Genomic DNA, 72,089 nt, shown 5'->3' with positions numbered 1-72,089 from the left:
CAATTCTGAACATGTTACTCACCAGCAGTCAGTGACTACAGAGAGAAATTGAAATGCTTCTTCCCCAACTCTTCAGGGTATAACCCCGCCACAACTTTACACATAGCTACCAATAGCTTGTAGCTGACGGCTCAAAACTAATTGCTGATTGATTGTTGTGGGTAATGTGTGCAGTATAGCCCCATCTTCTCTAATGAGGTGTAAGATGCCACTGGGTGGCACTGTCTCTCTTTGGGAGAAGTATAATGGGATCTGGAGCCTCTGAGCTGTAGGTCTGTGTCCCAGATACATTAGGGCCCGTAGCTCAGTCTGAAGTTTATCAGGTATCCTGATTTCAATGTGTAGGCATGTGCATGTTCTCATGCATATACGGTATTGAGCTGTAATAACACACATAAAAGAGTGCAGAGGAGACTGGGGCCCATATCTGAGGGAGGGAAAAAAATCACATAAATCAGCAATATTAAACCTGAAGCTCCAGGGGTCTGTTGTGGAAATACAACAATGTTACTTCAGCTGTCAGGGGCTGATGGGAATTGCTGTGGGGGGGGGCACTTAATTGAAATTATTGTGGTCTATGATACAGTACATATATACTGTTATATAGTATAGGTTGTCCTTAATGCTTTTTATTCTTCCCAGAGGGTCCCTGTGAAGTTTGTTTCCCAGGGCAAATGCCCTAAAACTAACCATGACTTGCAAAATATCTAGAGCAAATGATCCATAAAAATTCTGAAAAATGTAGTTAGCATTTGGAATTGCTGTGACCTGACATTGATGGTGGCAAGATACTCCCCCCCCCTCAAACAGGTTCCCAGCAGCACTGATAAATCCATACCCGACCATGTCCTGATGTGGCCCCAGCTCTCATTATTCTCTGCATGCCTGGCGGTGAGAGGGTTAAGGGACCCAGCCGTTCCTCTGCCCAGTGTCCTTATGTGCAGCGCTGCCCAGAATTAATCAGGCTGCTGGCATAGGTGTAAGAGAGGCGCTGACCTGCTGGGGCGAATGCTCAGAACCTGCAGTACGGGGCTTAGCCCACTGCCTCCCAGGTGGATAATTAGCGCTGTTTGAAGGGACCAATTTGTGTCTGACTTTGCATATTCTCTCCGCACCATGAATTAATCATCAGCAAGTTCTGCAGCTACAGAGACTTAGAAGTGATCCTTCTGGGTGGGGGATGCTGCTTTATGAGCCTGTATTGTACTCTGGGGTAACACTGCTGTTACCTGCCACCTCTACCCCCCAACCCTTCCTTATTGCCCGGTACCCTACTGTTTTACCATTCTTTGACTGGAAAGGGGGTAGAGATTGGCACTGACAGTATCAGTATTGTTACCCCACTATCAGCCTTTATTGCCATTTAGCACCCCCTGGAGTCTGGCATTTGGGTAACTGCCTTTTTTGTACCCCTGACTCTCTGATTTTTCCCCATCCACAGCCCATGAGACAGAGCTGGCTTTCTTCTGCCACAAGGACTATCAGCTCTACAAGGCAAATCCAGTCTCCAAGTGGTGACAAGTGCCCAAATCCTACAGTGCCTCCATCAGCCAGGGGTACCTCTTTCATAGTGCCAGAGTTGCTGAGTAATACAAGTCAAGCATGGTTGGCTTACACATGCTACATTTTATATTTGTATTGGAAACTTTTCCTTTAATACATTTCCTGGCTGTTGGGATCAGCCTGGAATCCTCATTCCCTAATTCACTGTGTGGGAGTGGGCCTAGAGAATAAAGTTGGGGTGGATTGGGACAGGTACTGTTGGCCCAGAATATCTTTATGGGTGAGCCAATAAAGCAGCTTCCTCCAGCTTTCTATATCCAGGAAATAGAAATCTATTAAATCATCTCTGCAATATATTCCAGCAAGTAAATGGGTAGTCTTTATAGATTAAACGGCAATTAGATTGAATCATTAGATATTGCTAAACTATAACTGCCAAACTCCCCCAAATCTTTGGCTGTAAAGGGATGCTGGGGTTGTTGTTTCCTGCTGTAGATAGACTCCTTTCCCTTGGAACAAAAGGTTAGAACTTTTTCAACCACAGAGAATGAGTTTAATTGAATGTTGCCTTTTATTTAGTCAGATCTGCCCCCCTTTAGTCATTGGAATATTGATGAATAGAAGGCGTGCATAGATCGTATTGAAGTGCTGAGCCATCAGGAAACCAGGAACAACTGTTCGGCCCAATGCCTAGAATCCATAAGCGAACAGTAGGACCCCTTTGGAAGGTAAATTTGAATATGTGTTCATCATGACACCAATGACTTGTAATTAAAAGGGCAACTATCATGAATTTTAAGTTAATATCAATGTTATCTTATTAAATAAAACAGTTTACTAATGTATTATTCTGGGACCAGATCTGACACCAGCAATATATGTACTAAATGCTGTTGATGTTGGCTGTGCTAATACTGATAAGTGCAAACCCTTCTTGTACACTTATATAATTAGTTATATATTGAAAGTTTCTCCTTTCCTGTAACAATAATTTGCTTTTTCAGGATTGTTCTATTGCAAGAAATAATCAAATATCATTGCAGAACAGAAAAACCAAAAGCACTGTCATTTCTCTCAGTCACTTGTCCTTGGTTCTCAGGTGCAAACCCGAACCCAGTTTTAACTATTGTATGAACTCCTCCTTATCTGGAAGACAACACATGGGGGAAGGGACTTTGAGCTCACGTCTCCTACATTTAAATAGAGGTAAGTATGTGGGGGATGCCAAAATTAAAACAAAAATACAGGGGTGAGAAAGCAATATAGCGAACAACAGGTTCATGTGATTTAGTGCAAGCACTAGGATATAACAAGCCAGGATATAGCAAGGCACAGGTGTGGTTAAAACAGGTGTAGCAAGGCACAGGTAAGCGTAACAGGCATAGTGAGGCACAGGGCTTTAAGTGTATAAGGTGTAGCTGCAACAGTTTGTGTAATTTGCCAGATTGCGTGATCAGAACCCCAACAGTGGTTTTCCTGGCAGTTACCTGGCTATGAATACTCATATTGTACCAGGCTGAACCAGGAATTGGTGCCATTGCACTTTGGGGTCAGGATTCTTTTTGCCCCTTGTGAGATGCCCATTATTTTGGCATGGGACCCAGTAGAATTATTCCAGCAAGAGTAGAACCCTGTTAAAGGACTAGAGGCATCCCACATAGGTTCATGTGTTGGGGGCCTGTTCCTTGAGATATATATATATATATATATATATATATATAGTGAATAAAGTACACCCTATTGTAAAATATAAGGATATTATAAGTTACCGAGGAGTTTCATGACCATATAAAAGTACGAGGCTGAAGGCCGAGTGTTTTCATACAGGTCATGGAACTCCGAGGTAACTTCTAATATCCTCATATTTTGCAACTGGGGGTACTTTATTTATTATAATACATAAGTTTCAGTAAGTCATGTGACAGAAATGACATCAGAACTCACTGTTTATAACTGATGACATCAGAACTCACCGTTTATAAGGATATCATTTACAAGATATTCATGGCTTTTGTGTATTATATATACATACTGTATATAAGGCCAACACTTAACATCATCATTGCTTAGATTAAGTCTTTGAGAGTGAAAGTATCTTCCAGCCCCGTGGTAATGGCCACCTTAGACATTGTTGGAACATTCTTCCCTGTAATTTGGCATCATGATCTGGACTGAACTCCTCCTCACCCAGCCCCTGCAGAGCCTCATTAGTGTTTGGGGGATGCAGGCCAGGAGGAGGGCAACTCTGGCCAGGATAATGGCACAGGGCACCACGAGGGTGGGAGGGAAGGTAAAACTTGTAGAAATTGCCATCGAAGGCTTGTTTCCAGCCATATGTCAATGTGTGCAGAGTGCTAATGAGCAACGGCACCAATCCCAGATAAGACTGCACATAAAAGAGAGATTTAGGGCTCAGCGTTACCCCGGGATACTGTCTCCATTCTAATCCCCCAACCTCCCTAATAACCATTGCAAGATTAAAGTGGAACTAAAGTAGCAGCACCGTTCTCCCAGGCATAGAGTTAATTGGAGAAGACAATGGATATCCGTTAATTGGGTGGGTGTCGCTCACACACACAGCAGCGCAGTTGAAAAAACTCACGTTTGTCACATTCAAACTTCTGTTCACAACATCCCTGTTGCTTCCACGTTACACATGGGAGGTGTCAAATTGCCCCCCCAGCTCATTTGTCTCTTAAGATTGCAGGGAGTTCAGATCAATCCCTGCTCAGCTTTCCTGTATCATGTGTGGCTGCTAAACCAATCTCTGCTCTCTCACATAGTCCAAGGGGCAAGTCTCGTAAGTTACTATAATAAATATAAAATCTGCCCCAACAGTGCAGGTACTTATAAGATATCATTGACTATGATGTTTATCATTTATTCAGGTCGCAATATGTTGGCGCTATATAAATACATGTTAATAATAATAATAATAATATCTAGTATAGGTCAATCTAAAACCTGGCTTCATGAATTGGTCACATTATTTGAGTCTCAGGGGGTGGGTGTCTCTCTGGAGCACTTTGCTTAGCTTCCTTACCCCCCAGTGATGCCACAGACTTACAAAGGGAGCCTGACCAGTTGAGTAGATTGGTTTGTTGCACTGATATGACTGGGGCTGACACACCTGATCACTGTTTATATTGGAATTATGACAGGTCTACAGGATGTTTGTTACCATGGATAATTGTAGCATGTTGGTTAAAAGGTATAATAAATAATAATATACATGACTTCTAATATCCTCATATTTTTACAACAGGGGGCAAATTATTTATTACACAAGTCAGTGAGTCAGGTGACATAACTAAGCACCGATTACAACTGATGACATCACTAAGCATTGGTTGTAAGAATACAGTGGTGTTGGAAAGTTTGTGAACCCTTTGAATGTGACCTAAACATTATCTGATTTATATAATATATATGCATGTGGCAAAAGGAAGATTATCATATAGATTATCATATAATTTGAAGGTGAAATCAGAGGCTCATGTTTTCAATCAATGGGATGCCAGTCCATCAGGTGTGAGTTAGAGACTCTAAAGGAGAAATACCCCCCCACCAAAAGTCCCCCCTAAACTTTCTGGCATTGCCCCTCCCACCTCTTCCTCCCTGCGATGTGCATTCGTTAAAAAAAAAAAACCTTTAAAAAAATCTGACCCTCGCCATCTTCCAGCTCTTTGTATTGTCTTATGGTCTCTTTGCGGACATGAGGCCTGCTGGAGCATGCGCAATTGGGCTAAGTAAGCAATTGGCTTCAACTGCACATCTGCAAATGGAAGCAGAAAGAGAGTTTTTGCTGTTCATAAATGCTAAAAAACTATCTTGAAAGAGTTTGGACTCCAGCAATCAACACTCAGAACAAATGGAGGAAATTCAAGACCGTTGTTACCCTACCCAGAAGTGGTCGATCATCAAAGATTACTGCAAGGCGTAGGGTAGGTAGAGTAACTACTAAGCAACTGAAGGCCTTTCTCACATTGGCGAATGTTTATGTTCATGAGTCCACCATCAGGAGAACACTGAACATCAATGGCATGTATGGCAGGTTAGCAAAGAGAAAGTCTCTGCTCTCCCTCAAAAATATTGCTGACTGTCTACAGTTTGCTAAAGATCATAGGTAAAAAAGCGGATCAGCGCCTATGGCAACAGAGAAAACAAACAACAAAACAAGGATATGGTGTAGTATGTTCAGATTTCTCAATTTACACCATGTGTTGGAAAAGGGAAGAAGAAAACTATTTTGTGTAAGTTCATCTTTAAAGAACCATTTACTCCTCCAAATGTACGTATGGACTTAATCCAAAAGCTTCCACCAGATTTGGCCAACGTGCCTACTTACAAGATAGTGGTTTTAGTAATTGCATGTAATAACGAATATTCTCCCCTTGTTAAAAATATTGAACTCACATTTAGTTTCCATAAGGATAGTCAAAAAAATTCAATAACAGGCAGGCATCAATCCGGAAGTAGGCACTTTGGCCAAAACTGGTGGAAGCTTTTGGAATAAGTCCATACGCACGTTTGGAGGAGTAAATGTTTCTATAAATAGGAACTTACACAGGACATTTTTACGCTCTGAAGTAAATGGTTGCAAAAGCTTCCATTAGTTGTGGCCAAAGTGCCTACTTCCAGATTATCTAGTATAGGTCAATCTAAAAACAACTGGACTTGCTGAGTAATCAATGAAGACGTTTCACTACTCATCCGAGCAGCTTCTTCAGTTCAACTATACTAGATATACTATGACCTGGATGAATGAAAATCTTCATAGTCATACTTCCAGATTGATGCCTGCCTAATATTGGTTGGGACTGCAGGAAAGAAGTTGCACTTCTGTCTGAGAATATCTCTTCATGCTACATTGTTGCAACAGACAGACTGAGGCTGATAACAGAGCTTTGGCCAGTTACAGCTTGAAAATGTGTCACATTTATGTAAAATCATTGAGCTCCATGGGGGCCCTACCTACCAGCCTAATAATGGGTGAATAAAGTGCACATGAATCCTTGTGTCTTAGGCTAACTTGTTGGGTTGATAGTGAAATCTCCTTTCCCTTTCCACCAGTGATTCACTCATTCTCCTTCCTTGGTATGGAATTCCATAAACTGACAGCCCTATCAGTAAAGAAACCCATCCTATGGCAATGGGAAGATCTCCTTTCCTCCTAACCAATAAATCACAGATTCCCCTTTCCTGGTAAGGACTGCTCTTTCAGTAAAGAAACCCTCCCTATGCTCATGGTGAAATCTATTTTCCTCACTCACCAACAAATCACTCATTCCCCTTTCCTGATGGAATCTCATGAACTGACTGAATGCTTTTGGTGAAATCGCTTTTCCTTTTCCCACCCCAGAATATATATATGCATAGTACATGGCTGCAGTGGCAGAACTATAGTGGAAGCAGACCCCACAGTCTCAAGGGGGCTTGGACCACTCTGTATCGGTTTTGTGGACCACTCTTCTATCTGGGAGCAAGTGGTGATGGGGTTGCAGGGATACAAGCTGGTGGCGGAGGATGCTTTGTATGCTTTGCTGTTGGAGCCACTGCTAGTAAAGGGCATGTAAAGAGTATTTCATGAGAGGGGTTGATAAAATGTTAGGTACCCCCAGTAAAATAAATCACTTAAGTTTTTCCCTGGGCTGGTGATGCTCAGAGAAAATGCCACTGACTGTGGGAAAAAAACTCTCCATGTGCTGTTCCAATGTTTGCTTCCCTGCTTAACAGGCGCCTTTAGGAAAGATTTTTATTTATGCAATATATGTGCAATTCAGCAAACACGGTAAGTATGACACTGAAGACTACAAGTTGAAATGTCAGCACAGGAGCACCAGCTTAGGGATTTATTTCACTGGAGGAGGCCTACCATTTTATTGTGCCCCCTCTCCCCAATTAAATGTTCTTTATATGTTTTCCTCAATATGGAAAGCTCTTTCACCCATTTCCAGTAATGTAAAGCAATGCAGCGTTGCCTCCTGCTGGCCTGTCAGGGAAGTACATTTGAATACCTGATTTCCTCAGTATGAAAACTTCAGGCTATTATTATTTCCGTTTATTTAGACCACCTAGTATTGTCCTGTATAGAGTCCAGCCTCTTGCAGTGCCATTATAAAACTTTATTACACTTCCAGCACCAATGTTTTTGTTGTAAGTCAGGAACTGTCTGAAAGCTTTTAATTGGCTCATTTGGGCTCATAACACTGGGTATATGGGCAACAGGCAGTAATATATAAGCCCCACTGTTTTCTGTGGGAATCGGTTTTCCACAGTCCATGGAGATACATGATTTCATTCCGGATATTTTTATATATATGTGGGTTTATATTATATATATTTTATGGCTTTTGCAACATTTTTTTTTTAAAAGTAACAACAAATACTGTTTCAAGTTGTGCTTTATTTTACAAGCTCTATCCACAAGTTCACACAGTTGGAGTACTTGCCCTTTCTGTGATTGTATATATATATAATTGACTGTGCTTATATATGTGTGTATATATATATATATATATATATATATATATATATATATATATATTTGTAAGGAATAGCGCCATCCCGCCATCAATTTTCATTCTAGCCGGCAGGAAGGCAGTTCGGGAGATAAGTCGCCCTGAAGAACAGGAGATTTGTCGCCGGGCGACTAATCTCCCCGAATCTGACCGTGTGTCTCTGCCCTTTGTAGCAGCTACCTGTCACAGCTACAAAACACCAGAAAATACTCTGAATCAGGGGCGATCCTGGCCCCTCCGCCGCCTGAGGCAGCAGCAGTTGCTGCTGTCTCCCCTCCCCCAGAACTTCGCTCTCAAAGTACCAGGAGCAGCATTTTTGCTGCCCCTGGTACCTAGTGGGACGCTGCCGCCTGAGGCGACTCAACTCGCCTCATTGGCGAAGCACCCCTGCTCTGAATACACTAAAACATGTAGATACAGTTATCAGTAAATTAAGCTACTTGGAAAGATCTCATTGTAGCAGGCGGAAGGCAGGGGGAAGGCAGTTCGGGGAGATTATCGCCCCGCAGAAGAGGTAATTAGTCACCAGGCGACTAAATCTCCCCAAATCTGCCCTTGTGCCCCTGCCCTTATGCTACTTACATTGCACACCTCCCAACATTTGAGAAATGCAAAGCGGAACAAAAAGATCTGCCACTTGTAGCATGGCGAAAATGTTTTAACCATGCCCAATTTATGGCCACACCCCCTAATCATCATGTCCATTTTATAAAATATAATATGGCAAGTTATAAAAATTGTAACACATTTCTGGGAGTTATAGTGCAAGGTTTTATGTGTTGCCACTGAAAGTGAATTGCCCTTTAAGCTGCAAGATGTGCTTACCTTAAATAGTTACAATTGTTTCTTTGCTTATCTTAAATTGTAACAAATGTATCTAAGTGCAGGTGCTGAGTATGCTATGCTCTCTGCCAAAAGCCTCTTATATAATTAAGTTTTAAAAATGTAGTATCTTTTCCTGAGGTCAGTGCAGGAGATCGAAGAGAAACTCTGGACATTTCAGTAAGAATCAGGGACTACGGGCTGAGCTGTCAAAATCGGGACTGTCCCACCAGTGTCGGACTGGGACACCAGGGGCCCACCTAAAAACCTTAGACCAGGGGTTTCAGTACTAATATTCTTCATCTCCTCAATCAACCTCTATTCTCCTAGTCTGTTTTCTTTATACTATAATCAATTATTCCATCTATTTAGCCTCTTTGTTCTTATAGAAATAGGGAATGGCCATGAAATATGCCAAAAGTTTATCAGCATGAGGACCCACTGACACCTGGGCCCACCTGGGAGTTTTCCTGGAATCCCAGTGGGACAGTCCAACACTGTGTCCCACAGAAAAAAAGAGTTGGGAGCTATGACATTGTAGATCCTGGTACTTGTCTGACTGTTATTTTAGGATTGAGAAAGGAATTAATTATATCTCTGAAGCAAAAGAGAGACAGAATCAAGTTACTCTGGATCGGTGTAAAATGCCACTTGTGTGGGAGAATGGCTGAAGGCCAATAATAATGGGGCAGATAGGACAGTGCTGGTTGTATCACTTGGGGAACATGTAGAACAGAAGAATAGAACATTTATTGCTTTATTGGGACCAATTTCAGTTGTCCAACCAATCACATCAGGCAGATTGAGAATTGTGACAGTTTCTTCTGTTCTAAAAGCAACTGATTTGTCGGCTGATTATTCCCTCCAAGAAATATTCTCCTTCAGGAATTGCTTATTAGTCATGGCACTGTTTGTATTTCTCAGCCACCCCAACCCCCCACACCCCCCCCCGCCCCAGATCCCTCACGTCTCCCACCTCAAATCAGCTTCAAAATAGAAAATATCCAAAAAAAACAGGCATAGATTTTGCTAATCGGAAATGGGGATCTCTGGCCTTATGTCTGTGGGGCTGGTCATTGCAGTTCTGTGACCGCAGGAATCAATGCCTGTAAGTGGCTGGGACTGACCACCACTTCCTCCATTATACACGACAGTAACACTCACCTTAGATACCAGCCTGTAAATGGGCACTCGAGTAACCTATGAAAATTCTAAGGGCCTCATTCAGTTATGTGATGGGGTCCCAATATTAGCAACTGAGAGTGGCATTTGTAAATAGGAAAAGTGATTAGTAGTATTTAACATGTGACAAATGGAGACTAGTGGGAGAGGGGACCGGGGGTCACTCACCAATGGCCATCTACCAGAAGTATATGGACACAAAGGGGGTTAGATGGAGACAGTAGGGCAAGCTGGAGACGGAGAGTAAGATGAGGATGGTAGGCAAGATGGGGACAGTAGGGCAAGATTGAGGAGTTAGGGCAAGCTGGAGACAGTAATACAAGAACTGCAGACAGTTGAGCAAGATAGAGACAGTAGGGTGAGATTGAGACAGTAAGAACAAGATGGGTGGCAGGTGAGCATTTTGCTCTGTAGATGCCCCCCCACCACCACCACCACTTTGTAGTGCAGATCTGCATTCCCTAAGGCCAAAGGAACAACAGTTGGATCTATTGTGAATCAATCCCCCCATTCCAATTCCCATACATATAGCAATGTCTGCACTACTGGGGAATCAATTATGCATCATCTCCCCCCCCCACCATCTCTGCTCTTCCCTCCCTGCAGGAAATGATTGTTTATGTTAACTCACGGCAGAACTTACCAACATTGGGATATTTTAGGCCTCCCTCCTAATCTGCTCCCCTTAACCTGTCCCTTTTGTGTGAATTTAACAGATTTGGGATCATCTGCAGGGTTGAAGCAATTAACCAATCAGAGCCTAAAGCTGGCCATGGACGCAAAGATATAGTGACACAAATCGAAGTTTTGTGCGATTTTTGGGCCATGTGTGGATTGTCCCGACATTTTTCATAACTTGGCGGTCGAACAGGTTAAGACATCTCTGTTGGCTACAGATAATTTCTCTGCATCTATATCAGTGGGTGACTGTCACTACTATTTGTAGGACATGACTTTTGTACGATTGCTGTCAAGGCAAGAACATCGCCTGATTTATTCTTATACTACTTGGTTAGTGGAATGTCCAATCGTTCGTCAGATACAAGGGTAAAATCTGATATCTAAGGCCAGCTTTAGACTTCCAAAGACCAGATAGCCAATGAGAGCATTAGAGCCTGTACAGTGGAATGCAAGTAATCAATTAGAACTGTAGAACAGGCTAAAGAGCTTATCATAATATTAGCAAGTTCATTTCTTACCAGAATCAAGGAATCTCCTGTATATGGAACCAGAGTCCAAGGAAAGTGCAGGACTGGCATGTTGTGGGCTCCGACACACACAAAGAGGCCCTTGGGGCAGTGGAACATGTTAAATATTATATGTGTATATTTCTTAGATATCAGGTATATAAGCATGTGCCCCCCCAGTTGTATTGCAACTTGATGCATCCCACCCACATGCAAAGGCTGATTTGTATAATGCCCCTCTTAAAAAGCTAGTGACCCCTTCCTCTCTAACCTTTGTCCTGCGTAAGGTTTTACTTTATATAAATTAATTTCTCTTAACCAAATATTGGGACAAAGAGAACTATGGAAATATATCTTGTTAGTGGGCGGCCCCTAATCTAGGAGCCAGGGCTGAGGCTCACAGACATTTACTTGTCAGCAAAGGGGGCAACTGAAAATCTCATTAGCGCAGTTCTGAGTGGAATGTATTTCTTTGTGCTGATCCGATGCTAATCCCTAAATCTCCGCTTCTCTGGCGTCAAATCCACCAGGCTCTGTGCTAATATCTAACTCCTTCCCACTTTCTTTCTTATCCACCACTTAAATCTTGGATAATTGCACCTCCTACTCCAGTGAATTAACCCTTGGCTTGCAGCATCAAGTGTAATAATGGGGACCCTTGATGCCCACTGCCTACAGATTTCTATTTTGCTTCTAGTGAATAAGAGCGCAGGAATATGTGTGATCCAGTTTAACCCATTCCCTTCTCTTGTCCTTGCCATGGTTTGTTTTCCTGTAACTTCTATGAAGGTGTCACTGACCAACCCTGAGCTGTCAGTTTCATTGTCTTTCTATAATGCTGCTATTGCGTTACAAGAAACTGCCAGGAGGTGTGGCCTGTTGCAGGGGGTGTGGTCATACAGGGCAATATAGGTATGTATCAATGTTAGCATTCACAGATCTGTACAGAGAGAAAACATCAAAACAATTGCAGCAAATATATTCCCAGTACTAAGCACAATTCAGCAGGAACAGTGCCTAAATTTGCTCATAACCTGTATAGAGAGATACCATAAAACTATTGCAGCATACTAGGGATGCACCGAATCCAGGATTCGGTTCGGGATTCAGCCAGGATTTGGCCAAATCCTTCTGCCCGGACGAACCGAATCCGGACTCTAATTTGCATATGCAAATTAGCAGTGTCGGACTGGGACACCGGGGCCCACCATAAAACCTTAGACCAGGGGCCACTCTCCTACTATTATTCTTCATCTCCTCAATCAACCTCTATTCTCCTAGTCTGTTTTCTTTACATACTATAATCAAGTATTCCATCTATTTAGCATCTTTGTTTTCATAGAAATAGGGAATGGCCATGAAATAGACCAGAAGTTTAGCAGGATGAGGGCCCTGCAAATTAGGGGCTAGGAGGGAAATCACGGGACTTTTTGTCAGAAAACAAGGAAGTAAAAAATGTTTTCCCCTTCCCAAGCCCTAATTTGCGTATGCAAATTAGGGTTCGTTTCAGTTCCGTATCTTTCACAAAGGATTCGGGGGTTCTGCCAAATCCAAAATAGTGGATTCGGTGCATCCGTACAGCATACAGTAGGTTTTCCCAGTACTAAGTACAATTCCACAGAAACAGCCACTACATTTTCTCATAGTCTGTACAGAGAGATACCATATTGACAACACAGGTATTTCCCTGTACTAAGCACAATCCAGCAGGAATTATTAACATCCTTGTTTCCATTAGCTTCTTTGAAGGAGTTACTGGCTTAATATTTCTGTACATTTACTGATACCAGTATCTTCTCTGAGGGGAATTTTGTTTATGTATACCTTAGTAGCTTTCAAGATATTTTAAACAGAAATCCCTTTTCCAAACCAGCAGCCCCCAGATTTCTGTATCAATAACACACAGAGAAGTGTCTGATCATCGCCTGCATTCAATGCTGGAAATATATACACCATAATAAACTCTATCTGTGTTTAGCTAGCCTTAAGTGGTCTCACTCACTCACTCACTCACTCACTCACAGGTTTCACTCACTGGTACACTTACTCATTATCTTGACAGCATTTACTCACTAAAACACTCACTCATACCAGAGATCACAGGCAGTGGGTGGCTATAGTTTCTTACCAGGACCCCTCTCTCTGTGGATCCCCCCATTGTGGAGTCTGCTCTCACTGCAGGTTATGCCACTGCAGCACAAATGATGGGGGCGCTGTGTGAGAGTTACTCATAGTTCAAATAGGGACACTTCTTGCTGTGCCCTCTAACAGAGAACTAACCCACATTATAGAACCTCCCCTTGTACCCAAAATTAAGTGGAACTTTTAGAAAATGCAGGAAATGTCCATATAAGGTAGGTAGATATGAAGCATCTGGGAAATAATGAGCTCAACCCGATCTCTCCGCTCCTGCCCCTAATTGCACAGAATCCAATTCTGCTTGGCTAAAAGCATCACTGCGGCACATTAATGGCATGAAATATCTACAGAGCGAACCCGAGAAGCATAAAAGTCTCCCATCCTGGTGATATTGGATAAATACATATATCAGTTGTGTCCCACGGGACGTGTCAGGAGCACAAGAGGCTTAATAATAAGGGCAGAGATGCTAAACACACACACACAATAGGATACAGATCCTAAATATTGATATCAGAATGAGAGCTGCTTATTTGGGAGCCATAAGAGTTACTACTAAAATTCGAGGAAAGGAGATTTTACCATCATCCTAGGAATGACAATACCACACAAGTCTGAAAATCAGCACATCTTGACAAAAAGTTTGCATTTTTGTGCCAAAATCCCCCACATGTGCCTTACCCAGGGTCCGGCACAATTGTTCCAGGCGCAGGCAGGACAGGAAACTTATACCACCATTGGGGCTGATTCTTGGCTTGTTTATTTCAGCAGGACATCAAGTTATGGAATTCCCTACCAAGAGAGTTGGAATAAGTAATTAGTTAGTGGTGGGATGGAGAGTTTGCCACCAGTATAGGAAGGGGTTATTTACTGTAAGGGTAGTCAGGTTATGGGATTCTCTACCAAGATAGGGGAAATTAAAGATTCATTTGTGGGGGAGGAAAGGACACATAACTATCAGCATATGAAAGTTTTGTTTTATTACTGTAAAGGCAATCAGGTTATGGATTCCCTACCAAGAGAGGGATAGGGAATGAGGGATTAATTGGTGGGGAGGAAAAGAGAGCTCACCATCAGCATAGGAAGGGATTCAGAACCACAACTCCCAGCATCCCTTGAGAACCAAGTGAATTGCTACAAACATTGAATGTGAAGTTATGAGATGATTTAGCCCCCCCCCCCCAAACACACACAGAGGAGGGGCATTGGCTTTAAGAGATGTGTGCCATGTGATAAGGATCATTTGAGATAGAAATGTCAGAATGGATTTGGTGCTGACTCCCTGCACCCTCAGGAGGATTGCGAGCTGCTCTGACACAATCAGTTCAAATGTTCCCTTCAGCCTCGCCGGCCAAGGAGCCAACCTTCTAGCAGAAACAAGCCTCTTCCCATGGGCTACTTGGAGCAAAGGGCTAGCTGCACACAGGGATGATCATGTCCGGGGGTAACATACTCATCCAGGGGGGCTATTAGGATGTCATGTCAGTTTCAGTGGATGGACACAAAAGGGCTTCTGTGGAATGCAATGGAATCACAGTCATCATGAGGAAGTGGGGGTCTGTATCGCTCTTTTATCATTAGCTTTTATCTATATAGAGCTGGCTTATACATCCTTCCCATTAGCCCCCCAGGTAGCTCACAATCTAGGCCCCTTTTCACATTCCCATAAGTCCCTGCCCCAGTGAGTTTACAATCTTAGGTCACTATTACATTCCCATCAGCTCCTGCCTCAATGAGTTTACAGTAAAGCTTCCCCTATCACATTCTAATCAGTCCCAGGCTGCACCAGTGAACTTACTTTCTAAGGTCTCTATTACATTCCCATTGGTCCCTGCCCCAGTGGAGCTTACAATATTATATCCCTATCAAATTCCCATCAACCCCTGGCCCAGTGAGCTTACAATCTAAGATCCCTATCACATTCCCATATGCCCCTGTCTCAGTGAGCTTACAATCATAGGTTTCTATCACATTCCCACCAGTCCCTGCACCAGTAAGTTTACAATCTAAGATGCCTACTACATTCCCATCAGCCCCTGCCCCAGTGAACTTACAATCTAAGGTCCCAATCACATTCTTATCAGTCCCTGCATAAATGAACTTACATTCTAAGGTCTCTATTACATTCCCATCTGTCCCTGCCCCAATGGAGCTTACAATCTAAAATCCCTATAACATTCTCATCGGTCCCTGCCCCATTGAGCTTACAAATGTAGGTCCCTATCACATTCCCACCAGTCCCTGCACCAGTAAGCCTACAATTTAAGGTGCCTACTACATTCCCATCATCCCCTACCCCAGTGATCTTACAATCTAAGATCCCTATCACCTTGCCATCAGTCCCTGCTCCAGTGAGCTTACAATCTAAGGTCCCTTACCGTTCCCAACAGCCCCCTGCCCCAATGAGCTTACAATATTAGGTCTCTGTCACATTCCCATCAGTCCCTGCCTCAGTGAAGCTGAGGTCCCTAATACACTCAAAAGGGCCTTTTATATCAGATGCCAATCCACTTGCCTGTATGTTGTGGGAGGAGAACAGAGTACACAGACACAGGGAGAGCATGCATGCTGTAAATACATCTATTATCTCTCTAAATCAATGTGGGGATTAAAGGGGAACATATAAAGCAGGTGAGATGGGTGAGACAAGTTAATGGGTACCTGTGAGACTCTGTATAGGAGCAGGGGGGCAGGGGAATATTTGGGTTATGTAGGGGCAGGGGGATAGGTAGAATGTTCAGAGGGCAGTTGGCTAGTGAGACATGAGTGTATATTGGAGGAGTTCATTATTCCTATTTCTCATTATTATTATTATTATCTTTCAGTTTTACTACCCCCCCAATCCAATATGTTGCCTCATTGTCTCCCCCTGCATGTGCCCAATATCAGTGCAAGCAGTCAAATAATAGACATCCTACACGGAAATCCCTAACCTGCAGCCTGGCATGCTGAATGTTCCTGATGTTCGGATTATTTTGGGTTATCTGCTTGAACGATCAAAACAACAGAGACTCTGACCGTCCTTGTGCCCTTAAAGGGGTTGTTCACCTTCCAAACACTTTTTTTCAGTTCACTTTCACTTTTTCAGGTTGTTTAAGTTTAAAATTGAATGTTTCTGGTGTTTCATTCTGGCAGCTCAGTGATCCAGGAGCATCTGAACTCTTACAATTTTACTACATTTAGCTGATAAGTTGATACATTTTTCAGCCGCATCTGTGGAATATCAGCAACTATTGTATCAATTCTAACAGCTGTCTTTAATGAAACTCAGGGATTCTGCTCAACAGGGACAAAGATAACAAATGTATCAACTAAATGTATCAATTTCAAACAGTTCAAGAGTCGGCGACCCCCCCTCCCACACAAATAGAAAATAGAAAGTAATTGGGAAAAGTCTTTATTTCAGGTGGACAATCTGAAACCAACCGAAATGAAAAAAGGGGATGCTGGGGGCCAAGGGCCAGTGCCCTCTCTATTGTGTAAATATCATTCATTCACCCCAAAAACTGTACCATTTTTCATCTTTCCCTTTAATAAGTTGCAGAGAATTCAGCACTTGGAATGTTTATAGATCTTGGTTTCATGGTCATATTATTCATGGGAAGAAATCTATTGGCTATTGAGCATTCAGCAGCGGTGAATCCCAGAAGAGAGACAAAGTAGCAATTATGTCACTGAGCTGCCGTTTCTCTCAGCCGCTGCTGATACAATGTTGCCTTCTGGGAGTTACTGACTTACTGATACCGGTACTGTGGTTCTGACTTACTGAGACCGCTACTGTGGTGCTGACTTACTGATACCGGTACTTTGATACTGACTTAATGATACCAGTACTGTGGTACTGACTTAAGGTGGCCATACACAGAGAGATCCGCTTGTTTGACGATGTCACCAAACGAGTGGATCTCTCCCCAATATGCCCACCTTGAGGCAATATCGGGCTGATCCGATCATGGGCCCTAGGGCCCAACGATCGGATCCTAACAAATTGTAACGGACGGTCGGATCGCGGGACCACCTCAACGAACAGATGTGGCCGCCGGGATTTTTAGTCCCATCCGATCGAGATCTGGCCGACTTTCGGCCAGATCTCGATCGGGGTAGCCCGTCGGGGGCCCGATACACGGGCCATTAAGCTACCGACTCGGTCTGTTGGCAGCTTTTATCTGCCCGTGTATGGCCACCTTTACTGATGCTGTATTTACGTCAGTACATCTAGAAACTAATCCTGTTGGTGTTGCGGCATCTCGACATGAAAGGGACAGGAAATAATTGCTAATGTCGATAGTTGGATATTTCCTCAGTGATTATAAGAAATGGTGAGTGAACAGATATCCTTGTGTGTATGGTGCTGCTGTATGAGAAGCAATGTATTTTTGTTACAATAAATGAATAGCGGAGATGAGACAAACATTGCAATAAAAACAGAGAAAATAAGTGGAAATGATTTTGGTGTTTGCATTATGTTACAGTTTAACCATTTAATGCATGGAGTTCTTTAGTGGGGGTCTGAATGCTTTGGTGGGTCAGATGTTGCTGTGGGCAAGTGACTCTGCACCAGATAAATGAGAATTGTGCTTATGGCTTTGGGCACTGTTGCTCAGACCCCATGGGTAGAATCCCACTAAGGTCTTATCCTGCCTCCTACACCGAATAAAAGCAAAATATATTAGAACTGACCATTTACCTGGATTTCTGTAGGAAAGTTAATTGGGGCGCACTGAATATTGCAAAGTGATCCCCAAATATTTTAATCATCTTCCTTTTGCTAAGCGACGTCATGACTTTTGCATCACTCCTAACCCTAATGTATATGTGTGTATAATATATATATATATATATATATATATATATATATATATATTGTATATATATATATATATATATACGGTAGTTACATAGTTAAATCGGCTTGAAAAGGACCTAGGTCCATCAAGTTCAACCACTTCAAATGAAACCCAGCATCCCTACATACACACATCATGTCCCCTCTCAAAAGTGCAAGACAAATATTACAAATATGCGTACTATATGCGTACTATATGCTTAACATATTTGTAATATATCAAGATACAACAGAGATATAGGATATAAGATATATATATATATATATATACACACACACACACACACACACAAAAGATATAGATCTATTTACAGGATATAGATAGTAATGGGATATAATATAGTGAATAAAGTACCCCCTCTTGTAAAATATAAGGATATTATTAGTTACCGAGGAGTTTCATGACCATATAAAAACATGAGGCCGAAGGCCGAGTGTTTTTATACAGGTCATGGAACTCCGAGGTAACTTCTAATATCCTTATATTTTACAACTGGGGGTACTTTATTTATTATAATACACAAATTTTAGTGAGTCATGTGACAGAAATGACATCACTACTCACCGTTTATAACTGATGACATCACTTCTCATCGTTTATAAGGATATAATTTACAGGATATTCATGGCTTTTGTGTATTATATACATATATCCATTATATAAGGATAAGGAGAGTAGTTAAAAAGTACAAATTAGATATTCTTCACAAAAATCAACCAAAAATGAACGTTGTTGAATGACATGAAATAGTTTAACTCTTGCTTATAGGGCCAGCAATACCAGAAAATCAGAATCCCTCTTAAAATACGAGTTACATTTTTTAACTATATAAAATATTGTGACTATGTAGAGTTGTTTGCCCCAATAAATGGACAAATACAAGAGACCCGCTGCACTCAACCCATTATCGATATATTGAGAACATTGAAACATTTTGTGCATACTGCTACTAAAAATGCCTTCCCCTTTAAACAAAACAGGGATTGTTTGTCCATATATTGCCATGTCCATGTGAATTTTGTGGTCGCAACCTCATAGCACCCCTGCTTCATGTTTTTAAAAATTAGTGGTGAGCACAACTTCCCCTTGTTTGTTATGCCCCAATAAATGGTTCTGTAAGATGAGGGTGCTCCAAGAGCTTACAATCCAGGTATCCTACTTCTTATTTCAGTTCACCTGCATCACATGCCTAGTCCGTATAAAGTTTCTCCATCCTCCAGAAGAGTTAAACGACTCCTTGTAAGAAAGCCTGACTCCTCCCCCAGCAGCAGTAGCACAGTCCCTCTATGCCACTCCCTGTAACCCTTTCTTTGCTTGCCCCCTTAGAGAGACAAAAAAAAAACGAACCTTTCGCATCACACACACTAGCATCTAGCACACAGTTATATGCATAAACATACACACAGTAACACATATATACAATACCAACACACTACCACGCAGTTATAAACATATACACACACACAGTAACACACATACAATCACATTTTTAAACAAACACAGTTGCATATATTATGTTGAATGCAGACACACTTTGTTAGACAAACTGACAAACATATATATATATATATATATATATATATATATATATATATATATATATATATATATATATATATATGTATATATATATATATATATATATATATATATATATATATATACAGTATATATACACAACACACACACATAATGACATACACAGTTACACACATAGTGACAAAATTACACACACATAGTGTCACACACAGTTACACAAATATATTTTTACACACACAATTAACACACTTACACACAAAGTTATACATACAGCGACACACAAATATTTATACAGTGATACAATTACACACACAGTTACACACACATAGTGACACACACAGTTATATTCCACTACTCACTTTTTGCCTTTTCTGGCCCAGCATACAGGGTGATTTCCACACTGGGGATACTGCAGTTCTGTCCTCTACCCTCCCTGTCTATAGGCCCTAGACCCCAACCCTTTCTCAGTGCCTAGAAAGCCCCTCCTCCTTTGTCCCTGTCACTTGCAAGATATCTGTGCCCAGCTCAGTCATCCCTGCCATTCTCTCCTCCAGCTGCTCTGGTACTTACAGAAACTTGTCTCTGCAGCCAGGCGAGTACCCAATGGCTGGCACTCCTTCATCTGTCAGGCTGATACCCAGGGACTGGCACTTACTTCTTCGGTGAGACTGATACCCAGGGACTGGTACATGCTCTGCTGCTTTGATATCCAAGGTCCTGCACTTTCTGCTCCTGGAACTCTAATACTCAGTGCTTGGCACTCTCAACAGCTGTTCTGGTACCCAGGGACTGGCACCTTCTTCTCCTGTCAGGCTGATACTCAGGGACTGGCACCTTCTCTGTTGCTCTGGTACCCAAGGGCTTGCATTTTCTGCTCCTGGAACTCTAATACTCAGTGCCTGGAACTCTCTATCCAGCTGGTCTGGTACCTAGAGATTAGGATTCTCGGCTTCAACTGGTTTAGTACTCAGCACCTGAGAGTCTTGTAAGCAGAGTCTTGCCTGGCTGACACTCTGCCCTTTTCCCTGGCCAGACTCCACCATTCCCTCACCCAGTGGCAGAGAGCAGCTGGCCCTGGTACCCAGGGTTGTGCCTGTAAGGCGGGTGGCATTGGTGGCCCTAGGGGTTGCCATGCTGCTAGTCCTGGTCATTGTGATCCCGCTGCTGGTTCTGCCCCCACCTGGGGAGGGTCATTACGAGATGCTGGGCACTTGCAGAATGATCTGTGACCCATACAGTGGGCACCCCTCCACTGCTATCGGGGAGGCTCTACAGGATCTGAGTGGTGCCCCTCCTCCTTTCATCCAGGGGCCCAAAGGGGACCCAGGCAGACCTGGAAAGCCAGGAGCCAGAGGCCCCTCTGGAGAATCTGGACCACCTGGACCAAGGGGCCCTCCAGGAGAGAGAGGGGAGCCAGGCAAATCTGGCATTCCAGGACTGGGTACCTCAATGCCAGGTTCTGTCTCTAGTGCTCTTCCATCTCCCCGGATCGCATTCTATGTTGGACTGAAAAGCCCTCACGAGGGTTACGAGCTGCTCAAGTTTGATGATGTGGTAACCAACCTGGAGAATCACTATGACCCTTCCACTGGCAAATTCACCTGCCAAGTTCCCGGCATCTACTTTTTTACCTACCACATCCTCATGCGAGGGGGAGATGGCACCAGCATGTGGGCAGATCTGTGCAAGAATGGACAGGTGAGATATGGGGGGCTGAATGTGGCATCAGCATGTGGGCAGATCTGTGCAAGCCCAGGTAGAAGTAGGCATGTGGGACTACAAACCAGTGCTAATGTATAGATATGCATGTTGTACGAGGTGATGGCACACACAGAACAGGGTACAGGGGGTGGGAGAATGATGCACTAACGGAAGGCAAAGACTCAAAAAGACCAAACGACCTATTAATGATCAAGAAATATCACTCTTTATTTCTGAGGCAGGTTTTATCTGCAGGGGATGAGGCATTGATTTTTGGGGGAGTGGGAGGGTGACAAGATAACCAGGGAGCACAGTGCAAATGTGTTAATGAATTGGGAGTTCTTGAATCCTGATGTCCGTGGTAAGTAGGAAAGGGGAAGAATGGAATCAGGAATTAGGAATCAGGGAGCAAAGGGTTAAGTTATTGTGAAAAGGGTTTTATGGAGCAGGGAGTGGGAAACAGAGGGTTAATATAGCTATGTGTGTGTATAACTCTGTGTGTGTATGTGCCAATATGAGTGTTAATTGCGTTTGTGTAAAAATATGTTTGTGTAACTATGTGTCACTATGGGTGCATATTTGTGTCACTATGGGTCAAAGTGTTAAAATAGGTTTCATGGAGCAGGGAATGAGAGTTAATATGAATATTAGGAGGAAGAGGGATAAACCGTATTCCTGGGACCAGGAATGTAAACTGGGCTTAATGGAAAAGAGGCATAATGTGGCTTAATTAAGTTGTCTAGAAGCAGAGGGTCAATATGAATGAAAGGAGGTAAAGGGTTAATGTGGATGAAGGAGAACAGAGGACTGATGTGGGGACCAGGGAGCAGAGATTTAAAGTTGATGATGGTGAATGAGGGGTTAATCTGGCACAATTAGTGAGACTGTTGCACTGTTCTGGGGCAGATATTGAGTCTGTTATTCAGTACTGAGGTAGTTGCTAAGTCTGTTAGGAGCAGTTAGTGATTCTATGACACAATAATGGGGCAGTTAGTGAATACATAGAAAATAGATGCAGGCAAGGAAGACGCAGTGCTATGCTGCAAATTACCCTTTTATTAGACACTACATGTTTCAAGCAGAGTTGCCCTTTATCAAGTGTCCAATAAAAGGGTAATTTGCAGCATAGCACTGCGTCTTCCTGGTCTGTCTCCATAATTTTCTATGTATTGACTACATTGTTGTACCTAGGATGGGTCCAGGAACAGATATCCAGGATAAGATTTGATTCAGGGATAGATACCACAACCTGCTAGCACAAGTGAATAAACCTTTGAGGCAGTTAGTGAGTTTGTTAAACAGTATTGGGTTAATTAGCAAGTTTGTCGCTATCTTTGTCCCTTAGGTATAGAGGGAAGAGTAGATTTGGTAGCCAAAGTGCAGGAAGGGAGGTTTTACACAGTAACATTATTAATTAGATTGAAAAAAGACACATCTATCAAGTTCAAACTGTATATAACCTGCTTAACTGCTAGTTTATCCAAAGGAAGACAAAAAAAACCCAAAGTCTTTACAATTTGCCTTTCTCATTTGCAATCAGTCCAGTCCCTGGATCAACTAAAAGTACTATGAACTATCTTCCATAACCCTGTATTCCCTCACTTGCTAAAGTCATCCAACTCCTTTTTAAAGCTATCTAATGTATCAGCCTGTACCACTGATTCAGGGAGAGAATTCCACCTCTTCACAGCTCTCACTGTAAAAAAAACCCTACCAAACATTTAGCCAGAACTTCCTTTCTTCTAATCAGAATGAGTGCTCATGTGTCTGCTGGAAAGTCCTGCTGGTGAATGGTGAATGGTATTAGAGACATTATTATATGTTCCCCTTATATATTAATACAGTTATCATATCCCTATTTAGGTGCCTCTTCTTCAGCTTAAACAACCCCAACTTGGCCAGTATTTGTTTGCAACTGAGACTTCCCACAGCTTTTACTAGCTTAGTTACCATTTTCTGGATCCTCTCTAATTTCTCAGTTTCTCGCAATTTCGACTCCTGTTGTTGTTACATGGCATTGAATGGGTTACAAGGCATTGAAGAGCTTCTCAGCATGCCCCAGTCTTACTGCACAATGTGACTGACACACTGAGAGACGCAAATAATTGCACTTAAGCTGGCCATAGATGCAAAGATCCGATCGTACGAATCATCGTACGATCGGACTTTCCCATCTCCCGACCCGCCACTAACCATTCAGATCAAAGTCTTACCAGTCAGATTAGTTAAAGAACAGATCAGCAATGTTCTGCCCCTGACAGCAATCGTACGATATCTATGTCCAACCAAAGCTAGTGACAGTCTCCCACTGAAAATCGTACGATCGGCAATACACGCAGAGATATTATCGGCAGCCGACAGAAATTTTCTAACCTGTCCGATCGACCAAACAACCGATCTCCGCCGGGACTCTCCACACACGGTTCGAAAATCGTACGAATCACAGATCTTTGCGTCTATGGCCAGCTTAAGGGATACAATGAGACTCACTTACCTCTCAGAGACCCTCATTTCTTTAGCATAAGGAAAGAATATACTAGGGAGATATACAGATTGGCCCCATACCAATGATTTAATGGGTATTGCTATACACAGAACTATGAATGCTGTTTGCCCAGAGGCTGAACAACAGTTTATTTAGAACTAATACTCCTTGCTGGGCTTTGGTAGAGCCTGTTACTGCTTGATACTCACTAAGGGGCCCAATAGAAAACAAATCCACTATTTACCAAAAAGGTTGAGCAATACTGATTTATTTACTCATCATGTTGCCCAACTGTCTCCATCTTGCCAGAGGCCACCCCTTCAGACTAGAGGAAAAGAACTTTCATTTGAAGCAACGTAGGGGGTTCTTCACAGTCAGGACAGTGAGGTTGTGGAATGCACTGCCGGGTGATGTTGATGTTGATTCAGTTAATGCCTTTAAGAATGGCTTGGATGATTTTTTGGACAGACATAATATCAAAGGCTATTGTGATACTAAGCTCTATAGTTAGTATAGGTATGGGTATATAGAATTTAATTAAAAGTAGGGAGGGGTGTGTGTATGGATGCTGGGTTTTCATTTGGAGCGGTTGATCTTGATGGACTTTGTCTTTTTTCAACCCAATTTAACTATGTAACTATGTAACTATGTATACTGTCTCCAACTTGCCCTACCAATGCCACCCTGCCTTGTTGTCTCCATCCTGTTCTACTGCTTCTATATTGCATTACTGCCTTCACCATATTCTACTGTTTCTATTCTGTCCTACTGCCTCCATCCTGCCCTACTGTCTCCATCTAGTGCTTTTGTCTTCATCTTGATCTGTTGTCTCTGTGTTGCCCTTTCCTCATCTAGTCCTATTGTCTAAATATCAATTCATTGCCTTCATCTTGCCCTTCTTCTACCATCTTGCCCTACTGTTCCAACCTTGCCATATAGTCTAAATCCTGACCTACTGTCTCCATCTTGTCCTACTGTGTCTCCCATAACCTGTCTACATTGAGTCTTATTGTTTACATCTTGTCCTACTGTTACAGTGTTGTCCTTTCTTTTCACTTTGTCCTACTGTCTGTCATGTCCTCTGGTCCTGTAATACATTTATATGTGTTCTACCACAAATAATTTTAGAGGGGTTAGATTATCCAAGATTTCCATCTGGCTGGGAAGGTTGTGGCACTGCATGATCCAGGAGAAGGGTTAAATATGCAACTGAATCCCAAACAGCTAAAATGAATAGGCATATTATTATATATTAGGATGTTTATAAATCTCTCACCTCCCTGGTACCCAGCTGGCGCCTCTGTTGTTGGTTTTGGCAGTAACATTTTGACCTCCTCTACCAGCCTGAGGGGTAAACTAAATGCAGATGGGCCCATTGTTATCCAGTGAGTACAAGTGAGAAGCGAAATATTTTCTGAAATACAGGAAGCACTGGGGTCCTACATATCCATTATTGAATGGATTGTCCCCAATGCAAAAATGCCCGATTAGAAACTTCTAAAGAACATAGTGTACACTGCCATGTGCCCACTGAGAGGGGGTCATGGGCAGATAATATACTAATTCTAACAGTCGCAATGTGAAAGCAAGCACAGGGAGAAGTAGGGGCTAAAGGTGCTGCTTGGAAATGTATCAACTAATGTACCAATTATAACAGTTTAGAATCTTGGTGACCTCCCATGAGAGGGGGTAAAGGAAAGAAAATAATTTTTAAAACTTTAATTTGAGAAAGAAGAAATATTAAAAAAATAGAAAATGTAATTCTTGGAAAATGGAAAACATAATTCTTGTCTGAGTTTTACTAGGGACGAAAAAATAAACTGTAACAGGTAGTTCATATGTGGAGATCACTAACTGTCAGTTTTTTAATTTGCTGGGTTACAATCTCGTCAGGAAGCTGCACAGCAGCTTTCATTCCCTGGTTCTCTCTCCCACAGGTCAGAGCCAGCGCTATAGCTCAAGATGCGGATCAGAATTATGACTATGCCAGTAACAGTGTGGTACTTCACCTGGACTCTGGGGATGAAATCTATGTGAAGTTGGACGGAGGAAAAGCCCATGGGGGAAACAATAACAAATACAGCACCTTCTCTGGTTTTATCTTATACCCAGACTAGATATCCACCAGGTATCCATCTGGCACTGCCAACATTGCCATCTGGTGGACACAGAAACTGTGAGACAAAGATACTCAAACTGATATGAACTGACCCACTGTGAGAGCTTCATATTACAATTGTGACTACCATGGAACCACATAATCCTGCTTAACTATTCCACAGCCCTGTTCAGCTACTCCAAAACCCTGCTCAGCTACCATAGAGCCCATGCTCAACCCCAGAACCCTGCTTTTCTACCATAGACATCCTGTTCAACTACCCTAGAAACATACACATCTACCATAGAAACCCTGCTCATCTGCCCCAGAAATCTACTCATCTACCATAGAAACCCTGCTCAGCCCCAGGGTCAACACACCTCAGGCCCTCCTACCTTCCCCCCCCCCCCGGTGTAAATTTTTTCAGCTCGTGACTGTGACTGGGGGTGAAGGGACTGTGACTGGGGGCTACTGGGGCCCACCAGCCCATTCAGACCCTGGCTAGCCCAGAATTCTACTAATCTACCATAGAAACCCCAGAACCTAACTTATCTACACTAGAAACCCTGCTCAGCTAGTCCAGAACCCTACTCATTCTCCCTTGATATATGGTCAACTACCCAGGAACCCTGCTTAGCCACCATAGAAACCATGCTCAACTACTCTAGAAACCTACTCAGATATTATAGAAAGCATGCTTAACTACCCCAAACCTTAATCTTCCACCATAGTAACCATGCCCAACTATCATAAAGACCATGCTCAACAAACCCAGAACCCTGCTGAACAGGTACACAGGTGCCCTAGGCACGTGCCTCTTCTGCCTACCCCAAGTTCCGGCCCTGACCTGCTCATCTGCCCCAGAACCCTATAAATTTACCATGTACTTGCTGTGTACCCGCTAAACCTGGCTCAACTCCCCTAGAAAAGTTTACCAAACATGAACGTGTAGCGGGGAGATCCCCTGCATGTTTATTTCGTCATATGATGTATGTAAGGTCTGTCTGACTAAGGGGCCTGCCCCCAAAACGTTACATACATCATATGATGAAATAAATGAGCAGGGGACCTCCCCTCTACACTTGCCGTTCATGTTTGTTAAACTTTTTTGGATTCCATATTATTGGGAGAGGTGCCGACCCATCCAGCCAACATGGGGCATTCGCAATCTGGAGAGAATTGGGGGAAATAGGAAACCTTGGTTGCCTCAACTCCCCTAGAAACACTGCTCAACTACCCCAGAACCCTACTTTTCTACCATAGACACTCATCTTAACTAAGCCAGAACCCTACTCATCTACCATAGAAACCCTGCTCAGATACCATCAAAACCCTGCTTATCTGCCTCAGAACCCTTTTTAGCCATGATACAAACAATGATCAACAACCATAGAAACCCTGCTAAACCATTATAAACTCATCTAGAACACTACTCCTTGTCCATAGAAACCCTGCTCAACTAGCACAGGACTTTGTTCAGCCATTATAGAATCCCCATTAAATTAGCCCAGAGTCCTACTATTCTGCTGTAGAAACCCTTCACAGCTACCATACAAACCATGCTCAATTCAGTGACCCTAGAACCTTGCTCAGATACCATAGAACCTACACTCTGCTTCTGTATTCATTACACCAAAGATTTTCTGCTAAATCCAACCGCAGATGTTTGTATCACAGACAACATGATCATCTTCCTTAGAAACCTCCCTTGTACATGTGTTGCCGAATCCAGGCTCAGTCCTTCTGGATCCATGTTCAGCTACTGTCTTAAAGGATCATCTCTCAACATCTGCATAAGTACTGTTGGAGCCACGTACCTGTGCAACCTCCATGAAAATCCAGTTCTACTCCTACCCAGACATAGCTTGTGCTCCACAGAACCACTCGAGACTTTGCTATAAAACCCTTTCCTTGAGCCATGCCTGATCCGAGGTCTTTTGGACTGGAGAAGTCAATTCTAAGCTTCCTCGCAGCATGCCTGATTTCTAGAAAGAACATTCAGTAGCCAAGTGATTGCTCATCTTCATCTCACAGCTCTTTGCTACATGTGTGTAAAGGTGACAAAGCATCACTAGTGGTCATATATGGACCAGAACCTGCTCATCTCAGATTTGTCTCAATGTTTCTGATAATGAACTGTTTCTCTACAATGTGACTTTTCTGTTTAGTGGGAGCAGGACAGGACAGTAGCATATTGTAGGGTTAGTGCATATGGTTGTTGATGGCAACTCTCAGATGAGAAATGATTCCATTGGATGTGTGTTATAAGTTCTCTTGTCCAATGTATGTTCCATTATGTATTGCACTCTTTGTATTTAGTCCACTCCATGTCTTGTTAATCTTGTAGGATAATCACCAACACAATTGGGATGGCCCCTTCATTCTGGGAGGTGCAGATCAGATAGTTCCTTCTTTGGAATTGCCCCATATTTCCCTTTTGGCTCTGTCTGGAAACAAATTTAGACAATATCTCTGATATCAATTACTTTCTGCTTGTCAGGGATGATTTGGTCACATCTGAACTCAAAATATATTGGTCATGTCAGTCCAAGGCAGAAAAGGGAGAGAAGATTTGAAATAGAAGAATAGTGAGAAAAGCAAGAGTTGAAATGAGTCATGAAAGGGCGTTAAGGGCATAAATCAGGGTAAGGGTCAGGATGACTTTATTAGCATTTAAAATTGAACAGAAAGAAGGGCTGTAATGAGACTCATAATGGGCAAGAGAAGAGATATAAGTTTTATATGAAGGGAGAAAAGAAAGACATTTGTGATGTTGGGAATGGATGAAGGGCATTTAGGGGAGAGATGAGAACATTTAGGGAAAGGGGAGAGAAGAAGGGCATTCGGTGAATGGAGATAATTGAGGCATTTATATATATATATGGGAAAGAAGAACCTTTTGTAAGATGGTAAAGATGAGACAAGGACATTTGGGGAATATGGAGAGGTGTAATGAGGACATTTATGAAGTGATGAGGACATTTATGAAGTGATGAGGACATTTGGGAAAAGATGAGACAAGGATATTTGGGGAGAGAAGAAGTCCTTTTAGAGAGTTGGAGGCAGAGCAGTTGTGTAAAGACGTGACCTTCATGGAAGCAGAGGCAGATGAGTTGGACAATTGGGTACATGAAGAATGTTATGGTCCAGTAAAAAAACATAATGTCTGAGTTTGGGGAGGTTTCTAATGGGACACTCTACCATTAAGCCAATTTTATATTCAAAAAATATTATGATGTTTTATGCTTCAATGAGAAGAAAACAACAAAAAACTGTTTAAAAATTAAAGGTAAGCTGAGTCTAGGGATGAGACCCCTGTTAAAATCTGCCCCATACAAAGGGAGAACCGACCGTGTTACCAAAAACCACCATTTTCCTCTCATGAAAAAAGGTGCTTGTACAAAGGAAGGAGCACAGGGATCAGGGACACAATTTGACCCTCCTCTCCACCTCACATGAGAGGTTTTGGGGGGGGGGGGGGTAGGATGACTGTAGGCCTTTCTCTGTCCCCTGTATTGTTGTTATTCAGGTGATGAGGGCAGCTTCCATTCCATCTACAGCTGCTATGCTCTGTATTTGATCTCACCCTCTTATTTGACCTCATCCTATGTCACATATTTAACCTCAACCTATGCCCCTTATTTGGACTCACCTTTTTCCCCTTATATGGACTAACCCTATGACTTTCCTCTATACCCAGACAGTTTATATACACTTTTTAATCCAATTGCAGTCTTATTAAACCCGACTCAGAGTCGCATTTGGCTGATATTGAGAAAATGAACAGTGAAAGGTACCCTTGTGGGGGTGCAGGATAGTAACATGTATCGGCTCCTGCTGCACCACCCAGGCCTGAAGAATAATACAGTATTTTATTATGGTAATGTTTGGAAGCAACACAGGAACCCTCATCAGACAGAATAGATGGGATGCTTTCTACTGTATATAAAGTACACCCAGAGGACTGCCAGCCTTTATGAATAGCTCTCCCTGGTGGCTGCCAGGCTTTATTTACAGCCCCCAGTTACTAAGTATAATGTGATGTTACACTGTGGCAACCCAAGCACAGAGAAATGATGCCAGCAGCTCCTGGGGCAGTAAGTAACCGCATATTATCTGTTATTGACATATTCTGCAGCTCTGTACAGAGATTGTACACCATGCCCATGCACTTACAATCTACAGCTGACCATACACGAGCAGATTATAAACTATGTTGGACGAACGATCGTCCTTGCCAATCTTTCAACCTGCAATTTACCATTCAGATTAATATAAAGTAGTAAAGAGAACAAATGTGTGTATGCATGGATGCTGGGTTTCATTTGGAGGGTTATACTTGATGGACTTTGGTCTTTTTTCAACCTGATTTAACTATGTAACTATATGTAAATCACATGATGCTCGGACCATTAATTGACAGACAGCAATCGTATGAAAGTTATGTCCAACAAATTGTAGTGACAGTCACCCATTGATATCGTTAGATAGGCAATACATGCAGAGACATTATCTGTAGCTGATATAAATCTTTTAACCTGTCGACTGAACAACTGATCGCCATGGTACAAAAAATGTCAGGACACTCCACGCACGGTCCAAAAATCATATGAACCTTAGTTATGTACGAGAGTATCTTTGTGCCTATGGCCAGCTTAAGTGACTTTACAATCTAAGATCCCTATCCCATTGCCATTAACCCCTGCAAAGTGAGCTTACACACTAAGGTCTATTTCACATTGTCATTAACCCCTGCAGAGTGAGTTTACAGTCTAAGGTCCATTTCACATTGTCATTAACCCCTGCAGAGTGAGTTTACAGTCTAAGGTCCCTATCACATTCACACACATACACTGGATTAAATTTTATCCGGAGCCAATTAACCTACCTGTATGTATTTGGGAGGAAAAGCCCCCCTGTTTGTACATGTATTTCATTTGTTATTTTTCACTTGTTAGAGAGTTTTCATCTGAGCAGTTTGCTATTTCCAAAGGTGAAGGGCCCCTTACACTTGATTCTGTCTGATGAAGGGGTCTGTGTCCTACTGAAGGTGGAATTCAATTCTGTAATGGATCATGGGGGGGATAGTAGTTTGAAATTGCCCCCTGTGCCATTGTCCCTAATCGTGAGGTATTGGCAAATGGAGACAGGTATTGGACTCATCACTTATTGAGATTGGAGAATCATTTTGGTTCAGGTTAGAAGGGTTTAATCAAACTCAGGTGCTCAATCTGCTTATTATGTATGGCCCCAGGCCCCTAATCCTCTCTGCCTCATTCATCCCCTTCCTCCCATAAGAGGCGGCTTAGAGACAAAGTCTTTGCTTCCCACGTACAAATGGAAATTGACAAGAAGCGACGAGGGATCCGCATGGAATGCAGACGAGTCGCACGTCGCTTTATCTTCCACATTAACAAGCAATTTGTTCCCCTCGCACACAAACAAATCTTCCCCTTCAGCCAAAGGGCAATGAAGACTCCTTGCTGGGGAATTGCACTCACAAGTCTTGCACTAATCGCAATCTCAGACTCCTAAATCTGTATTCCCCTGCGGAGCTGCCCACCCCCATTCTAATGCAGGTCTCGCTGCAGATCTTTGCCAATGTGTCAGGGCTTAACGCCTGATGGATTGATGAGACTGGGGATGACACTGGTCCATAGTGGCAGCTCAGGCCAACAGTGATCTATGTTTTTATCTGTTTGCAGCTACATTCCACCCAGCCCTCTTCCTTTCCACATCTCTCATCGTGCAACTACAGAGGGGCAGCGAGTGCTAAAAGGGGTACATGTAACACCCCTAATGGCTGCCATGCTGTATCTATAGCATCTCATGACAGCTGCCATAATAGTGCCCCCCTGTGGTTGCCAGCTTGTATCTATAGCACTCCATGAGGACTGCCATCCTGAATGAATTGCTCTCCCTGATGGCTGCCTGGCTTTATCTACAGCCCACCAGTTACTTTAAGTATAATATGTATAATATAATATGTAATGTTACACTGTGGCAGCCCAAGCTCAGAGAAATTATGCCAGCCCTGGGCAGGCATGAGGCAGAAAAGGTGATTGTACTTAGGGCACAGAGCTCTGTGCTGCCAGAGACAATAGATAAAAGGAGTCACACTGTGCCCCACCAGTACTTGGAGGACAGCAATCAGTGGCCTGAAAATATTGCCACAACATGCCCTGCCTGGCCACTTACTTGCCAAAAATGAGTGGAGAATATGGATCACAAGGGACAAGTGCACAGCGCCTAGTAACCCATCCCAGTTAGAGCACAAACTAATATTGCATACATCCCCACTGGTACTTACAGGGGCAGAAAGTTCACCAAAAATGTTGAAGGTATAGGAAGGCCGGTATTTTTGTGGCAACCCCAGTCACAAGTGCCAGTTTACTTGCCTGTATGTGTTTGGGGTGTGGGAGGAAAGTGGGTACTTAGAGGGACCCCATGGAGATACAGTCCCTGCAGTAATGCAGCCTGGAGAGAGTTGAACAGAATTAAAATTAGAAGGAGGGAGCAAACAAGATGGAATAAAGAGAAGGTACAGATTTACCAAAATAAATTATTTTCTGGCTTAGAAAAATGAGATGATTAGTGAAAGGAAAGTGCTATAAAAAAAAAAGACCCTCCTGTTTCATCTGCAGGAATGGGCAAAGTAGTTGGTTGCACTGAATGCCCAGGAACTAAAGAGAAGTACAGAGAACCCAGCACTGAGCCAAGCATTGCTAATTCATGCAACCTGTGTGAACCAAACCAGCCGGTTAAGGGAAAGCTCACCCTTCAGCATTGGCATGATGCTTGTGTGGCATCAGTGTTTGGCAGGACCTTGTGACAGGCTGACAGGTTCTTTAATATTGAAATATCAGAGACTATCTGCCCCTTTGGAATGCCCTGGTTACTGCATTCTGTTTCTGCATCCCTCATACGCAGGGGCAAATGTGTTTATATAATGCTGCCTGTATACACAGCACTGTATATCTGCACATGAATAGTATACACACTGACAACAAGTGTCATGTGTCCCGTCCACAGATCCAAGTGGGTGGATCACCTAAAGACACATGTAGGAGGGCAAGAAATTCAGTTGTTCGCAGTGAATGGCACATTGGCCGGTGAGTGCCAAGACTATACCAAATACTGGACTGGAGCTGGAACTGGTCCAGCAGTGATTTTTGGATTGCCCACATATATTGTATTCAGACAGTTGTATATACCCTGTGCTGGGGTTATTAGGAAATGCAAGAAATGCCTCTGTTCTAGCTGAATGGCTGCTTAGAAGAAGCCAATAGAGACTGGGGGTATAGGCAGAATCATTTTCCCACAGATAAGAGTTCTGTTCTGAGCACCTTGGCACAATTTCATTCTGCTCAAGCATCAGAGATATATCATGAAGTACAGGCTGTGGAGTGACTAGATGTGACTGGGACCCTCAGCAAGTTCAATTTAGGCCCCTAACTTAATGATAAGTTGAAATTTCTACCAAAATAACTTAAAATTGCTCATTATTTAGGGCCTCCTACACTATGCTATGGTTCCATTGGCTCTCCAGAACCGTGGGGCAGGGTGGCTGTACCCGCTGCAATTTTTTTTCACCTCCTGCTGCCTATGGGTGGCGCTACAGGACTGGAAAGGGTCAAATAAGCCTCCTGTAATTGGCTGCTAATTGGCATTCCTACTGCATGGGCACCTTCCCTCTCAATTTGACTCATCAGGACACAGTAAATAATTGATCATTGTCCTGTTGGTTTGATTGTGTCTTTCTAAAGGTGATTAGTGCTGGGAACATTCGGCTGCCAAACGGCATAAATCAGACTTGTTTAACATACCCCTCCCCCTGTCATTAGCATAATAGAGTCACTCAGTAAAGCAAGGGAAAGTCTCACTTCCCTTACTAATGTCCCACACACAGCTCTGCTAGTAATGATACAATTGTCCCACTCTTCTGTGTCCCTCTCAGGCTCCATGGGACAGCACTTCGAACTTCTTGTAACACCTTCTGGCGCCTTCTTTATAGTTATGTGACTCCTCCCCTTCCGTGAGTAAAATAATGGCGCCTTCTCCATTAGTAATTTGATTCCTCTTCTTCTGTCAGTAGAATGGGGGCAAAGGGAACAGAGGGGGGGGGCTGCACCATGGGGTCGGTTTCCTCTTTATCAAGGATCCAACCTTTTTTTACCTGTGAGCCACATTCAATTGTATAAAGAGTTGTGGAGCAACATAATGAAAAAAATGGATGCCAAATAAGGGCTATGGTGGCCCATATGTGCACTGACAGCCTACAGAAGGCTCTGTTTGGCAGTACATCTGTTTTTTATGCAACTTAAACTTGCTTCCAAGCCAGGAATTAAAAAATAAACACCTGTTTTGAGGCCACTGGGAGCAACATCCAAGGGGTTGGTGAGCAACATGTTGCTCACGAGCAATTGGTTGGGGATGACTGCTCTATAGTATTAAAACCCCCCAAGCAGGGTTAGCTATGTGTTTCGGGCCCCACTGAAGGTTTTTTTCCATTGGGTGCACACTTTTTCTATGCCACTGGCACCTTCTCCATTAGTGGCACCCCTCCCTCTGTGAGTAGAATAATGACACCATCTTTGTTACTAATATGACACTCCTTCTGTGAGCAAAATAATGGTCCCCTCTCCTTTAGTAATGTGATTGTTCCCCCTCCGTGAGTAAAATAATGGTTCCTTCTGTGTTACTAACGTCTCAGCACTCCATGTGTTTGTGCAGTGCTGTGTGGGCCAATTATTGTCACTTTACAAATGATGATGTCATTCATGGAAGTTAGCGGAGCCTGTGAACAAACTGGGGCCATAGTTGACCCATGATCCTTCAGTTGGATGGAGTTGTGCTAGGGAAATAATTGCTGTAGGTAAGTACAGAAGGAGGCACCCACACCACTGTGTAACTATTTTATCACTAACTTCCATAAGCAGGGGGGGGATATTAATGAGACCCCCACACTAATTTGCCTCCCCAGGTGTTTCTGGGTCGAGAGTTTCAGATCTGAGCCTTTGATTTCATTGGAGTTGGAAAGTTCTTCATCTAAAATGCAAATTGTGCTTGTTTGCATACGCCCCAGGAAGAGAGGGGCCCCTGGCGCCTGGAGCCTTCGCTTCTTGGCAGATTGCCTTTCAACTCATCGCAGCCGCCCGAGACTCCTCCAGGGCTCAGTAAATTCAAGCGATTCAGGATTTTTGATGATAAAACAGGCTTTTTAGTTGTTTTACCCCAGGCACCTGATCCTCTTCTTGCTGCTGCCACTTAAACGTGCCTGGGTATTGTCATTGTCATCTGTCACTCAAAGGGTTACAGGAATATTAACCTTGCGCTTACACAAATCTATTTCATTGTGTTCCCAGAAAGTGTGGGACTGGATTCTATTAGGGGAGCTGAAACCAGAGTCGTGGCACCATTTAGACCCAGGCACCAAATGAATACCATATTGAGCTCTTTCTGTCTGAGGTGAAACTGCATTTGCTGCACCTCAGCTTCTCCCCCATAAGGAACTCTGAGTCCCCAACAGGCAATGACACAGAGACCACTCAATATCTGACCCAAAATAAAGCCAAATGCTGATGTGGCCAACGAAGGAATCACCCACCAGGGCACTAACATAACATACTCAGCCCACGAAGGGCAAGACGTTATGAGCAGAAAGAAGCAGTCTCTCTTGGTTCAAGCAAGGACATCAGCATTATTGCTGACCCAATACTAAAAAGGACAAGGTAGGGTGGACCCATTAGAAGGGGATACAAAGGGAATGAAGCATGATTAAGGGACAGGGTAGAGGGGACCATTAGACGGGGACACAGAGAAACTGAAGCATAAGAAAATACCAGGTCGGGGGAAGCATAAGAACACGGAGAGAATGCAGCATTAGTAAAAAACAGGGTAGTGGAGAAGCATTAGAAGGGGACACAGATAGAAAGAAGCGCTAGAAAGGGAGAGGGTGGGGGGGGGGAAAGTGCTAAAGGGGCAGAATAAAGGCATAATAACCATGGGTCGTGTATTAATTAAGAGGTTCCCAAAACAGATTAGCCTGATGTAGCAAACGTAATATTTCCTTTGTACATCCTATTGGGCCAAAATAATTTATTTCCCTTAAAGTGACACAGACACTTAAAACTACTCTTTAATATAATAATGTACATTAAAAGTTACCTATAGGTTATAGATCCATTTTTGCTGATAGGTCTTCATGTAACAATTGTTACATGAAATTCCTAAACTTGACTGTCCCTTTCTGAACTTGTTAGTTAGAGTTTCTAATGTTAATGGACTACTTGGACACAAATATGGCAGCCCCCTCATAGAGGAACATAGGGGATCGGATATGTAAAAGCATCAGGCAAATACTTCAATGGCAGAATTATAAATAGCATGTTATGATAGATGTAAAATGGTCTAGTTTCTGGTGTCAGTATCTCTTTTACTAACCAATCAAACCATTTTTGGATTGGCTGATATTAAGCCTGTCCTGGTGATTTTTTTGGCCTCCATTTAATTCAAACACTCACAAGGGGATTCCGGCTTTATTGCACCAGAGCCCATATAAACAGGGAATACCGGGAGCCTTTGTGTGTGTGTGGGGGGGGGGGGCAGCTGATTTTAATCATGCCAGAAAGTGCCACTTAGCTAAGCTGCTGGCTGTGTAGTACAAGGATGTAATGATTAGCTGCCTGTCACTCCCCATCAGACCCGCGGAGCACATAATCAGGTGGAGAGAGGCGCCAGTGATCAATCATATTCCATGTGAGCACAGGGAGAGAGGCTGCTGACGCTTCCCTCATCTCTTTCAGTTTTTGTCATTTGGACTAATTCTCTGCCCCAGATTCGTCCCACTTACAGACAGGTGACAGCGCAAATGGATTCCGACACCAAGTTCTCCTCCGTTTCATTACAGAAGGTTATAAACCATTGCAAATTCCTTCCTCCTGTAATGGGAAGTCTCAATGCTAATGTGGGGCCTGCCTCCTTTCAATGTCCTATTTCTAAACTACAAATCTGTTACTTTGACACAAGGTTTCATTTTGCCCAAAAATTTGATATTTTAACTGCTTTTTATTTCCCCTAGTAGGAGGGGGCTAGGGTTGCCTACCGGCCTGGCCAGTAAAAATTATGTCTGATCCCAATGTTATTAATAGTGAAAAAAGATAAATATATATGGAAGACCAGTATTTTTATCCAGAAAAGGTGGCAACCCTAGAGGGGGCAAGAATGATCCTGATATGTTATGCATATATAACGGCATAGGGTGCTGTGTAGGTAGAGTGAGAGAGATATGTAATGTATTGTAGGGTCATTGACTGGGCTGTGCAATGAGCTGCAGAGTCAATGACTGGGCTGTGGTGGGAATCAGAGCATATTGTTTGAGGTTCAGATAAACACAGTGTTTTGTGTCCTTCTTTTTCCTCCAATGGACTCCAGACTCATGGACTGATGGTTGTGGATATTCTAATCCCCACCCTATCCCCTCAGAGTGAGAGGAACCTGCTGAAAAAGTTAAGTAGTAAAGAATGTTGTAGTTCCTTCCAGTTGGGAGCTGGGCTACTGATGCTATTAGTTCTGTTTCTCAGAGACAGCAGGTCAAGATGGAGACAACGGAACACAATGGAGATAGAAAGGATAGGTGGAAACAACAATAGAAAAGATAGATAAGAAAGAAACAGCAGGGAAAGATGGAGGCAGCAGGAGAGGATGTGGAGAGCAGAAGAATATATGGACAGAAATAGTTTACATCAGTATGTCGGAGGTGCTGGGAGTTTTATCTTTCTCTGTAGATGAGATTGCCTTGCTTTATAAAAGAGAAATGCCATTTACATGAATCTGGGTCCCATGGGACATTATAAACCTTGTGGATGTTTTTTCTATATTAGTTGAATGAAATATTCAGATTATTGGGCAACGTGACAGTCTTAGAATTAATCTGCATTCAATTATTCATTAGGGTCTGACTTCATGTTATTAGGGAGCGACGCTGGGGACAAAGGATGGGACACTTTAACCCCTCTTCCTGGCAAGTTGCACTCAGTTGCCCTTTGCATCGCTGCGCTCTGTGTGCCAATGAGACTGCGCTCCCTGCAGACTCCATGAAAGGTTAGCAGCTCCTGGCGAGCGTGCGCTGGCACGAAATACAAATGAGGCTGTTGGCACGTGGTGCCGCCGCTCTGATTAATAGACACAAATACAAGTTGAGTTTCAGGGGAGAAAATACAGAGAGACAAAAGAAAGTAAAGCATTGAGATGTGTAACCCCTCGATTGCTGGGTCCACAAAGCTGCAGCAATGTCACAATTGTGAGTCCTGAAACACCAGTCATTTTCTTTCTAAAAGGTAATGAATATATTTATGAATGTGCCCTAGGGGCAAAATCTTTTACCCCAGATTCAGACTAAAGCTGGCCATATACAGCCAACACCAATGGGATTCTTGTTTAACTGGATTTTCAATATCCGCAGGATTTTCATCCAGATATCCATTAAGGAGGCAGTATGGGGGCCTATATGTGGGCAGATAAGCTGCTGAATCTACGGATCTGCTGCACAATAGGGTGCAAGTGCAAAACATGACAAAAGCCACCACTTTGCCCACCATCTTCCCATCCCAGAGACCTGAGGCCCTATGAGTACATACAGACCCTGGGCAGGACTCTATTCATTAGAACTCAATTCATTAGCACTTTATTAGCCATCATTTATATGTTAATTCTACATAATCAGCAGAAAACGTTTAATTGGGGGAACATGCTATTGTGCCAACTTACAGGGGAGAAGACATCTGTGCTGCTGTTTATAAGGTGATCAGGGGCATAACAACAGCACCCTGGTCCCACCCTCCAGAAAAATTTTGGGAGGGCCCGGCAATCATCTGTACTCCCCACCATCTCCCCCCCCACCCACAAGCACATCAATTTAAAGAAAAAGAAAGCTGCAGGTAGGGGGATTTCAACATTATAGAGGAATCAGAACCTGCGGTCTGTGCCCCCATTCCCCCCCACCCCCACCTTGTGCAGTTACACCAGTGAACATGATGCTCAGGAGCCAATACAAGGGCCTCGATTTTGTGCCGGAATTCTGAGATAAGACGTCACATCTCAGTGGTTCTGGTTCTGATGTTGGATGGTGCAATGCCCAGAGACAATATGCACATGGCCTTTGTTTTTTGTGTTAAGGAATTTAACTTTTTCACAACCTGTTTGGCCCCTTTCTGGTTGCTAGGGTGCCATAACAATATACCTGACTGAAGGTTATAGTGTCAGCAACTTAAAGCCTGGTTCCCCCTAAAAATAAACCTATATATTTTTTTTTTTAATTAAAAAAAAATAAGGCTCGCTTATGTCCGCAGATGCAGTGAGCAACTTGCACTTTTCCACGTCTCGAATCAATTTCATTAATAGTACTGCATCCAATTTTTGCACTTTGCTCACTGTCAGGGTAAGTGAATGCCCCCTGTCTGATCCCTTGCCTGTAATTCCCCCCCTCCCCCTTCAGGCCTCTAGTTGTGATTACTGAGCGCACAAATCCTTAGGCGCCATCTATTGGACAATTGTGCAAGGATCATAACTCTGTGCAGCGCTGATCATTTCACAATCGTCCAACGGAGGGAGCTCAGATCACAGCTAATGGATGAAGTGGGAAATGGCAAGCAAGAGATTGTGTTTTTTAAAAAGAACAGTACAGAATTTTTAATGAATGTACATTTGAAATATGTTTCCTTTTTAATGGACAACCCCTGGCTGCTAAAAATGATGGTTGATCCCAATGATATTAATAGGGAAAAAAGATAAATATATAGGAAGGCCGGTATTTTTTTCCAGTGTGGCAACCCTAATTGTGGCCAATCTAGACTGGGTGCTATATACATTCCAATTGTGGCTTCCTAGGAGCAGCCATTCTTGCTTTATTGCTTCATCATTAGATGAATCAATACACAGTATGTATAGACTCCCATCTCCCCCTACTAAACCAGCAACACAGTTTGTGCGACTGGGAAATGAATGGGACTAGACTACAGAGAAATTTTCACTTGCTGGTACTATTAGCCTTTGGCTTCATTATCATGAAACACAGATAATACCAGACAGACCCTCGCTATATGTGTATATATATATATATGTGTATATATATAAACATTGGTGTTCAGTGGAACTTACCTTGGGTTCTTCTTCAGCTTCTTCTACCCCTTTCGAAGCTTCGAGTCTTTTCATGACTTCGGTCTTTTCGTGGCTTCGGGTCTTTTCAGTGCGGCTTCGGGTCTTTTTGGCGCAGCTTCCGGTCTTCGACGCTGCTTAGTGATGAGCATAATTATTTTTTTTTTTGTCAGGTATGAAGTTGTAGGAGAATTGTGTATTTTGCCAACAGCGAAATTTTTCCTGAAACTGCTGCAAAATTTTGCAGTAAAAAGTTTTGGGGTGAAAAATAACAGCAACAAAACTCCCCTAGACCCCAATGTATTGTATGCAGGCATGAAAGTCACCACAACATAGCTCCAATGTGTTCTGAACAGAAACACCATGAAAAAACATTTTCCTGTGGCTTTCCAAAACTTTAGAATGGGACAGATACGTTAATAACCTAAACATCAAATGATCCAGCTGCAAGATAGGAAGTGAGTTAAGTGGTTCTGTTAAAGGTTTTCTGAACAGAATAAAAAATAAACTCTGCTTTGTGGTACGGATTTCCTTTCCACACACACATACTGTATTGCACACACAAATGGCACACAAAATTGACACAACACAAATGGCACACACAGTACAACACATACCTGTAAATGGCACAGGTGATCTACAGATGGCACAAAGGACACACACAAATTAAACACTCGACACAGAAACATTGGTTTTATCCTATATTTATGAAATGGTCTTATTGGCATATTTTATGCACCATAAAACCCTAAATAAACAAAGGTGGGTCAAACAGTGTTATAATACCTACCTGGTTCCACCCAGTTCTCCTATACATATTTCAAAGTCCAATGCCCAGCCTGTCTTTTGCCAGTATGGCATTATGGTACTGGGTAAACATGGGAGAGGGTTATAACAATCTCTGGCCCTTATTTATTGTTTATTATGGTTATTGCAGATCAAGGTCAGTGGGAACCCCATTTTATATAGGAGTTTTCTGTACCCTCATTTCACTTCTGTCTCATTGTATCCCATGTTTCGCCCATAGGAGGTGCCCTCTCCTTTTGGAGTTAAATATCTGTATGTGGAGACAGTTACTTTTGATGAGTTCAGGGTCACTTCTCCTTCCTCCTAAATACTCAATAGGCAGCAGTGACCTGACACTAGTATTGAGCATTCAGTGGTGCAGCAGCGCCTGGTGTAGGGTTGGCACATGTTCGGTTTTGACCCGAACAGTTCGATTTTTCTAAAGCCTTTTTGGGTCTCAATTTTCTGTTTGGTTTTCAGCCTTGTGAAATGGAACAATAATCTGCCAATATATGAAAACGAATTAAATACAAAGATACTCATCTTGACATGGCTTAGTTTTTATCAGGTGCAGTTCATTTTTTGTTATTTCAGAAACAGAAATAAGCAAATCAATTAAAAATAAGAAGTAGCTTTTCCAAATGAGCATTGCTGTATTTCAGAGCTTTCTGGAAAAGTGATTTCTGTATAATAAATCCCATAACTGCACTTAAACGATTGTTCTTAATCATCGGGCAGAATAGATAGAGGTAGGGTTTCCAGCAGTGTGGGTTTCAACTGGACATTTCAGTTTGTCAAAGGGCTGTCCCATTTAAAACAGTGCAAAATACTGGACAGAAATCCAGCCAATTGCATATAAGTGATCTCTGATGTCATCATGCCCACCTGAACATCACTGCTCCACCCCCAATGTTATCTGCCCTGCCCCCTTTGTTCGGATTTAGCCACCGTCAAAGATAGCAACCCTAGCCTGGTGAAGTCAATACATTACAATAAACAATAGCAATGAGCATATATGTGAAAAGTTGTGTAAGTGGATGTAGGGCAGCAGCTACCATTTTAGAATCAGCCTGACAGGAGCTGGCGTAGTATTTGTTACTATTCACTGTTATGCTTCCACTCAATCCAAGCCCTGCCCAATTGCTTTACTTGGCTCACAAGTAGGGTTGCCACCTGACCAGTATTTTACCGGCCTGGCCAGTAAAAACGATGGCTGATCCCAATGTTATTCATAGGGAAAAAAGATAAATGTATAGGATGGCCAGTATTTTTTTCCGGAAAAGGTGGCAACCCTAGTCACAAATCCACTCAGGCCTCACCAGATTAGCAAGGGAGCCTCTCACATAGGTTGGCCTGACAATTTGGGAAACTCTACTCTGCCTAATGGTTGGTATAACCAGAAACCACTTGTCGCCAGCCGTGTCCATCTCTGGAATATTGATTGTCTCAGTAGAGAAGAAGGAAATAGAGTAGATAGGTAGTGCTAGGTACACCCATTTATTTACCCTGTAACAGGGGTCTTGTTCTGATTATCTTTTCTGCCTACTCTTTATAATGCTTAATCATGGGGACCCAGAAATGCACATTTAGATATTGAGCAGTAGGAGTTTGGGTATAAGTGTTAATTGCCAGGTGGCTGTACAATTTCCCTCCCACCACTCAGGTCACTGCACTGGACTTTGGTGTCTCCAAAAACGGTTCCTAAACTGTTTCCCCACAGTCAGTTGTGCAAATAATCTCATATATTAAAGGTACTTGCACCAAAAGGCACTCTTTATACCTCTGAATATTCGCACTGCTCAGTCCTTCCTTCCTCGCAATCCAAATCTAGAGCAGTTGTGTCTATTGACGTAGGGGAACCCTGGCATGTTTGGACTGGTGGGTGCAGGGCCCACTGGGGTTGGGTCTAGATCTCATTTAATGGGTGCAAGTTTAATAAATATTTGGAAAACCCAGTAGCGTATTGAGGTCCGGGGCTGCTCCAGGCCCAAAGGAACGCACATATTGATGCGTCACTCATCTGACTTTTCTATTTACAATTATATTTCAGAGGAATCTACTGACACACACACTCGTACATTCGGAAGCGCTCATTTCCTTGCACAGGGAAGTGAATCTTGCTGCAGATGAGGGAAAGTTCAGGAATTGTCAGCAGTTTCATTTACTCTATGACAGAAAAGGGGAAGGAATGGAACTAATTTCAATTTTAACACAGAGGCTAATTAACTAACAGTATTTTCCCCCCCCCATAAGAATGTGAATTCTAGAAACAATTTTCTGGATTCACAACCTTGTACTTAATGGGAACCACTGAGGGAAATACAGTCTCATTGTACTTTTATAGTTGTTTATTTTGGCTTGAATCCCTTATCCTGAACCCCAGGATTCTGTGACTCACTAAATACACAGTTATATGATTCAGCCCAATACAACTCCACAAAAAAAGAAATTTTACTGAATCCTGATTTTAATCGGAAATAAAAAGATTTAAAAATTATTCAATTTCAGTCTGAAGTCACAAGCCAACATGGTCTAGATCTGACCAAGCCCATCCAAATGCACCCTTAATTATAGTCAGCATATCCTGAGCCTGGTACAGTGCCCTTTAATGAACTGGTTCTTATTCAGCCCATTCTTCATTTGCAGCTGTTTGTATGTGAATTTTTGTGCCTATTAGTCCCAGTGATGTGCAGAGGGGCAGGTAGAGGAGTTTGGGACTGAAGTGGGTGATAGCACATATTTCTACATTCACTGTTGGGGTAAATAATCCATCAAAATCAGTGGAGACCTGTCCCAGTGACCAAAAATGACAGAGAGAGTGCTGATGATTTCAGTTTAAATTAAACATGTCTCAGTTTCATTAAAAAGTATAACATAGTTTATTGTCTCTTAAAGGAACAGTAACACCATAAAACAACAGCAACTTTCTATTCACAGATCTGCACACACACAAATTTCCCTGGTTACTATGGCAGCCTTCACACCTCTGGGTATATCCCCGCCCTCGCTTACTGATAGGACAGAAACTAATCAAAATTAATTAGCAACTCCATATGACCCCCCGCCTTCCTCAGCTCATTGTCTTTTTTCTGTCCTCGCTTTTAAGACCTTTGATGGTTTATATTTTTTTTTATGGCTCACACAGACCCAATTTTGGGATCCCATACCTGGGAAGTTTGCCTCTCTTCCTGGTAGGGCTAAGCAAGGGCATTTCCTCCCAGAGGAGATCAGCTAGCCATCCCCGTTACTAGGCAGCCCGGGGTGGATAACAATTGCTCCAGATCTGAATGATTCAGTGGGAGCTAAGAGTTAAGATACCTGTGTCGCAGACCGGGTACTTGGGCGGCACTTCAGTGTAAGGAATCTAGATTTTAGTTCCAAAAAGTATCTGCGTTTCTATGCGTTCCAGTGTGGAACGCATGATGACTTCCGGTTTTGCCACTTCCGGTTTCGGCAGAATCAGCGCGAACGCTAATATTTTAAAAAAGGTTCTAGCATTCTGTCTCTCTCTCTTCTGAGCAGTAGAGTGATTAATGTGTTTTAGAGCAGGTAAGTTTTCTGTCCTGATCTGCCGGTAGTTTTATCTAGTTCTTTCTGTATAAGGATATTCTGTTTTTCCTTTGTAATACATTTTCTCTCTCTCTCTCTCTTCCCTGTGCTATAGAACAGGGAATATAAGGCTATTCTTTTTTGCCTTTGTTGTAGAGATGGAAGCTAACTTACAAGTGCCTAGCAGCCCAGAAAATGCTGCCATTGATGTTAGGAGGTGATCCATTGGTAGGTAAGTTGTTTAAAGCAAAATAAAAGAGTGCATTTATTGATTCCTTTCCATTTGTTTGCTTGCTTCCTTTAGTGTGCCTACCCCAAGGAAGGCTTTATCTAAGGAAAAAAACAAGAATTGTGTGGCTTGTGATAACCCAGCCCTCAAACACTCAAAATTGTGCGAACGGTGCACAAGAAGATTGACAGGAGATGCGGCTGATACGGCTGATATAATGAGATGGATCAAAGAGGCAGTGGTTGAAGGTGTTAACCTGGCCACAAAACCTAATAGAGGGGACATTCATGACAGCGGCACTGCAGCTCAATGAAGAAACCAATATTCTTCAGACTGGCAGTCGCCAGTGGAGTCAGAGGAAGAAGATATGGAGGAAGAGCAATTCAATTCAGCTTTTGACTTTTCTCTGGTAGAGCCTTTAATTAAGGCTGTGAGGAATCAATTGGACCTTCCAGAAAAACCAGAACAGCAGACATCTTCTTCAAATCCATTTAAATTTCTAAAGAAAGAAAGGTCTACTTTCCCTTTACATGAAGTAATTAAAGAGATTGTTTTAAAGGAATGGGAGAAGACAGAAGCAAAATTTCCTATCCCTCAAAAGGTTCAGAAATGATATCCGTTTGCAAATGCCTCGCCAGGCTTTTTCAGGCGACTGTTGAAAAGCGCATCGCCTCGTGTGGTTAGCACAGGCGTTTTTACATAGGCGTCCATACAAAACTGTCGCCTGCGCCGGTCGCGGCGACTGTCGCGGCGCTTTGTCGCCGCGACCGCAAACGCGTCGCTATCTCCCCGTGTGGACTAGCCCTAAGAGCATGGAATGCAGATAAAGCATCCAAAGTTAATTTATGCAAATTACCCTTTGAAGGACAAATGCTCTTTGGATCAAAATTAGAGGACACAATTAAAAGAGTGACAGGGGGCAAGAGTGTATTTTTGCCCCAGGAAAAGAAAACTTTTAAGCCAGCTGTGTTTCGTACAGACAGATCTTCCTTTCAGAATAAAGCTTCTTTTTCAAAAGAACAAAGACAGCCCAGACCTACAAGACAACCCCCTCAGTGGAGAGGAGGGCAATATTCCCTTTTCAAGAATCAGAGAGGTAGAGGAACAGAAGTTAGGTCAACACAAAAATTCTGAATCTTTGGCAGTCCATACTTCAAAGATACCCGGGAGACTAACAGAATTTGTGGAGGTATGGACAAACTCAATAAGCGATCAGTGGGTATTACAAATAATAAAGCAAGGTTATTATTTAGAATTCAAGGAGATGCAGGTGCACAATCATTTTGTGATATCAGAAATTCCCAGGTCTCCGAAGCAAAGAGAGGTGATGATCAAATACATTCATCAATTGTCAGAGGATGGTGCGATTCTTCCAGTCCCACTCGAGTTTCGGGGACAAGGAATCTATTCAATTCTTTTCATGTTAAGGAAAAAGACGGGAGACTTTCGTCCAGTTCTGCATTTGAGACCAATAAACCTATTCCTACAAATAAAGAAGTTCAGGATGGAATCGATATATTCAATAATAAAGGAGATTCAAGTGGGGGATTGGCTTCTGTCATTAGATTTAAAGGGTGCATACTTCCATATTCTGATTGCAGCCCCACATCAGAGATCAGAGGTTTGCCTTAAGTCAAGATCTTCACTATCAGTTTACCTGCCTTCCATTCGGGCTGGCCACATCGCCGTGAGTGTTTTCAAAGATCCTGCAATCTCTCATAGCAGAAATAAGAAGAAGGGGGATTCAGATTTTCCATTACCTCGACGATATCTTGTTGAAGGCCCAAGATCCAAAAGTCCTGAGGCAACAGAGAGAAGTGGTTATAAAGGTTTTTCAGGATCATGGATGGATCCTAAATCAGGAAAAGAGTCAACCAGTACCTTCTCAAGGACTTGATTTATTTAGGGGCCAGATTTCTAACAATGCAGGGGTTAGTGACTCTACCAGACGAGAAAAAGGAAAGCATAAGAAAGGCAGTCAAAGTGGTGATGCAGAAACCATGGAGTTCAGCCAGGGAAGTGAGCAGTGTGTTGGGTCTCCAAATTTCAACTTTCCCAATGTTGAAATGGGCGCGATTGCATGTCAGACCGTTGCAGAACATGTTTCTGAGTCAGTGGGATTCAATTGCACAAGACTAGAATCAGAAAATCTTTATGTGGACGCAGACCAAGAAGGAGCTGAAATGGTGGCTGAAGGAAGACAATTTGTCACAAGGATGGTCCTTGGAAGTTACCAAATGGAAAATATTGACGACGGACTCCAGCCCGCATGGGTGGGGAGGGGAGCACATGTAGAAGATCAGGCCATTGGTCGAAAGAGGAAAAAATTCTACCTGCCAATCTGTTACAGCTAAGAGCAGTTTGGAAAGCGATACAACAATGTGGTCAGGTTCTTAGAGGCACAGCTCTTTTAGGCAGAATGGACAATGTAGCAGCAGTTTCTTACATAAGGAAACAAGGAGGGATGCACAGCCACAGTCTGTTTATAGAGCTACAGCCAATTATGAATTGGGTGGAAAAGAATTTACTAGACATTTCAGCCATTCACCTCCCAGGGAAACAGAACGTATTAGCAGATTTTCCATTCGGACCTGAGCACACGGACCAAGACAGTGCTCTGAAACTTAGTCCCTCAGCGCAGACAGCTGGTGCGTTTGCGTTGCGGGCTACAGACATTATCCAGCATGGAACTACTCTGATTGCAGGGAAGAGAGGGTGCCTGACCTCCTTTGGATGAGCATAGGAGCCAGTGGAGCTGATGAACATGCTGTGCGGATGATGATGGGGGGAGCCGGCGGCTGGGTGCTGCTCCCCTAACATGGCAGAAGTGGTCAGTTCCCTCCTGAGGATGAAGTCCCTGCTGGTAGGGTAGCCAGAGTGAGGGTGAGCGACGCAAACGCATATGGGAGAAAGACTACTGCGTCCGTGTGCTCAGGTCCGAATGGAGTCTTCATAGTTTCACTTGTAGAACTCGGAGCTCAAGCTATTACTGGCCGCTGCACTGATGATACGGGAGAAAGACTACTGCGCTTGCAGGAGAGGACAGCCCGTGACACTGTTTCTGCTGGACACCGGGAGGAGGATGAAGGACGATGCCTGTCAGTGAATAGCCAGGGAGGAGAAATCGATCTCTGCTGTATGGATGGTCGCCTTTTCGCCGTTTCTGAAGATGAGCAGAAGTGGACATTCTGTAAGTTATTTCTTAATAAAGGCTTTGCTATTTAAAAGTTTAATTTGTCTTGGTGTTTATTTTTCATTGTGCACTAACGAATTTTTAAACATTTTTTTTTATGTTACTGGTCCTTTAAGGCAGATGTTGTGTTGGAGAAGGTTTGCAAGTCTGCATCCTGGTCATCAGCAAAGACATTTTTGAAACATTACCATGTAGATGGCAGAAAAATATTGGAAGCAGTGCAACTTTCTGACAAATAACAATTTCAGTTATGCATCTATTTAGGTGTAATTTTGGCTTTTTTAGCCCACCCTGTTCGAACTGCTAAGGTACTGACCCAGAGGTGTGAAGGCTGCCATAGTAACCAGGGAAAATGGAAAATTTATATCATACTTACCGTAATTTTAATTTCCTGGTTACTATGGGCAGCATTCACGCCGAACCCTCCCAAGATAAGATCGGACATGAAAGACAATGAGCTGAGGAAGGCGGGGGGGGGGGTCATATGGAGTTGCTAATTAATTTTGATTAGTTTCTGTCCTATCAGTAAGCGAGGGCGGGGATATACCCAGAGGTGTGAATGCTGCCCATAGTAACCAGGAAATGAAAATTACGGTAAGTATGATATAAATTTTCCATTTTTCTGCAGTGGGGGAAGTGCCCCTTCTTTTTATTCGTTTACACCACCAATATCAATGTTTTAGGGGTACAACCTCCCCTCATCAGGATATAATTCCAAATGTGACAAACCACCGCCTGATGTCACAGAGATGGGAAGCCATCTGCAATAAATGCAGTTTGGTCCTGATGTTCCTGACAGTTCTGTCAGTGAACACGGGAGACATACAAGCAACTCTGAAACCAGCACCAGCAACAACAAGCAAAAAACCCAAGAGAGCCAAAACCTTAGGAACAGTATCCCTACAGGAGACGTAAAAAAAAAGAGGAGGTAAAAGATTTAATTGTTAATCTATCCTCTCATGAACTTACGTACTGTACTAAACGTACTGTATTAAATAAAGGGCTAGGATTTGTTCCAACTTTCACTTGTGACCCTGCTAATAGGGAAGTGGACTTCCTTAAGTTTACTAGGAACATTGAGTTTAAAATGCAATTTACTGATAAAGCACAATGCTCAAAGGAAAGAAGGGAACCCTTCAGGAAACCCAGTACCTTTATCCAAAGCCCCAAATTTAAAGGAGGCTGACTTTATCATTCAAGAAGCATGGAATGAAGGTATAATTAATAAGAAAACCGCTGAGTTTCCACACATACCAGTCCTGTACACTGTACCGAAATACATAAACGGTTACACGATCCTCCCAGATGTCAAATATTGTCAGGAATTGGCTCTATACTGGAACCATTGTCCAAATTTGTTGACTCGTACTTGTAACCTCTAGTAAAGCAAATACCAACTTGCTTAAAAGATTCAACAGACTTACAATGCAAATTGCAAAACGTCACAGGTTTAAGTGAAGAATGTTTTCTTTGTAGTATAGATATTGAAAGCCTGTTCACAGCAATTCCCGCAAAAAGATGGAATAGATTGCAGAGAAAATGCATTACTAGAAACAGATATTACCCCAATCTAATAGATTGTCTAACAGTGGTATTGACCAAAAATGTTACATTTGTTGATCAATTGAGATCTATGGGGGCAGTGGTCGTGACATCTTTTGCAAATTCGTTTGTAAACATGCTTGAAAAGAGGGTGTTCCTTGTAGATGAGTATAGCCAATACATTTTATTATACCAATGGTTTGTCAATGACATCTTGTTAATATGGCGGGGAGACATCAGGATATTCCATGAAATGGTTGAAAAAGCAAATAAGAGCCACCCCACAATAAGATTCAACACTGAAATAGCCAAAAGTGAATTGCACTTCTTAGACATAGAAATAATCATTGAGAATGGTGGAATCATTACAAACCTTTACTGTAAACCTACGGATTGAAACAATTTGCTACATACGAATAGTTTCCATAATCCGAAATGTATTAGAATTAGAGGGATCCCTAAGGGTCAGCTATTGAGAGCAAGAAAGATAGCTTCTAGGGATGAAGGCTTTGAGCAAGCTGCCCAAACCTTGAAACATAGGTTTTTGGAAAAGGGATATGTCCCAAAAGGGATAGATAAACTGATAGAGGAGGTTCGGGGAGTACCTAGAGAAACCTTGTTAAAAAAAAAGAAAAAGAAGACACGACAGGTGAGGATTCCCTTTGTAAGCCAATATGGCCAACAAAAAAGAAAATTGAATCCATTATTAAAAAATATTGGCCAATTCTACATACTGATAAAGCGCTATCTAGCATTTGTAAGCAAGTTCCTATGTTCTGTTATAAGAAAGGGAGATCAATTAAGGATTGTGCGGTTAAAGAAATTGGATAGCATGAAACCAATTTGGTTGAATGATCAGTGGAGCGTGAAATGCTTCCTATATCAGGTTAATTTAATATATGCTTTCTTTTATTGCATTTGCACATGCTTTATGGTTGTTTGCACATATTGGTACTTCGAAGGTTAAAGGTTAATTCCTTCACTAAAGGGTGTGTTACCTTTCCTCCTCCCACTGCTTTCCTATAAAGAATGTGTGTTAATGGTGTCTAGTACACTTGATAAAGGGCAATTTGGCTCGAAACATTGAGTGTTGAATAAAGGATAATTTGCAGCAGAGAACTGCGTCAACCTGGTCTGTTCCACCCAACACGTTATGTTTGCTAAAGGGTCTGGGACAAAGGTAAGTTCCAGTAGATGAGGAAAGATCTGTAAAAGCTTGCTCTAGGAGTGAGAGGCAGAATCAGGGTGGTTAGTAGAGCAGCTACAGGCTCGAATAAGGAGGCCAGCTGGTTTAGTACCCTGTTGTGACATGGCCAGCCTGGTTTTGTAAGGGCTGCCCAGGTCAAAACTTATAGGTGGCTTTTCATTAAGGGAGGCTAAGCCTTAAGAATTTGTTTTTTAGATGATGGGGTCACTGATCCCCATTTGAAAGCTGAAAAGAGACAATGGTAGAAGGCAAATAAAGCAAAAATATACAAAATAAAAAAGGCCAATTGAAAAGTTGCTTAGAATTATCCATTCTACAACATACTAAAAGTTAACTTAAAGGTAAACTACTCCTTTAAGGATTAGTAAGGAAACACATGGCTATGTCCATGATGTGTCTCAAGCATGCACCTTTGGGGACTAAACCTCACCCATTTTTTAGGATTTAGGGCCCCCAGGCATTATGTTTTAGTCTTTTAGACAGGATAGTCCTGTTTTAAGCACTCTGCCCTCTCTGTTGCTGGGAGTCCTATATCTCTCTGCCATTAGTCACAAGGTTGGAGAAGTTGATTATGGGTATGGGTCCACTTGCTGATGGGGGAGTAACTGGAGGAATGGGGCAATTTGATTCTGTTATACTGTTCCTATGAATTACTTTAAAAAAACATATAGACCAAGGCTGGGACCAGTATTACAAATTTAAAAACAATGTACATGCCAATAATTTTTTAATAGATATTCAGTTGGCCCGTCCCACCCTTGATGCCACAAGTCTGCACCTTTGACAGCATCATTACATTCATTAAAGTATCTGCTAATTGTGTAATGAAATGGAAAGGTGAAAAGGGGGGCTGACAGAGTGGGGAGAATGAGCAGTAATCAGTGGCAGGGAAATAAGGAAATGAATGGCAGTTCAATGAGAAAAGGGAAAGGGAAAGCTACAGAGAATGGAGTGTCCATGCATGAGACTACATTTTATTGGAGTGTTGCAACCGCATCTCATGTGAATGGAAGGCATGTGGCAAATTTATTGCTGCAGAACCTCAGGAAATTGAGCAATAGGCCAACAGGGAGGGGGAATTTTAAGGAAAGGAGAGAAAGATCAGCTGCTGTAACATACCTCTCAAATGTCACATTTCCTGCGGGACACTCCTAATATTGACAGCTCAGCCCGCAGTCCCTGATTCTTAGACTGACCAAAGACATCAATCTTCTGACCTGCACCTAACCATTCAGATTAAATAAAGTAGTAAAAGAACAAATCAGATGATATTCTGGCCATGACAGCAATCGTACGAAAGTTATGTCCGACAAATAGTAGTGACAGCCACTCATTTACATCGTCAGACAATATATGCAGAGATATTATCGTTAGCCGACTGTGCGACTTTATGTTTGCATCTATGGGCTTTCCTGAAATGTCCCGAGTTTCTCTTTGATCACCTGCACTGTCACCAGAAAAGGATACAAAGTTTTTGAAACTTACTTAAATAAGATACAAAAAGGAAAAATTGTGAGAGCACTCCATGGCTAAATAAGAATGTACTAAAATACATTGGAAGTGCTACTGATCTGGCCAAATTAACTACAGGCATAGAAAAAAAGAAGAAAAATTGATCAATGCACATTCCCTGGTCCCCTGTCATATCAGTAATCTATGCAGATGCATGTATTTACAAAGACAGGGGGTTTTTTAGTTACAAAATTATGATCATAAGATTGATAAGCCACCATACCACGTCAAGGTAAAACCCATATGGCGGTCCCTAACTATTTACCTCTGGTCATAATTTCAAATGCTAAAGCCTCCCGGCATAAGAGCATTACCTGAAATAAAGGTCTCCCGACCTGGGCATTGGTTTTCATCATAGGGCTTAGTCCTCCCCCGCCATTAGCTTTCAAAGGGGAGAGACAACCTAGACCCCAGCATTGGTTCCATGAGGTTAATCCTCCCCCGCTTGCGGCTTTTAAGAGAGAGAAACTGCCCAGACCAACACCCATTTCCAAAGGCATTGTTACACCATTTAAAGAGACAGGTATGGGGGTGCTACAACCACATGGAAGCCTGGCCTGCAACATAGCTGCTGAACTTCCAAACAGAATAAATCTGCTACAATACAAAATACAAAAAGGAAAAATTGTGAGAGCACTCCATGGCTAAATAAAAATGGTGTAACAATGCCTTGGAAATGGGTGTTGGTCTGGGCAGTTTCTCTCTCTTAAAAGCCGCAAGCGGGGGAGGATTAATCTCATGGAACCAATGCTGGGGTCTAGGTTGTCTCTCCCCTTTGAAAGCTAATGGCGGGGGAGGACTAAGCCCTATGATGAAAACCAATGCCCAGGTCGGGAGACCTTATTTTTCAGGTAATGCTCTTATGCCGGGAGGCTTTAGCATTTGAAATTATGACCAGAGGTAAATAGTTAGGGACCGCCATATGGGTTTTACCTTGACGTGGTATGGTGGCTTATCAATCTTATGATCATAATTTTGTAACTAAAAAACCCCCTGTCTTTGTAAATACATGCATCTGCATAGATTACTGATATGACAGGGGACCAGGGAATGTGCATTGATCAATTTTTCTTCTTTTTTACTTAAATAAGAGGCTTTTTGACAGAGAGCCTAGAACATTAAGCACCAGCACTTAGATACAATTGTAACTATTTAAGATAAGCAGGTCTCTTGGGAGTACTGTGACTCACAAATGTCAATTTCACCTTCATTAGCAAAACTGTTATAACATATAAAACATGGCCCAAAAACTCCCAGAAATGTGTTCAAATTTTCAAAACCTGCCACATTTTGTAAAATGGACATGATAATCAGGAGTTGTGACCATAAAATGAGCATGGCCAAAAAACATTTGCCGGGTTCAGTGAGGCACATATTTTCGTCCCTCTTTCCATTTTATGAATCCTGGAAGGTAGTTGAAAGAAGAAACTCAGGATTGCACTGCAGAAACAATAGATTATAGGGTAGGAAAGTAATGAGAGGGGGAATCAGTTTCTGACTCCTGGGGGGTTACTCAAGGTCCTGGCAGGATGGGCAACTGGTGGGTGCAAGGCAGACAAGGAATTGGGATGGGGATTAGAGAGGGCAGTTCCTCACTTTCCCTGGTACTAGGGATTTCTGTACCATCAGGTCCAGAATGAGATTCAAAATAGGCCCTGGCATATCAGGTACACAGAGACCCAAACAGCCCGGTGACTGTATAATATGGTAGTGCAGTCCAACGTCTGTGGTACAGAGCACATGATTAAAAATCTAAGGGGCCCCTAACAACAATTTAAAATGCTAACAAATCCTACCAGGATCACATCCCACAGGGTACAGAGTAGGGTAGGCAGAGTATAGAACACCCAAAGAGCATAGGGCAGGCAGAGTATGGCACACATACACAGAGCATGGGGAGGGCAGAATATGGCACACACAGGGAGCATAGGGAAGGCAGAATATGATACACACACACAAAGCATAGGGAAGGCAGAGTATGGCACACACACACAGATTATAGGGAAGGCAAAGCATGGCACACACAGGGAGCATAGGGAAGGCAGAGTATGGTACACACACAGAGCATAGGACTAGCAGAGTATTGCACACACAGGGAGCATAGGGAATGCAGAAAACAGGGACAAAAAGACAGGGAAATATACATACTGTACATACTGTGACACAATGCTTCTGCCCCTTCAGCAGTTTGTCTAAAGTGTAAACAGGTGAATAATGTGAGCACTCTCAGTCTGGGTCCAAGGTGTCAGCAGTGCAGGGCTTTAGGGGAGTGAACAATAGAGGTGTTACAGGTGTGAACAATGCAAGAGTTTACTGTCTGAATTTGAGGTGTAAACACTCTCAGTACTGATACCTTTTAAATCTTACACAAGTCACAGCTGGCAGACATTCATGTGGGCGGCCACACAAGTGGGGGTCATAGTTGGACAGCCCTGGTCTATGGCATATTACAGCAGCCCCTTCAGGAAATTTGCCAGAATCTGCAGATTGAGCAGGGCAGACTGAATATGAGGGTAGTGGCAGTTGGGTAGATTAGTCGCCCAGCGACAAATCTTCTCTACTTCGGGCAACTAATCGCCCCAAATGCCTTTCCACCGGCAAGAATACGAATCGCTGGCGGGATGGCACACAAATTGCTTCTGATTTCTGAAGTGGCCCGAAGTTTCCTTGTGAGACAACTTCAGGCAACTTTGGAAATCTGAAGCGATTCGTATGCCACCCCGCCGGTGATTCGTATTCTTGCTGGTGGGAAGGCATTTGGGGAGATTACAAATCAGGAAAAATTACCTCTCTATTCATTCAAAAAAGAATGAAAATAACTTTTCTAAATGCTGGGTAGGCATGAAATGCTTTGGGCTCCATGAGGGGAATTGATATGTATTTTAATATGATAAAATAAAGTACTTTTTAAACAGCATGAATATAGAGGTAATTTTTCCTGATTTGTAATGTGTTACCTCAGTTTGGTCACTAGAGGTCTCTATCATGCTGTGCTTTACATATATTATATATTAACATAGATTATGTAGCCTATTTTTTTAAGTATTTGGGGAGATTAGTCCCGTGGAAACTAAAATATTAAAGTCTGAATAAGAACCAGTTAGGCCTGAATGGATTAATATCTCCTTAGCGACTGTGTACTCACATGGGCAATCTCCCACCTTTATACCGTATGTGTCAGTGAGTGAGTGTGAATCTGCATAGGGAGGCTAATATCACACTGGCTTTGGCCTAGCAATGATTAACCCTTTCAATGGCAGCCAAGTTGGCTGATTTAATACTTTTATTGCCAGACTATTTTTGAACATTTTGCGCTCTTTCACTTTAAGTGTATTTCCTGGGGGTGGTCTTTTAGTTTACCCAGGAAAACAATATATACATGTTTTATAGGACAACCTAAGCCTTCAAAATATGCTAGAATTTTGTAATTCCAATTCTGTAAAAAGATATAGGCTTCTAAGCTTATAAAAAAAAATAGTTTCCCATAATACAAACGCATATATGAGAAACATCATTTATTTACTGCACGAGAACACAGTAGATATGGAAAGTTCTATGTCTCCTGAATACTCCAATGCCAAATATATATAGTTTTATGGAGATTTCTCACTTGTACACTACCCAATTTCCATAGCACCTCTCAACAAAACGGCATACATCTGATTTCAAGGCCAAACATTCCACTAACAGTTGGTTTACCCTAGAAAACTACCCACATAGAACAGATTCTGATGAATCCAAAATGGGTAAATATATCTTTGTACTCCAAACTACCAAGTTGCAATTCTTTCCTAAAGTTATATTTTTTTTTTAAAATGTGTGACATTTTTGAAAAATGACCTCAAAGTGTCCAGCATAATATCTCGTACACATCAATAGGTAACCAGATAAAACACCCTGAATATAAACACCAGGGGAACAGTTTGATGCGCATAGATTTACCAAAGTATGTGGCATATAGGGGCCTCAAAATAAAGACAACCCATAGGAGCTATTACGTCTTTTATTCCAGATACAGCAAAATCAACACATATACAGCATTTCATTAGGAGCAAAAGTACAAAAAAGCATATTTTTTGAAAGTACGCATTCCCCCGAATCCAAATTGGGAATGCATGTACCAAGCTGCAAAGCTTTCCTAAATTGGTAGCATTTCCAAAAATGACCTCAAAACTCCCTCGTATCATTAGGTATCAAGATAAAACTAAATATGAATGCCGGGTCCATTGAACAGTTTGATGCCGAATGTGTTTTGATTTATCTAAGTGTGAGTCATGTGGGGACCTCATATGATCTATCATTTCAGGTACTGCAAAATCAACACATTTACAGCATTTTATGACGAGTAAAGCTACAAACAAGTCATTTTTTAACCAACTGTTAAAGAATGTATGGACTCCCCTGCATTTCTGTTGCTCTGAAAAACCATATTAAGTGATATGGCCCTGATATAATGTAAAGGTATCAGGTCACATGGGCCCTGCATTATGTGGCAGAGAGGACAGAGTAAATGCAGTTCCACATGAATATGAAGCCTAAGCTGTTTAACCATATAGTTCCATTATGCCGCCTCCTGTTGGATTTATATAGATAGAAAGAGAAAAAAAGTACCCCACTTAATCACTCAAATAACAGTAGTCACAAGATGGGCCAACTTGTGGCCTTATTCAATTACCTCCTGTTGTGGAGCCACCAATAATACCTAAGGGACAGGGTACAACTTCCGCACTTTGATGGTCCCATTTGTCCAGGGATACTATGATTCTCTTCTTTTTCCCTGGAGCTTTAGGACACCCAAGAAGATAATGTAACCAATATACTTAAGCTTAAGGGCAGAGACACACATGGAGATTCGGGAGATTAGTCGCCCGGCGACAAATTGCCTCTTCTTCGGGTGACTAATTTTCCCTAACAAATCCCTTCCCGCCGTCTAGATTCTAAATCGCCGGAGGGATGGCACTCGAATCGATTTGTTTTCCGGAGTTGCCCGAAGTTTTCTCCACTTCAGGCGACTTCGGAAAACAAAGCGCTCCAAGTGCCATCCTGCCGGCGATTTAGATTCTAGCCGGCAGGAAGGCAGTTCGGGGAGATTTGTCCCCCAAAGAAAAGGCGATTTGTCGCCGGGCGACTAAATCTTCCTGAAACTCCACGTGTGTCTCTGCCCGAAAGGGAAAGTATAACTCTATTTGGGACATTTTTTGATTAAAATGAGGGAATGGGGGCATTTCTAGGAGTTCTATTGTGACTGCAGAGGATATTTGTACACTTAATATCAGTATTTGGTCGCTACCCCCCCACTGCAGTATAACAAATGCCATTAGTATTGGGAAAAGGTTTTCCCTGAAGTCCCAGACCCTCCCCCAGTGGCAGAGAAATGAGAAATTCCGTTTGTCTGATTAATCACCGGTCAGTATACACAAGCCCAGAATCAATTTCTGTGCGGGCGATGTCCTGGTGTTTGTTTGCCAGAGAGAATACACAGAGGGAGAGAGAGAGAGAGAGAGAGACACATTCTGTACCTAAACTGAGTCTTTATTATGTAGCAGAGCTCCTCCAATCCCTACACCCACTTACAGGGTAACCTCACCTAAAAATAAACATTTGATATGACTTTCTGGGACAGTTTGCAATTGGTCTTTTGCCTCTCATTGACCTTAATAACCAGAAGGCATTGCAAAGTGGAAACATACAGAACAACAGAATGATAACAGTCCTGTTGGAAGCACACCAAATGTTAATGAACCCTGCGAGTAGGCGTGCATTATGGGAAGTACAGGACATTGAGTGGACTGATCATATAGAAGGTAAGGGAAAAGTGTGGTGGACTCTTTATACTTCATCATGTGCTGGAATATAGAGGCATTGTCACCCTGGACTGCTGGAGTCTTTATGGGCAGATGTGAGGCCTGACTGGATATACAGAACATTTCTAGGGCTCAGTGCTAGGAGCCACACTCAACACCTGCATCTTCATCATGGTTACAGTTGTGCACCTCCCAGTTGGGTTTCTGACACTGCAGGATACTGGATTCTGTCCCAGCACAAGATAAATCATCCAACCAGATCTTCCCGAGACCTGCAACAAGATCATGGAATGATGAATGGGGCAAAATATAAGTTAACTCTCACTCTGTTCTCCCCCCACAGATACAAGCATTGGGGCTCAGTGTTGTACAAAGCCAGAGTGTTATTATACCCCCTGCACCCAAGGGATATGATCTAAGCCCTATTTGCCATTTGAACCCCCCGCCCTAAAAAAGTTGGTTCTAAAGTCAAGTTGCACTTTAATCTACTGTAAGTAAATATCTAAGAGGAAAGGTGAGAGGGGATTTACTTCCATGATAACATCAAATAAATTGTTGCACCTTGACTAAACCTGATGACAGTTTATGGGTTTGAGTACATTTTGGCTTCCAAGGGCCCCATGGGAACAGATTAATGCTAACTCACCTCCTCCAGCAGTGAATGTCTGTACAGCCCTGGAGTAGCCCAACATTCGGCAGATGACCACCCCATCATTCACATCCCAGCCATCGTCACAGATTGTACCCCAGTTACCACTGTGAAATATTTCCACTCGGCCTCGATGGGTCCCACCCACGATTCGCACTATTGCTAAACAGGTGACAATAGTACATTAGGGTCCATTTATCAACATGGGAAACAGTACAGAGCGCAAAATACATAAGCAATATTTGCTGTATCTTCCATTTGCAGTGTCGGACTGGCTCACCAGGATACCAGGAAAAGTCCCGGTGAGCCCAGGTGTCAGTGGGTCCTCATGCTGTTAAACATTTGGCCTATTTCGTGGTCATTCCCTAATTCTATAAGGACAAAGAGGCTTAATAGATGATGTAATAATGGATTATAGTATGTAAAGAAAAGAGACTAGGAGAATAGAGGTTGAGTGAGGAAAGGAATAATAATAATAGTACTTAGAGTGGGCCCCTGGTCTAAGGTTTTTGGGTGGGCCCCTGGTGTTCCAGTCCGACACTGTCCATTTGCATGGGGCAGACATTAAGCACGGGACTGTATTGCACTGTGCTAAATGAATGGCATACTGGTGTATAGCGAATAATGTCCTTATGTTGCACATGGCGCTGTACATACCTGATTGTGTCCTTGGGGGACCTGGATGAAAAAAGAAAAAAATCAGTAAAGCCTTCTATATGTGTCATACCCTGTCCAAGATTCAAAATAGGCCCTGGTATTTCATGTACACAGAGTTGTGACTGTCTATGGAATCTTAGAGCAGCCCCCTGGCATTTGCCAGAATTCACAGGCCCCAAAATAGAGTAAAAGTATGAATCTGGTGCCAATATTGAGAAGGGTTCTTGAGTGATTGGGACTGATCACATACAGTTAGATAAATCAGATCAAAGATGTACTGATACAGAAGCTGAGAGCCTCCCCTCCCCCCTCAATGGTTCAGTAATGGTGTATTTATTGTATAGCACAGTGCTTTACAAGGTGATTCCCAGGGAAAAGTAATCTGGCTCCTCCAGTAACCTATACGGTTATGTTCCCTACTGGTTCCCAGTGAGGTAGTTAGACAGTGATATGTAAAGTACCAGTTACAGTACTACTCTAGGGGTGTGAGGCAGGCAGTATTAGCCAGAAAGCGCTGCACTAATTTTCAGCATAGGACTAAAGATCGGAGTTATCTCTACCAGGTAGCACTTTGGTGAAAGTTAAGGGGCCACGTTAAGCAAAGGGGCATCAAGTTAGTACTATTTCCTGACATTTTCCCAGGAAGGGTGGGATCTGGGTCCACTAAAGTTGTCACAAAGGTGAAGCGGGAACCTGCCAGGATTATCTCCAAGGGAAGTCAGTTAGATCAGCTATGCAAAAGAATGTTGCTGTGACCACTCCACTTTGGCACTATGTGAGTGCTGCATTGCTGTATTGTTTTGCTAAATAAGTATTTTATGTTTGGCCTCCAAAATCATGTCTTTGCACACACTACTGCACATTATAATGTATAAGCCAATCACTAATTGCCCCTCCCCCACACAAACCACCAATTGGAACAAATATACTAACTCAACACAAACAGGGGCTCAGTTCATGGCAAATTCTTTCACATTCTTTTCACATCTGGTAAAATGTAATTAATCCATACATATCAGGGGCCACAGCACTGCTTCGGCCATACATTTCCTAATAATCCATCTAAACTCATAGAACAGTTATTCCTATCCAGGCTATACTTGTATAAAGTTTCTCTTCCAGACTTGGTGTGCCCTAGGGGCTTCATACAGTGGTTTCTGACATTTGTGGGAGACACTCTATGTTGTAGTCCCCCATTATTGAAATACAGTACAGATAATTAGTTGCACTATTATGTTTCACCACTGTCAGTCAATGGCCAGTGTTTCCCATAGAGCTGCAATGCTGTGCTGTACATAAGGGATTGATGTGATAAATGGAAACAGTTTTTAAGTGTAGGACCAGATTTTGGGCAAAGTGGGTATTGCCTGGCACAGACACACCAGACAAAAGGCATAGTAGTAATAATAATATTTCATTGCACTGTTTAACAGGTTGATTGATTGTACTGAGAGGGGGATGATTATCCTGCCCCATGCATGTATTGTTGATCACCCACAGCTGCTGAAAGGAAGCAGGTTAAGACATTGAATGAGCTCCATCCTCTCCTTCCTGCACTCTCTGTCTGGAGACACAAACAATTTTGTTCTTCACTTACCTTGGATTCCAGGATTTCCTTTCTCTCCAGGAGCCCCTTTTGGGCCCGGGAGGCCAGACATTCCGGGTTCTCCTTTGGCACCGGGAAGCCCAGTTAACCCTGAGAAATAGGAATGACAATGACATTAGATCCTCACAGGGAACAAGGCTCTTATGCCCATTGTCTCCTATACTGTAGGGTTGGGGTACCCAACTTGCTGGCTTTACTATTCTCAAGTTTTCAGGCAGCATTTGCCCCAGGAGATTATTGTGTCCTACTGTAATTGTCATCTGCCTTACTGTGTGTCCTAACACTAAAGTTGGGCGGGACAGGTAGTCTGTGACTCAAGCAGTGGGTGCGACTAGAACAACAGAACACTCTGATGGCAGCTTACAGGGGCAGGAGGTTGGCAGAAAAAAAGATAATATAAAATCCAATGCACATTGGTAAATACGTTCTGCCACTAGCAAGAGAAGAGCATTCCTGTATTCTGGATAGTGGAGCCTTTTGCAGAATTCTTTTTTAGAATGTTGGAAATAATTATTTGACTCCTCCCATCACTGTTGGCTGAAATTTATATCCACTGTCTCACCTGATGCTCCTTTGTCTCCTTTCTGCCCTGGATCTCCTTTAGAACCTAAAAAAAGGGTGACAGTCAGATAAATATATGGGGACCAGGGTCTGGCAGTGTGACTGGAAAAGCAGCAGAGTAAGAGACAGACTGACTAGGAGACTGCAAGGGAGCAATAAGAATAGAGGGTACTAGACAGCAAAGTGTAGGGGTCGGGGAGACAGTTGGAGACAGACTGCAAATTGAGGGAGACTGGAAAAGGATGAATGTAAGTAATTTGTGTTGTGTGCCCCCATTAATGTGAATTTACCTTGATTTCCTTTATCTCCTTTGTCTCCATTTCTCCCTGGGATTCCAGGCACTCCTGTGGGGGTAATAAGAAAAAAATGTGATGTGATTTATTGACATAATAGAAGTTGGGCACCCTGTGTAGGTAGAGGGGTGATCTAGGACTGTGTCAGGGTCTGACTCTGACAACTCCCAATATTTTGGGAATGGGAGTGTGTTGTACAAAGTGGAAAAGGGTGGCAGACTAAACTAGGGCAGTGCTCCTTGGGCCTTGGGGCATGAATTAACTGGTCTAAGGGTCTTGAAAAGGTTCAGTTCTGCCATGCTGGCCCACAGAATTCACATACATTCTCCCAAGGAATACAAAAAAAATACTTCTGCCTTGTGCCCACAGAAAAACATTGATACACTGGGTGCCCACAGAACACCAGATTTATCACTGTGCCTGAAAAACAACCCATTCAGCCCTGAGCATACCTCATCATACCTAGCACCCCCTTCACCCTTGTTCTCATATAACAACCTATTTAGTCTTGTTCCATAGGCACAAGACTAAATAGGTTGTTCTCATATAACAACCTATTTAGTCTTGTGCCTATGGAACACCTCAGATATTCATGTGACCTAGAAACACCCCATTCAGCATTGTACCCCATTTGTATAGTAGATGCTAGTTTACCTGCACTGCCAGTTTGACCAGTTTCTCCTTTCTCTCCAGCAGTGCCAGGTGCACCAAGTCTTCCAGGGATACCAGCTTGTCCCCTTTCACCAGAATCCCCTGCAACAGAGAAGCCAATGTATACAGTCTATATAGCTCAGTTTATATACAGGCAGAGTGAATCAGGCTCATTTATACATAAACATCCTCAGGTAGTGATCTAAGGAACTAACAATAAAACATGTTTGAAGATCACAAAATGACTGCTTGGCATATCCCACTACATATAATCAGTGTTCATTGGTCTCAGCTCATATTTACAATCACCTAACTCTAACTGTCACCTCCAACCAAAACTACTGCAACCTCCCCTAAAAGTCAAAGGAACAGTAACACCAGAAAATGAAAGTGTTTGAAATGAATGACAATATCATTGCCTTTCCGCCGGCTAGAATGAAAATCGTTGGCGGAGCTCTTCGTTTTCCAATGTCACAAAGAAAAAGTTGCCGGTAAAAGAAGTGCTCCGATTGCCATCACTGCTGCCTCCAGCTTACCATCACTAATGTACCTACCCAAAACTCACAGGCAAAACGAAGTGCCATCATAAACCAAAAGTTACCCTGCCCCCACTACCCTATCACCCCAAAATGAATTGCCGGCCTACTCCAAAATTAATTGCCACCTTTACCCAAAACTTGCTGCTGCCTTGACCTGAAGTTCTCAGGAGTTGTCTGGTGCCCATAGCAGATCTGCCCTTGCACAGTATGGCAGGTGATGAACAACAAGGTAACAGCCCATTGGCAGTTACTTCCAGTCAGAAAGAGTCTCTGTAACCAGCAAAGGCTGTATTTGGCACACCTGAATTTGTGTTAAACCTAGGGTTGCCATCTGGCTGGTATTTTACCGGCCTGGCCTGCAGAAATGGTGCTTGATGCCAATGTTATTAATAGGGAGAAACTATAAAAATATAGAACGGCCGGTATTTTTTTCCAGAAAAGGTGGTAACCCTAGTTATACCAGGCAATTGGTACATATACAACTTCCCAAATGCTGTTGATCTGGGATCTGCAGCTGAAACCCCCAACCTCTATCTGTGGCCCCTTTGCTAAAAGAGAAGGCTTTAGAGTTATAAACCAGTGGATTGTTCTCTTTACTGTACTCATCAGTCCAGTTCTGTGCTGGTGGAATATACTATGTCATAGAAAATAAATTATATAGATGCAGTATATGCCCCAGGGTAACTGCTGGTTCAGTTGCTTCTCTTCCTCTTAGCTCCTTTAGCTCATATTTTCTAGGTAGATCCAGTCTGTGAATATGATGGGGTGCTTAGATACCGACCCTCATTTTTTCTCTATGCTTCTAAGGAGAATCAAAAAGTACAAGGGGGCAAGTGGGGGTAGGAGCTAAAAAGGTGTTAGGATAGTGCTCCTTGCAGTGTGATTCTGGCAAATCTGAGCCGGAACAAAGTTGAGTGTTGATGTCTCCTTCCCTGTGTGAAGTTTGCAGCTCTTCAAATCCCCCATCAAAATACTTTGATTCCTATTCCCCTGATCATGTCAGAGCTGATGGACACATTCATCTGCATCCAGTGCTGGTTCAGCTCGGCTCAAGGAACAAGCCAAGTCCTCACTAATCACTATCAATTACTGTACCTTTTGCTCCAGGGGGTCCGGCCTCTCCAGGCTCACCTTTTGCCCCTATGAGACAAAGAACATGAGCTATTGCATTACCAAAACTTACTGGGTCCCTAACTGTAATATAAACAGAAAGAGATTTGTTTCTCCCACATATATGTTTATTTGTATTTCAACAGTGCTATCTGTGCCCCGAGTCTTAACCGCAGTTTGTTGCTTTTGTTTGAACCCCCTAAGCCCAATTTCAATGTAGAGAGGGAATGTGGATGCTGCTGCTCTTGGGAATGATACATATCCACACTCACAGATCCTCACTTTTTATTGGATCCCCCTCACACACTGCTACATTCACGTACATTATATGGACAAAAATCTGCCCTCCAACATCTCATTCCCAGAGAGGGGTGTTTCTGCCATGAGGCAAGTTGAGAACCTTGAGTCAGGCGGCAGTTCTCCAGAAGTTACCTGAGATGGCAAAAATCCAATCCTGGTAACTTTTAGAGACTAATTTCCGGTTATTAAACCATGACACCCAAGGGTAACCAACACCCATGTCCCAAATATATCTTGGGATCTTTCAAGCCATTTTTTGCCTTACCTTTTCCATAAGGTCCTGAGGGACCTGGTGGCCCTGCAGGGCCCACTTTTCCTTCATCTCCTTTAAGCCCTTGAAAACCTGCAGGTGACACAGAAAATGAGGAAATAACATTATTTGGAAATTTAGACATACAGGGTGAGGCCATAACTCAAGGGTCATGATTTTCATCCTTCACTTTCTCTGCTCGCGTGAGTACAGACCTCCAGAACATGATGAAATTCTATTTCTGGCACACATTTGAAATGTTAATGGGTATAGACCCTTGGTGTGTATGTGCATATGTTACCTGTGTATGCAGTTAGTGAGTGTGAATGTAAGATGGGTGGCCTTTGAGGGGACAGGCAAAAATTCATGTAAGGAGCCTAATCAGAACTCATGGGATGGATGGATCAAGGGAATGATCATGTAGTAATATGGGCCTCCACAATCCTTCATGAAAACCCTGCTGTGTACTTTGTGTTATAATAGTGCTATGAGTGTGCAATTGTGTTCTGAATGTGTAATTGTGTTCCGAAATATGTGCATTTGAGTAGTGCACATATGATTAGTATGTATGTCGGTCAGGTTTCAAAACTTACCAAGATTTCCCTTTTCTCCTTTAATTCCAGGACTGCCGGGGGTTCCAGCCTCCCCTTGGTTTCCAGGCTCCCCTTTCATGCCAGGTGTCCCTGGGGCATTAAGAGAGTAATAACAATTAATTGGAAGGGTAAATAACTCTGTTTGTGGATAGGTAAATGATTAACCCATATCCTCTGTTACTGTCAACTCATGTGCTTATTGGTGAAGCCTGTGCCACTGCAATCAATGTGTGGCTGTGCCCATGTAATTAATGTGGGTGATATAATTGTAGGCAACACTGGGGTATAACCCAGCAATCAGTGCTAAGTCCCAGTCACAGGTTCCTCCGTTAACCAAATATACAATTACCAAATTGTAATGTGTGCCCCTGTACATTTGCAGTTCAGCAGAACCATTCCGACCTTCCCTATTCTGCAGCAATACTTGGCTATAGGTCTATTGGCAATGTGTCATGTCCCCCCCACCCCCAGTCCCTCTGTACTTTCTCAAATGAGCTGTAGAACTTAGTGGTAAAATAAAACTGCACCTTGTGCAGGGAAATATGGGTTGTGCTGTGGGAGTTACATTCCCATGTCTGATCAGTGCAGTTAATAATGATACAGGTGCCCTTCCCAGTTTTGCATGTATAATAGAAAAAGCAGGGCTATCTGGTACTCAGAGGAATCTACAGGGCCAAAAATCATTTAAAAAAAAAATTCGGTCAAAAGCTGCTGATTAAGTACCCTAGAGGTATGAAACGCGTAGGGCCCTAGGAGATGTATGTACTGTGCTGTGTCAGCATTGAGTGTGCCCCTAACTGAATGCTACTGTTTTTATGCAAAAAGTCCTTACCTGGAATTCCATGGGCCCCTGGGGACCCATCGCTCCCAGCAGGCCCTGCAAAGGCAGAAGTTGTATCTGGTCACTATTATGTGTTGATATTCATACTGAGGCAAAAAACTGTATAACAATTGCATTGTATCAGCACATATATATATTACTGCCCCCCTAATATGTTCTTGCTCTGTATGATATATCCGATTTCTACCACTGTTGTGTCTTTTCTGCCCTTCTGCCCTTCTGTTTATATATTGTCCTACTGTCTCCACCTTCTCATACTGTCCTCATCTTGCCCTGCTATCTGTATTTTGCCTTACTGTCTTCACATTGCCCCACTGGTTTTTCAAGGAAATTAAATAACATGTTCAGTGATTTTATTATGGTGCTATGCTACTTTGCTCTTCTGCAACCAATCAAAAACCAGCTTGTATATGCCAATGGGAGAGCAGACTATAAAAACAGAGGCTTTAGAGTCCCCAGGAACGCACCGGGAATTAGGGTTATATTGTCCAGTCTCTGATTTAGATTCCAGCTCCTCACTTGGATGATCTCAATCTTCTTCTCCAGCTCGCTGAGCCTTTGGGCCTCCTTATCCTCCATGGATAGAATGGATTCATTCAGGGTCTGGGGAATCTGCTCAAGTTCAGGGTCCAATTGATGTTCTTCTCTCTGATTTACAAATGGTTCATTCTGTGGCCCCTTCACTGCCTCACCCTTTCCCAGGCACGGCAGGCTGCACATCTCTTCCTTCAATGCCAAGAGCTCCTGGTGCCAAATGGAACCTTTAGGGATCAAAGAGGGATTAGACACAATGAATAATGGCTGGTGATTATATAAGGCCAAATTCTGACCCTGAGATCTCAGCCTGGCATATGATATAGAACTGAAACTGTTTCCAAAAAGGGGGGGGGATCCCTGATGTAACCTTGTATCAATTGTAACCCTGTACTTTCCCACTTTCTACAAAGGCATTCCACCCTTCCTTAAAGCTATCTTTCTTTCCTTTCAGATTCTTTTTATTAGATTTTACAATAAAACAAGTTGACTGTTTGTATGTAAATACATATGCAGTAACATTCAAATTCTACATTAACAACCTTAAAGCTATCTAATGTATCTGCTAGTATAGCTGCTTATGGGAGAAAATTCCCACAGCTTTCCAGGTATCATTGTATCTGGAATATATATATATATACAGTATTTATATAGTGAATATTTCCCCCTTACTGCTTCTTCTCCAGTGTGTCTAATCCCAACTTTACCAGCCTTTCCCCATAACTGAGCCCTCTCATTCCCTTAATCGCTCTTCTTTGTGCTTTCTCTGTTTTATTACTGCCCCTTATAAATATACAGTATATATAAATATATATAGTGATTATATCCCCTATTAACTGTCTTTTCGTTGATACAGAATGCTATTTTTGGTTTATCTGCTACTTTTGGGTCATTTCACAGATATGAATAGTATTCTCTGTCCCCCTGTGCTCCATTCATTATCCTTCCATACAACAGCCCTCCTTCTACAAGCAAACCCGCTTAATTCCCACACCTACTAGAGTATATCAGATAGGACACCACAGCCGTCAGCAACATCAAGTAGCCAAACACAAAGATCTGGAAACCATTTCCAACTGGATGCCTCTTTGGCTTGGCATCTGAAATCAAACAGAGTCACTGTCAGTCCCACACAGACTGGGGGCTGCTTAGTCCTATGGCTGCCATCCCAGCACTGGTGTCTGATCACTGGTTAGGCTTTGTGACCATATCAACTAGACAGTAGTTTGGAATGAAGAAATAGGAGAGGCTAGCATAATAATAATCCATCTGCCAAGGAAATGGCTCCCAGTAGGGAGACTGGGAGAAGCAGAAGAGAGAAGCAGAAGAGAATGAGAGACAATTTTGAAGCGAGATGATTTAAATTGAAGCCAAGGAGAGGAGACGCTGGAGGGGATACAGGGAGTTGTAGTTCAGATATCCCTTTGTCCACTGCCTATACCACATTCTGTTGCAGGGTGACTTGACCCTATGAAGGTTGAGGAAGAATTGGTGTAATTTGGGGAATTTCTGTGAAATAAGTAGGGATAAAAAGCCTATTTATATTCTGTTTCTTCTGCCTCTTTATAAGGGCTAGTGCCCCCAGTCTGTTACATTGGGCAGAAGCAGAAACAAATAAGGATGTCAAGGAAATTAATCTAAAGACATCCAATGAGGAGTCACCATACAAGAACCATATGGCAGCTCACAAGTACATTGGGTATATACAGCAGGTGGCATTCATGGCTGTGTCACTTCTTGTCCCCTTTCAAGCCTTCTCAGCAGCTGGGGGCATTTATATTGGCTTCCCTCCTACTATACCCCCTCTCCCTGGAGCTGTAAGTAACAAGGCACAGAGATTTCACTTTACCATTTATATCATGTGGAGCCATCTCAGAGAATAACATGGGGCTGAAGGTAAAGGGTTTGAAACTGCACTCTTCCTCCAACTGGGTCTCCAAGTCGTCCATTGGGTCAACTCACAGTAATATCCTCACAGGCTGAGAGTGGGACTGGGGTTAAGACGCAAACAGATTCCTCTGCCTTTATACCCTACTCCTTACTTCCTCCCCAAGTGCCCGAATGTCACACACAGACCTAATCGGCTTGTTCTGGTTTCACATCACTCGTCACTTTGCATCCAAATTCTCGTGGAATTATCTGAAGTATCACTCATGAGTTATAAGGGTTAATGTCCCCTGGAACACGTTGGGTTCACAACTGGATATTAGAAGTCACTGAAGGGTTCTGCAACCATTTAAAGGCAAAAGACTGCAGGCTGAGTTATAGAGGGAATGTAAAGTATCACTCATGTATTATAAGGGATAATGTACCCCCTACTGCAAATGATATGGATATAAGAAGCAGGTCAGTTTTGTTACTTGCACATTTCCCACTCCAGGTTACACTTAACAGGGACTCCTTGGAACAGATTCATAGGTAACAATACTATTGCAGTGCCAGTAACCCAATTCATGTTAGGGTTTACTTATCCTTTAAGCTCGGTGCAGGGGCTTTATAAATTGCTGCCAATCAGTTGGACATTCAGGGTAAGGGGCCCCTGGCGCCAGTGGAAGGACAAGCCAGAATATTGGTTATCATCTCATTTCCTTTTTATAAGGAAAATACTTGAACTTTAAAGCCGGGGTGGGGGTGTGCATGTCAGTGTGTCAATGTTTATCTGTAAGTCCCAGGGCTCCTTTAATAGAAAGTTCATTTTTCCATCTGCAATAAATTTAGGATACAGTCCCCCTCCAGAGATATCAGGGGAGAAAGAGCCAATACTCTCTCTCTCTTCTGCTGTCAGTGTCATGTGTGCAGTACAGCTCTGTAAATTCCATTCACATATATATTCACCCTCATAAACACTCACATACACATTCACTCACACGTGCACACTCACACACATTCACTCACACACACTCCCACACACTCACGTATACACTCACACTTAGATATTCACATTACATATACAATCACTCACATACACACTCAAAGAAACACTCATACACACAGTTTTATATAACAGTGGCATGTGTTTGTCTTTGTCCCAGTGAATTTCAAGCTGAAATGACAAGTGTGCGCAGTAGTGTCAGTGACACAATTCTGCACTGAGACAGTAAAGGAAAAATATTTCCTTTCAGCTTTCGGTGCATCCCTTCTCTTTCTATTAAATTTCTAATCAGACCCATTCCTGCCCCCTTCCCCAATGCTACCAGTACTGGTTATTCTGGCTCAGGTGGGGGACTCCCATCACCTCCCACATATTAGCAAAGATGCACTACAACCCTTATTCCTACAGTCCTGCCCTGGGGGACATTAGTAGGTGGTCAATAGTAAGAAATTACCCCCATTAGTAATACATTAATTTAGTAGGGTAACTTACACTCACTCATCATGTTAAGCCTTTTTAAGAAAACGACCCCATCCACCCACCCGGGGCATTTAACCCCCCCCCCCACACACACACACACACCCCAAATGGTACCTCCCTGCTTCCTTCTCCATTTCAGTCTAACTCACCCCTGAACCTTGATAATAAATCTATTATTCCCCTCACTTGGGAAGGAATGCCATAATCTGCCCTTACACTAAAGAACCCCTTCCTATGCAGATGGTGAAATCTCCTTTCCTCCCCACCAATAAACACAAATTTCCCCCTATCTTTATAGGGAATTCCATCAACTTAATATCCTTAAGGTGGCTATACACTATAAGATCCACTCGTTTGGTGACATTGCCAAATGAGCAGATCTTTTCCCCCATATGCAGGGCTATATCAGGAGTAATCTGAACGTTCAGCCCTGTGGTCGAACGATCAGATTACGACAAGCGCAATGGGTCGGTCGGGAGAAAAATCAAACCTTCCCGATTTATATCATGTCCAGATATCGATCGGGAAGACCCGTTGGAAGCCTCCATACAAGGCAGATTTGCTGTCAAATTGGTCTAAACGACCGATATCGGCAGCTTTATCTGCCCGTGTATGGCCACCTTAACAGTAAAGAAAGCCTTGTTATGCTAAATTCTCAGCACGTTACTTTAGGGGAGGGGTGTGAAAAGAGATTTTAGGTTTAGGTCTCTGTCTCCCTCTAGTGGGTCCATGGAATTGCACATTGTACATGATATAAAATAAATCATGTAACATTTCAAATTAAATTAATACATAACCAGGGGTGATCCTGGCCCCTCCGCCGCCTGAGGCAGCAGCAGTTGCTGCTGCCCCCCCTCCCCCGGAAATTCACTCTTAAAGAACCAGGAGCAGCATTTTTGCTGCCCCTGGTACCTAGTGGGGCGCTGCCGCCTGAGGCGACAGCCTCAACTCGCCTCTTTGGCGAAGCACCCCTGTACATAACTAATATGTTGCTTTGCTTTATTCCCCTCTGCCCCAATTCATACAGGTGCCTCCCCTACCCCTTCATACCAAAGGCAAGACCCCCTTTCACATGAGAATTTTTCTTAATAAGCAATTCATTTATCTGTCTTAGCACAAATACATTAAAGGGTTAAAGGGTTAAATTCAATTCTGGTTAACACAATAGAGCCATACATTCAGTACTACATTTCCTTGATCTTAAATCTCTGTCCAAATGCAATTGCCATTGAATATATTGTCTGTATATTCTGTTTACATTCTGTGGACTGCTGGTTCAAACGCCTGAAAAAGTGTAGTAGAAACTAGCTGATTAATAAACTGTGAGGAGGACAGAACAAATTACCAGAGAACAAATTGGGACAGTCACAGTTTAACTACAACTATAACTATAAACATAGTGAGAATGAAAAATGAATGCATACTTGGAAGATGCTTAGAATTACAGAATTTTTCAGTAGTGAAAACTTGCAGAGAAATGTAAGGGACAGACACTAGTGAATTGATATTGAGTTGTGCATTAGTTTTTCCCTTTAGGGCAACATATTATTTTTAGATTTAGATCCAATTCCTCCAGTTTGATATAATTACCTGTTTGTTACAAGTGTGAAGCTTTGGCAGAACCAAATATACATCCAGACTCAGGTCTGACCCAGTGTATCAGTGTCCAGACTTATGGACAGGATATAAATCCTGGAAGGGAACCATGATACCAATAGGTGGAACTGCCAATTTGGGTGTACTTTAATTTAGGAGAAAAACCAAGGAAAAAGCTCTGACCTGTGGGACCCAGTATCCAGCCAGTCTGAGGATGGTTAAGAAAATCCCTTTGTTCATGGAGTAGGAATTCTTCTTATATCTCTGGAATCCCTGCAGCCTGCAATCAGTTTGGCCTCTTTATATAAAGAATTGTGCTTTGTGTTGCTCTATTGAAGACACCAGTTACTGCTGAAGTATTGTGTCTCTGGGTCAGGACCCCTTTGAATTCTGATCCATTGCCAGATTGCGTCTATCTTTAGAATGTTTAGATTGGAACCTCAGTAATATGAAGGTCAAACCGGGAACTGAACTGAGCAAGTACTTACTGAGTAAGAAGCAGGTAGGTACCTAACATTTTTAAATTGCATAAATGGGGAAGAGATGAAGTAATTGCA

The 72,089-nt window shown here is 42.6% G+C and overlaps 3 protein-coding genes across 3 annotated transcripts in view; 2 read left to right on the top strand and 1 right to left on the bottom strand.

The window, feature by feature from the left end:
• Nucleotides 1-1,518, top strand: part of c2orf76.S (chromosome 2 open reading frame 76 S homeolog) — a 12,765-nt gene extending 11,247 nt beyond the window's left edge. Inside the window, exon 6 of the mRNA XM_041578089.1 lies at nt 1,442-1,518. Coding sequence (XP_041434023.1) covers nt 1,442-1,518 — 77 coding nt within the window. The remainder of the gene's footprint in view (nt 1-1,441) is intronic.
• Nucleotides 1,519-20,265: 18,747 nt separating this feature from the next.
• Nucleotides 20,266-28,329, top strand: LOC108702876 (complement C1q-like protein 2). The gene is made up of 2 exons (XM_018238635.2): nt 20,266-21,438; nt 25,864-28,329. The coding sequence occupies exons 1-2, from the start codon at nt 20,872-20,874 to the stop codon at nt 26,041-26,043; spliced, it is 747 nt and encodes a 248-aa protein (XP_018094124.1). The 5' UTR covers nt 20,266-20,871; the 3' UTR covers nt 26,044-28,329.
• A 29,383-nt stretch (nt 28,330-57,712) lies between these two features.
• On the bottom strand, nt 57,713-68,646 carry LOC108702236 (macrophage receptor MARCO). The gene is made up of 14 exons (XM_018237737.2): nt 68,434-68,646; nt 67,583-67,684; nt 66,518-66,811; nt 66,042-66,086; nt 65,210-65,299; nt 64,632-64,709; nt 64,052-64,096; nt 62,421-62,519; nt 61,764-61,817; nt 61,475-61,519; nt 60,904-61,002; nt 59,307-59,327; nt 58,647-58,811; nt 57,713-58,272 (listed from the first exon to the last, which is right to left on the bottom strand). Exons 1-14 carry the CDS (start codon nt 68,531-68,533, stop codon nt 58,139-58,141), a joined length of 1,371 nt encoding a protein of 456 aa, XP_018093226.1. The 5' UTR covers nt 68,534-68,646; the 3' UTR covers nt 57,713-58,138.
• Nucleotides 68,647-72,089: the final 3,443 nt, after the last annotated feature.

Source organism: Xenopus laevis, chromosome 9_10S, assembly GCF_017654675.1.
Source record: "Xenopus laevis strain J_2021 chromosome 9_10S, Xenopus_laevis_v10.1, whole genome shotgun sequence".
Taxonomy (NCBI): Eukaryota; Metazoa; Chordata; class Amphibia; order Anura; family Pipidae; genus Xenopus; species Xenopus laevis.
The sequence above is the reverse complement of the archived record's forward strand: the minus strand, read 5'-3'. Positions and strand labels throughout refer to the sequence as shown.

Coding starts and splice junctions, on each gene's coding strand:
- LOC108702236 (XM_018237737.2), bottom strand. CDS start 68,533: ATGGACGACTTGGAGACCCAGTTGGAGGAAGAGTGCAGTTTCAAACCC. Junction 61,818..62,420: donor TGGTCAAACTGGCAGTGCAG/GTAAACTAGCAT, acceptor TTACCCCCACAG/GAGTGCCTGGAATCCCAGGG. Junction 58,812..59,306: donor TCCCCCAAGGACACAATCAG/GTATGTACAGCG, acceptor TCACCTGTTTAG/CAATAGTGCGAATCGTGGGT.
- LOC108702876 (XM_018238635.2), top strand. CDS start 20,872: ATGCTGCTAGTCCTGGTCATTGTGATCCCGCTGCTGGTTCTGCCCCCA. Junction 21,439..25,863: donor ATCTGTGCAAGAATGGACAG/GTGAGATATGGG, acceptor TCTCTCCCACAG/GTCAGAGCCAGCGCTATAGC.